Source organism: Leucoraja erinacea, chromosome 14, assembly GCF_028641065.1.
Source record: "Leucoraja erinacea ecotype New England chromosome 14, Leri_hhj_1, whole genome shotgun sequence".
NCBI lineage: Eukaryota > Metazoa > Chordata > Chondrichthyes > Rajiformes > Rajidae > Leucoraja > Leucoraja erinaceus.
Window position 1 is genome coordinate 35,125,900 of NC_073390.1, and position 72,089 is coordinate 35,197,988.

Consider the following 72,089-nt stretch of genomic DNA (forward strand, 5'->3'; position numbering starts at 1 on the left):
CACGCATCCGTGAATTTTATCCACATCCAAATGAGCCATCGACATGCCATTCCATGATTATACACACCCAGTGCTGTCTGTGTGGAGTTTGCACGTTACCCATGTGACCACATGGGTTTCCTCTGTGTGTTCCGGTTTCCTCCCACATCCAAAAAGACATACGGATATGTAGGTTAATTGGCCTCTGTTAAATTGCCCTGTGTATGTAGGGAATGGATGAAAAAGTGGGATAACATAGAACTAGTGTGAATGGGTGATTGATGGGGGCATGGACTCGGTGGGCTGAAGGGCCTGCTTCCATGCCGTATCTCCAAACTAAACTAATTTAAACTTATACCAGCGCACAAGAATGATCAGACTTGTATTTATATGGTGTCTTTCATATCTTTCAAGGCTTTCAAAGCACTTGATATAGAGAATATCAAGGCAAGGCCAGAAGTATCCATCTTAAAAGCAATCTTGTCTTGGCACTCTCTGATCAAAATATGTTCAATGCAAAATTGAAACCACCATTGACTCCAACTACACTTCATGCTGCCTCCGCTAAGCAGCTAACATAATCAAGGATCCTTTTCACACCCCACATTCCTTATTTTTACCCTCTCCTGTCAGGCAGAAAATACAAAGCTTGAAAGCACAAACCATTAGTTTCAGAAACAGTTTCTTCCCCACAGTTGTCAGACAACTGAACAGTCTTCCCATAAGCTAAAGTATAAATCTTCCAACCTACCACTTTGTGGGCCTTGGACTCTTTTCTGCAACTGTAACACTATTTTCCCCACTCTGAAATTTTATTGTTTGCAAAATTCCTGTTGTACTTGTGTATGCCTAAACTGTACTCATGTAGAGGATGATTTCACTGGATTGCACAAATAAAGCTTTCATTGTATCTTAGTACATGCAACAATAATACACTCCCAATACCAATAGCTATCAACCATGAGAGCATTTCACCTAAACACCTTTAGGTTATTAAAACAATGCAGGTGGTTCAAAGAGGTATATCGATAGACATTTTGGTAGTTAACTCATTAACTCATTTTAGCACTGGCGCAGCGGTAGAGTTGCTGCCTTACAGCGCCAGAGACCGGGATTCGATCCTGATCAAGGGTGCTGTCTATACGGAGGTTGTACGTTCTCTCTGTGGTTGCATGGGTTTTCTCCGGGTGCTCTGCTTTCCTACCTCACTCCAAAGACGTGCAGGTCTGCAGGTTAATTGCCTTCGGTAAAATTGTAAATTGTTCCTAGAGTGTACAGTACGAGGTGATCGCTGGTCGACACGGACACGGTGGGACAAAGGACCTGTTTCCAAGCTATATCTCTAAAGTCTGAAGATGTTGTTTATTTTCAGAATGTGGGAATTTTGCCACTTCTATATGTGCTTTTGCCCCATCTGATTTGGCAGTAAATTAGCCCCTCACACGAACCTCCCTTACAGACTTACCGGTGTTTATTTCTCAATACATGAGTACCATCAAAGAAGGAGATCCATTATCCCAATTTCCTTCAGACCCCCAGGTTCCTTGCTGTCCCTAGGAGGACTATAAAACCCCGGATGCTTGAACGTGATTCAGTCACTCTGGAAGATCGCGAGGGAGAGGCCACAACTGTGATTCTAAGCTGTGAATCAACTGAACTGTGAGCCTGCAATGTACTTACAATAAATGATTTGTTAGCCCTTAATGACAATGCAATGAGTCCTGCAAGTATTATGCAATACCCCTGCAAGTATTAAAACTCACCCCAATATTTTTCTCCCTCCCTTCATAGGCTCCCTGTGAAATCCAGGACAGGATAGACTTTCCTCCTTCATTGCTGTAATCTGCAGAAAAAAATGAAAAATGTCTGAAATGGATTCTCCACCCTCTCCCCTTCTTCTCACAGTCTCTCGCCTGTTTTGGGCCAGATTTCTGGCAGTTTCTGAGCTGCCAGCCCACCAGGCCTGAGTGACTGAACTGCCAGCCCACCAGGCCTGAGTGACTGAGTTGCCAGCCCACCAGGCCTGAGTGACTGAGCTGCCAGCCCACCAGGCCTGAGTGACTGAGTTGCCAGCCCACCAGGCCTGAGTGACTGAGTTGCCAGCCCAACAGGCCTGAGTGACTGAGATGCAAGCCCACCAGGCCTGAGTGACTGAGCTGCCAGCCCACCAGGCCATATGACTGATCTGCCAGCCCAAGAATCCATTCGGCCCGCAATGTCCATACTAGCCCACTGGAAACCAGTCCCTTTGGCCCACAATACCCATACTATCACTCCAGAACGCCCCCCCCCCCCACTGGCCACCAATATTGGAATTGGTGGCGAGATGGAATATTGTGTTGGGGGACCAGCCCTCCCGTGTGAACATGGGTCTCTGGTCGTTCAGCCTTTAAACGTTTATATTTCTCACGTTTTTAAATTATGTCTAATAGTGATTGATGGTGCCCCTTATATAAAAAATTACTTTTTAAAAGGTACTGTAAGAAATGTTAAATTTTTCATGGATTGTCAGTTACATGTATAGGGCTTTTAATTTATGAAAGAGAAGAATGTATTTTTAGCGTCAGCCTGCTCCTGCCTCACATTCTATGCAACAGCCATGTACTCACTTGTCACCCAGTGGTCTAATACCTTCTGGTTGATGTCTGCCTGAATAGGAAGAAGAAACATCCTCAATATTAATTAGTTTTCTTTAGCCACTAAGGGAATGGCTGACCTCCCCCCTCCCCTTCCTGATACCGGCCGTTAAAATGATGTGTGTGATTAAAGTTTGAAACCGGTACATTCCTGTGCCTACAGCCCTCAATTCACTTCCCGTAACCACCCTTTCTCTCCCCGGGGCACCGTCCACTGGCTGAAAAGGTACATATTGTTCAACATCTCTTTATCTTTGCTGAAATGTCTGTTGTGCATCATGGACCTGTCATGTGCTTCCATTTAATTGAGTACCTGAAAATGTTGGACTGCCCCTTCAGGCTAAAGCCTTCAGAAAACAAGTTTAAATGCTGTGTGACTGAAGCAGCCATAATGCAGATCAAGCAGCATATCTGCTTTTTCTTTCTCTATCCGCAATTAATGGTCCCCGAACAAAATCGTTTTCTCAAGTATCACACATTTCCAAGCTGCGCGCTTCAGTGATTCTGTTTGCAAGTCATTAATTACAGAAAAGAACAGGCATTCTTCCGCTTTTCATTAACAGAAATAATTCAGCCCTGGGGCTTGGATCCTGAATCCAAAATGTGAGGGCAGGTATTGCACACTGAAGGTCAATGTTTTTTTTTTTAACTCTACGACGAACACATCTAATTACGGCCACAAATCTGCAGTCAATGCCCTACCTTATTCTTTTTAAGGCTAAAACGATTGCATTTTATGCTATTACGCTCAGTTCTATTTTCAATTAACATCATGTCCAAAGGAGCTGGGGTAGTTATTTTTACCATTAGAGGAGCTTCAGTTATTTACATTTAGTCAAATACACAAGGAAGTATTTCTTACTGAGGATGTGTGAAGTTTGGTGGTTTGGTAGTTTTTAAAAAGAGCAAGTAAAATTAGATAAATAATTTACATAGCCTTTGCATCAGAGTCACAAGGGATGTGTCCCAAAAACAGCCCATTTGGACCATCCACACCAGCAGCTAGTTACACTAATCCCTCCCGAAATCATTTTATGCTGCCCACTTACCCATCAACTCCTCCTCTCTCAAATCCCTACCACTCATCTCCACACGAGAGGTAAATTATAGTGGCCAATAAGCCTATCACCTTGCATGTTTTTGAGATGTGGCAATAAACCAGAAGAAACCACATGGTCACAGGAGAGCATGCACACTCCACATGGACAGCAACAGAGATCAGGATTGAATCTGGAATACTGCTGTGGGACAATAGTACTACCAGCTGTACTGTCCCTTCCGACTTCACCAGTTTAGTTTTAAATGTGGTAATTTTACAGATTTTTCTATAATTTGTGAAGAACTGCTACTAGGCAAGGTTAATGTGCACTATGCAAGTGCTCTTGTTAAGCATTGAAGAATTGTTTGATTAACATTGGCAGATGTTGCCTACTTAATGTGTAGGAAGGGACTGCTGATGCATGTTTACATCGAAGATAGACCCAAAATGCTCCAAACTCAGTAGGACAGGCAGCAACGAGTTAAATCAGGTGGATGCAGAGTCTCTTGCCCAGAGTAGGTGAATCAAGGGCAAGAGGACATAGATTTAAGGTGAAGAGGAAAAGATTTAAAAGGAATCTGAGGGGTAACTTTTTCACACAAAGGGTGCTTGGTGTATGGAACAAGCTGCCAGAGGAGATAGTTGAGGCTGGGACCATCCCAACATTTAAGAAACAGTTAGACAGGTACATGGATAGGACGGTTTGGAGGGATATGGACCATAATGCAGGCAGGTGGGACTAGTGTAGATGGGGCATGTTGGCCGGTTTGGGCAAGTTGGGCCGAAGGGCCTGTTTCCACTCAGCATCACTCTATAACTCTATAACTATGAATGGGTGATGTTTCAGGTCAAGACCCTTCTTCGGACTTCTACTTATGATTGTAAAACAACACATTTAATCCAAGGGGCAGGAAATGGTTCACCTTGCTGAATACAATGTTTTTTTTAATGAATTACCACTTTCTCCATTCCCATTCTGGAAGCATGAAGATCAAACCCAGAAGCTTAATCAAGAATTAAAAAAACTTCAGGTATTGGAAGCCTGAAGTAGAAAGAGGTGTGTAATATTTAGAATTGGGATTTTGGGGGTGAAGAGAGTCCGAAGATTCCTGCAAAATATTCTCTCACTGATAAATGTGGGAAGTAGAGTAAATGCATACTAATGCATATACCAGATGTTGCTTGGCTTATCTGCAACAATAATGGTTGATGAGATGGAGAACGCTAGCCTGTGGTGAGACCAGAGACCGGGGATCTTCTGAATGAAAAGTACTGCTCAACAGTACTGCTGAAGAATTTTATTGCATCTCTGCATGGTTTAACTATTGATTGTCTCAGTATTAACTTTAGCTTTCGTTTTCACATGGCGTGCAATTAGTCTCAAACTTTGCCTTCTTAATATTTATCTTCACGTATGTAAATTTTACCTCACTCGTTTCCAACTCCCCAAGCATCTTACTCGGTTTGCAATTGCTTGTAAATGTCAGAGTACATATTGGGAGTATACTTTAGTATCAGTGGCATTCCCAACACAGTGTCCCATTAACAAATTCCTGCATTTTAATCATTCAACCATAGTAGATTCTCAAGTTTTGGCTGCTGCCTTTTAATGAATGGATTTGTTATCAATACCTTAAAATGACAGCCACTTTCTGCCTTTGTAGAAGCTTGTCAAAGCTCCTTTGGAAATATGGGTCACCTTAATTATCTGGTTTTCCACAATCCATTTGGGATATCACTTCCCAAAAATGGTTGATCTCTTTGAATAACAAACCAAGGTCTTTTCTCTTATCTGTTTTATGAAATTATTAAGCAAATTCTTGTTTTTTTTTCTAAACATTTAATTGTTTTCTTTTTAACTAGTCAGCCGGTCTATGTTCACTGTCTTTTGAGCTTTCTATTGTGTTTTACTCAGCATTCAGTGATTTGCAGTGGTGAAGATTGTGGCATTAATCTCATCCTTCAGCTCTTTATCGTTTGTAGAGAACAGTTGAATGTGGACATTAAAGAGGCAGTTGATCATGATTCAGGCACTTTTGGTGAAAGTCTGTTCAATAAGTTTACATTTTTTTAATACATTGTTGAATGGTGGATAGGTTCTCGGAGCCAGACCTCATCCAGACCTCGACTTTGGGCTTTTCCGGACTTGCCGGTTTTTGGCCGTTTTTGGCCAAAACACTTAAAATAAGCCAAAATAATAGATAGTGTAGAAAGAAACTGCAGATGTTGGTTTATACCGAAGGTTAGACACAAAATGCTGGAGTAACTCAGCAGGTCAGGCAGTATCTCTGGAGAAAAAGGATGGGTGACGTTTCAGGTCAGGACTTCTTCAGACACCTTCCCTTAGAGTCTGAAGATGGTTCCTGACCCAGACATCACCCATCCCTTTTCTCCAGAGATGCTGCCTACAATGAGGGCTTGGACCTCAGTCCTCAATCATGCATCATCCAATAAAGTCTTGAGGCTGAGAATCATATATTAATCCTAAACCACGTATCTTCTCCATCACAAGGATAATCTGTTATCATCTCCATAATATAATTCTCCTCACTTTAGTATCCACTTCAGTCTACCCACATTCTTCAACTATTTCATATGCCCAGATCATCGTATTCTCCCACCCCCATCTCCTGCACCACAAATCTGCATCGATGTCATCCATGTCCAATCCTGTGCGCCCATAATAAGACGTTTATCCAAGTTAAATAAGGTAAATAAATGCAAGGTATTATCATTCAACATGATTCTTATTTCCTTTATAGCAATCTGTCTGTTTCCTTTGTTATCGATATCTGAACTAGAGGTATATAATTACAAAACAATAATTTTTGGTCATTTCATTTTGAATGACAAAATATACATAAACTAGCATTGGTATGTTTATATATATATTCATTGCTGTTGCTCTCTGTTTAAACCAAACCTTAGATTGGCTTGGAGAGTTTGCTGTGAATAAACACAAGCAGTTAACATATTCTTGCTATTTTACCAGAGCCATTTATCCTTTAACACGCTTCTGTTAAAAGAGTGTCTTTCTACTGTTAATCCTGGCCAAATTGGTGAGGCTGGGACACTAAAATTGAGTGAAGGCTTCTGAGCTGCTAGACCATTTGGTCAATTTAAAAGTGCTTTCTGTAGAAATGGGACAAGCTGCAGAATGGTGCCAGTTTGTCTAGATCAGAGCTGCAGGAAGAGAATGGGAACATCTGCTGACCCTGACAATGAGGTGCAAAATGCATTGAATCGATTGGATGAATGCAAACCAGACATACATATTGTAAATAATGTTGCAAAGCTTTACTTTGCTGGATGTTGATTGGATTAAATATTGAGCCTTGTCTGCTTTTTTTAATATATGAGGGCACATGTTGCGATGTTCATATCCTTTGAGAAACACTGTTTGCATACAATGTATTACCAATGTATTATTGGGTTAGGGAAATGTCTGTCATGTATGGGGTTAATTGATATCTGTAATTGGATTGTAAAGAGACCACCCCCATGTGGTTCGGCCCCTCGAGGACTGGGGACCTATAAAAGTCCGCTACCATGAGGTCCTGTGTTGATCTTCTGGGAGAGTGCTTAGGACTGCATGACCTTCTGGAATGCCTCTGTTTCAGCGAGGCCAAGAGGGCTTGGTCAGGCAGATACAAGGATTGAACCCACGGTGGTTAGGTGCAGTAGTAGGAACTGTAATTGTGTTTTGTCAAAATAAAGTTTAGATGTGCAAGTGCTTGATTCAGTGATTTTTGACTGAAACTAGACTGGGGGGAAGCTTAGAATGAGCAATTTGCAATTTACACTACAACGCAACCCATAACCACAACACAGCACTATGAATATTGATTTCTCGAATTTCAAGTACCCCTTGATCAAGTATTTCACCATCCCTCCCCCACCCATCATTGTACTAGCTTCAAAGTCGTTGAGTCTCATTGTCAGTAACTCATTTTCACCAAGCCCACAGCTACAAAGGCCTATTTCCTATATCATCTTTACTTTTTTGTGTACAATTCATTCATTTGTTCTATTTCTCTCTATATCACCATCTTTATCTCTTGTTTCCCTTTCCCCGACTCTGTCTGAGGAAGGGTCTCGAAATGAAACATCACCTATTTCTTTTCTCCTTTATGCTGTCTGACCCGCTGGGTTACTCCAGTGTTTTGTGTCTATCTTCCTTCCAAAGGTTACGTTTAGTTTAGTTTAGGGATACAGCACGTAAACAGGCCCTTCGGCCCACCGAGTCCACACCGACCAGTGAACCCCGCACATTAACATTATGTTGCACTCGCTAGGGACAATTTACATTTATACCAAAGCCAATTAACCTATAAACCTATACGTCTTTGACATGTGGGAGGAAACGGAAGATCTCAGAGAAAACCCAGGCTGTTACAGGATCGAACCCGGCTCTCTGCATTGTATGCGTTGTAAGGCAGCAACTCTACCGCTGCGCCACCGTGCCCGGCCCGAGTTTGTGCTGATAACATTCTGCACAAAGCCAGACTGACACTCATGGAAATAGCTGGTTATCCAACTATAGTGAGGTTCATAACTGCAACCGATTCTTTCCTGAACTATTGCCTGCACATGCATTAGACATCCAGGAAGAAACCAGGGATATATACCCTACCCATATAGTCACCACCTTTTCTTTGAACATGAAACCAGAAGACTCAGCCAGCAAGTCTATGCCAGCTTTTAGTTTGGTTCACAGATACAACATGGAAACAGACCCTTCTGCCCACCGAGTCTGCGCCCACCAGTGATCCCGAACATGAGCTCTATTCTGCACACTGGGGACAATTTACATTTTTAACCAAAAAGCCCTGTCCCACTGTACGAGTTAATTCAAGAGTTCTCCCGAGTTTGCGCAGTTTCGAACTTGGAGATTTACGGTAATGGCTGCTCGTAAGTACTCTGGCCTCTCATGGACATTTTTCAACATGTTGAAAAATCTTCAAGAGTCTTCCCGAGCTTACCGCGTTTCCCGAGTACCTGCCGTTAGCATTATGAGCCGCTAAGAGACGTCCCGAGCTCCAACGTACCCGCTACGTTCAATCTACGTGCTTACCACGAGTTTGATTTGTTAAAAACTCGGGAGAGCACTTGAACAGCGGGACAGGGCTTAAAGCCGATTAACCTGCAAACCTGTATGACTTGAGGGAGGGAGGAAACCAGAGCATCTGGAGAAAACCCACAGGACACAGGGAGAATGTACAAACTCCGTACAGACAAGCACCCGTAGTCAGGATCAAACCCGGGTCATTGGAGCTGTAAGGCAGCAACTCTACTGCTGTGCCACCGTGCCGCCCCCACCCCTCTCAGAGCATTTGCCTCAATCTCATTCCCCACTTAATTTCTTCTAACCCACTGACTCTCTCATGCCCAGCAACTCCACAATTCTCTCGCTCGCTTGCTTGTTCGCTCGCCTGCTTGCCTCCCATCAATATTTGGGGAAACTTCAGCAGCCAATTAACCTATCAACTATTATTAACTATGCCTTTGGAGTGTGAGAGGAAATCAGATCACCTGGAGGACATTATACAGGGTCACAGGGAGAACTTAATTACTCGCAGACAGCAACTGAAGTCAGGATCAAACCAGGGTCACTGGATTTAATCAGCTCCTCCCTCTATCTGAGCAAGCTAAGCTCAATGACAGCCTCTTATTTTTTAAGCCTACAGTTATATCTTTAATGACTGGTACAAAGCCAGGTGAATTTCAATAAGTTCTCAACGCCATAATAAGAAACATTTCTTCGCTCTCTTTCCCCGCCCTCTGTCACTGACTCAACCAATCCTTTAAAAAAAGAGGTTTACTTCATAATTTTGCAGGGTTTTCAGTGGAATCACTGGCATTGATGGTGATGTCAGCAGTATGCTGTTGTGTTGAAATAGTGTTGGAGGGCTGAGGAAAATTATAGTCTGTGTTTAAAAATTCTCAGGCATGTCGAAGCCATGCTGCTGGCTGATTATAGCCATTGTTACACACTGAAGCTGCAGAACATTCATTGCTGTGCAGTTCGTCAATAAAGATTCACATCAGTTGTCCTCCCAACAAGGTGAAGACAAGAAGGATTGGGTGAAGCACAGAAATGAATTACTCATCAGTCAAATGCTGAAAATGTTTAAACAATCCAACAGATGGCTGGAATATATTAAATTTACATTAACAAAAACGTGTGTAGCTTCTTTGAGCCATTATCTTGCCTGAGCAAAGAGCTTTTACGCTAAAAGCTTGTTCGGGGAAGGAAGCTTGGCATGTCAGTTGAAGAAGATACTGTATTCTTAACTTATCCTCCAAATAGGAAAAGTGGGGTAATGTGTGCAATTATATCTTGTGCTAATCAGATCTTTTTAGTCTTGAAACTGAGTGATTAGTGTTTTTAAACATCTGCTCCATAAATGTTTACATGTGTGTTTACACCACAAAATTCTGTCGGGCTGTCTTCATGGTTGCTTGATTCTTAATTACTATCAATGATTTTTTTTTTCTCCATTGGCAGCAAAAAAAAACATTTTTTGTCTAACAGTAGTGATTTGCAACCACAGGCTATATGATTAAAGTGTTTTCTTTATGGTGGAGAAAGCCCATTCCAATTAAGGCCATTAAATGATTCTTATTCAAAATTTGTTAGCAGTGAACTCCTCATTTTCATTCAGTTCAATGTATCTTTTGAGCCAATTTTTTAATTTGGGAACAGTTGATAGTCAGGGCTGAGTTTAGAGATATCTGATCAATTGTGATTTGCATTTGAAATCATTATAAACCTTGACTGCCACTTCCATGAACAGATTCAAAGGTCCAGGACAAATGTATGACCTTGGATGTCCAAGTGTCATGAATAAAGTAATGTTTCTTTTTTCCCCCCAATTAGTTTATTGCCAAGAGTAATGGCTGATGCTGCACTTGAAGCCTTTAAAGGAAAAAGGCATGATGTTTTTATGTGATGGATTAGGAGTGTGTGAATTGTAGGAATAGCAATATGTATCAAGACTGGGAGTGCAGAACAAAGGATAGAATGTCCATGTTCTAGACACATGAAAATTACTGGGTTACAATTTCAACAAATTATAATTGCTTTATATATGAAGTTATTATTTTAATTCTACCTGTACTAAGAGCTCAAATACATGTTTTGAATAATTAAATCTTTGGATTACTCTATCAATGGATATGAAGATGTATATTATTTATTCCTTTATTCTCGTTGGAGCTTACATTCCCCCCACCCCCCCTGCGTACATGAGGCGCAAATGGAACTCGCTGACCAGGTAATTAGAGTAGAGAGTGACTTCCCGGACTCCATGGCCATTGTTTTGGGGGACTTTAACAAAGCTAATCTCAGCCTTGACCTTCCAAAATGCAGACTTCATGTTACCTGCTCCACCAGAGGGGAGAGAACACTCGATCACTGTTATATGGCAATCAAGAACGCATATCGCTCTATTCCCCGGGCGGGTCTGGGTCTCTCTGATCATTGTCTAGTTCACCTTATTCCGACCTACAGGCAGAAACTAAAAGCTGCTAAGCCTGTGGTCAGAACAACGAAAAGGTGGACAAGCGAGGGCATTGAGAACCTACAATCCTGCTTTGACTGCATGGATTGGAATGTGTTCAGGGAAGCAACCACAAGCCTCGATGAGTATACAGACACTGTATCATCATATGTCAGCTTTTGCAAGGACAGTTGCATTCCAACTAGGACCCAGATCTGAGGTTCAATAACAACAAGCCCTGGTTTACTGCAGAACTCAGACAGCTCCGGCGGTCTGAAGAGGAGGCCTACAGGAGTGGGGATGCAGACCTCTACAGGCAGGCCAAGTACAAGCTGAGAAGAGGAATCAGAGCTGCCAAGGAAAGGTACTCTGAGAAGTTGAGGAGCAAGTTCTCAGCTAGTGATTCATCTTCAGTTTGGAAGGGCTTGCAAGAAATTACCAGCTACAAGAGGAAAGCCCCCTACTCTTTGGACAATCATCAGCTGACCAATGACCTGAATGAGTTTTACTACAGGTTTGAACATCAGAAACGTAACCCTGGTACCCCTTCCCCCCCTCCCCAGTCTATAAAGAATGGACTCTGCACCCTCTCCTTCCCATTCACCACTTCACACCTACTTAAGGCAAGACTCTATATTTTAGATTCAACATTATATTTAAGAGGGAGTTAGATGTGGCCCTTGTGGCTAAAGGGATCAGGGGCCTACAAGGGGTATGGAGAGAAGGCAGGTACAGGCTACTGAGTTGGATGATCAGCCATGATCATATTGAATGGCGGTGCAGGCTCAAAGGGCCGAATGGCCTACTCCTGCACCTATTTTCTATGTTTCTATGTTTCTAAGACTCCAGTATGAAAAGACTGTCACTTGACACCCACTCACAGCCTGACAGTCTGCAAAGACTGGGCCCTTCTACACCCACCCCTCTCCAATTGCCACTTCACACCCAATCACACACACCCTCTGTGCTGCAAAACATCACTTATCAAATATCAACAATAAAAATAGAGGAGGTGGAGAGGCTTTTCAGAGGACAAAAAAGCCGGAAATCTCCAGGACCTGACAATGTTTACCCCTCTACTCTTAAGCTCTGTGCCAAACAGCTGGCACCGGTATATAAATACATTTTTAACCAGTCCCTGCAAACATGTACTCAGCCAGACATAAAACCTGCCTGCTTCAAAGTCTCCACTATTGTCCCTGTATCCAAAAAGGCAAGACCACTTGTCTTAATGATTACAGGCCTGTCACACTGACCTCTGTAGTCATGAAGACACTCGAAAGGCTTGTGCTGGCCAAGCTGAAAAATATCACAACCTCCCTGCTGGACCCTCTGCAGTTTGCATATCAGGTCAATTGATCTGTTGATGATGCAATCAACCTGGTCCAGCACTTCATCCTACAGCACCTAGACCGCCAGGGGACCTATGCGACAATCCTGGTTGTTGATTTTAGCTCTGCATTCAACACCATTGTGCCAGAGCTACTACACTCCAAACTTTCCGAGTTGACTGTGCCTGAACCCCTCTATCGGTGGATCACCAGCTTCCTGACAGACAGGAAGCAGCATGTGAGGCTGGGAAAACACATCTCGAACCCGCAAACGCTCAGCATAGGAGCACCGCAAGGCTGCGTACTCTCTCCTCTCCTCTACTCTCTCTACACCATCGACTACACCTCCACAGACACATCTGTCAAGCTTCTCAAGTTTGCGGATGATACAACCCAGATTGGACTGATCCAGGATGGGATGAATCTGCCTACAGACAGGAAGTGTCACAGCTGGCATTCCTGGTGCTGTAGCAACAACCTAGAGCTCAATGCTCTTAAGACAGTAGAATTGATTGTATACTTTAGGAGAGCTTCCCCTCCCCTCACCACACTCACCATCAACAACACCACAGTCACATCTGTGGAGTCTTTTAAGTTCCTGGGGACCATCATCTTCAAGGACCATCGACTCCACAGTCAAAAAAGCACAACAGAGGATGTACTTCCTACAGCAGCTGAGGAAGCACAATCTGTCACAGGCAATGATGGTCCAATTCTACATGGCCATTGTAGAGTCTGTTCTCACCTTCTCCATCGTGGTCTAGTTTGGCTCAGCCACCAAGCACGACACCTAGAGGCTGCAGCGAATCGTCCGATCAGCTGAGGTGGTATTTGGCTGCAACCTTCCCTACATTGATGAACTGTACACTACAAGGTGGGGGACAGTTAGAGATCCATAGATGCTGCTGCACCCGCTGAGTTTCTCCAGCTTTTTTGTGTAACCTTGTACACTACAAGGGCCAGGAAGCGAGCAGGCAAGATCATCTCTGACCCTTCTCATCTGGCCACAAACTCTTTGAATCACTTCCCTCTTGAAGGCGACTCCAGACTGTCAAAGCTGCCACAGCCAGACATAAAAACAGTTTTTATCCACGAGGAGTTGTTCTACTCAACAGCCAAAAATCTGTAGCCTCCCTTCGATCTGGTATTTTGTTGGTTCACATGTTTAATCAATGGTGTTTTATCATTATTGATTTATTATTATTAATTTTTAGTGTTTTCTGAATCATTCGTAACTGTCACTGTATGTCATGTTGTTACTTGTGGGCGGAGCACCAATACAAATTACTTGTATGTGAATACTTGGCCAATAAACTTACTTACTTACTTACTTACTTACTTACTTACTTACTTACTTACTTACTTACTTACTTACTTACTTAATTACTTACTTACTTACTTACTTACTTACTTACTAATTAAACAGTGGGATAATTATTTGAATATTTTTGCGGTCGCAAGAACGACAACTTAATTTTTAAACTAATTTTTATTCGGAGATTCACTCTTCAGTTTACAGGCTCTCTTGACACGTATGGCCACAACGGTCGTCAGTGCTGAACTGCCGTGCAAAAACGAAACCGCACATAAACAAGCAGCCCCGCCTGAGTCACGTGACCGCGGCTTACGAACGCCAGGTTCGATACCTGCGTGTGCCAGCAGGCGCCGCTACAATATAAAACTTTAGATAAATCCATCAGTAAACAATACATTACTGAATTTATATCTGTGATGTAGATTTTCAGATTAATGACTTTGAGCTCATTATGAAGGTAGGACTACATGGAAGAATATTTATGCACATACTCAGCTTGGTAAGATTAGCTCATGTTGAAATATGATGGGATGGATTGCCCAACCATTTTCCCACCACTTCTGCTGTTCAGTTTCTGGTTCTTTGGAGTCAAGCGATGACATGGTCCTTATCCTCTCTATTTCTGCGTAATATGATTTGCCCAGGGATCATTTTACCAGAGTAGACAATATCCTCGTTGAGCTGGATCATCATAATCATAATCGTACTTTATTAGCCACGTATGTTTTGCAACATACGAGGAATTTGTTTTGCCATATAGTCGTACTAATAAAAAGCAACAGAACACACAAAATAAATTTTAACATAAACAGCCACCACAGTGACTCCTCCACATTCCTCACTGTGATGGAAGGCGATAAAAAGTTAAATCTCTTCCCTTCATTGTGCTCCCGTGGTCGGGGGCCTCGAGGCTTCCGTTGACGGGACGATCTTGACTCCCCTAGCTGGCGGCAGGCCCTCCTCGTTGGGGTGATCCAGCTCCTGCATCGGGAGGATGTCAGCTCCCCCATACCGGCGATTGGACCCCGGGGCGGGGCTAGTCGAACATCGTGCAGTTTTGCAGCTCTCGACTCAGCCTCTCCTGAGACTGCGAGCTCCTTGGTGTTAAAGTCCGCAGGCCGTGGTTGGAGCATCGATCCCAGGCAAGGAATCAGCTCCGATGTAAGTCCACGCTCCACAATGGAGCTCAAAGTCAGTCCCGAGCAAGGCCTCCAGCTCCATGATGTTAGGCCACAGAGTGACTGGGGATACGACTCAGAAAACAATCGCATCTCCGGCAAGGTAAGGAGGAATCTGAGTAAGAAGGCCAAAAATCACAGTCATAAGTGGTAGCATTTTTTCAAAAATCAATATACAGTGCAAACAGGAAATGATCAAGTTTAGACTTTTAATTGTATAGATATTGTAAACACTAGGGTCCCAGCACCGAGCCTTGTGGCACCCCACATCACTGCCTGCTATTCTGAAAAGGACCTGTTAATTCAGATTCAGATTCAATTTTAATTGTCATTGTCAGTGTACAGTACAGAGACAACAAAATGCATTAATTCCTACACTTTGCTTCCTGTTTTCCAACCAGTTCTCTATCCATATCAATACCCTACCCCCCCAATACCATGTGCTCTAATTTTGCACACTAATCTCTTGTGTGGGACCTTGTCAAAGGCTTTTGGATGTCCAGATACACCACATCCACTGGCCCTCCCTTATCCATTCAACTTGTTACATCCTCAAAAAATTCCAAAGGATTAGTCAAGCATGATTTCCCCCTCATAAATCCATGCTTCCTTTGACTGATCCCGTCTCCGTTTTCCAAATGCGCTGATATTATATTCAATTGTGGTCATCGTGCCACAGGGAATATGCTACTAAGCTGGAAAGAAGATTTATGAAGACATGAGGACTTTTGAAGACTCGAGGGTCTGAGCTGTAGAGAGATGTTGGACAGGCTAGGATTTTATTCCTTGACGTGTGGGAGGCGGAAAAGGGATTTTATAGAGGTGTATAGTATCATGAGTGGTTTAGATTGGGTGAATGCACGGACTCTTTGTCTCAGGGTAGGGAAATCAAGAATTGGTGGGCATAGGTTTAAGGTGAAAGGGAAAAGATTTAATAGAATCCGAAGTGGCAACTTTTTCACACAGAGGTGGTGGGTATATTGAACCAGCTGCCAGAGAGGATAGTTCAGACAGGTGCAATATTTTTTTTTTTTTAATATTTGGACCGGGGAGATGAGAATTCACAGATCTATACAGTGGAGTAAAATATAAATTAAGCAGTATCAAGGCAGTCTGCAGAACGGTTCCAACCTATTACATGTTGTGTCTATCTTCAGTTTAAACCAGCATTTGCAGTTGCTTCCTACACACATTGTTGGTCTATTTTCCTCCAGAGGTGCTGCCTGACTCAAGATTCCTGCATCTGCAGTCACTTGTGTCTTCATAATAATAATAATAATAATAACATATTTTATTGTCATTGCACATAAGCGCAACGAGATTTGGTATGCAGCTTCCAACCGAAGTCATAACTTAAATAACTAATAAAATTTAGATTTAGATACCCCGAGAACATGGTTTGTAACATGCACTCAGTTTCTACTCAACCAAAGTGTACAACCTATGAATGAAGATTTAAAAAAAAAGAAATGTGAATGAAAATCAGAAAATGCTGGATACACGTAGCAGATCTGGCTGCCTTTGTGGGAAATAAAACAGAGCTAACCTCTTGGGTCTGGGATCACTTTAGGTGAAGGGTCTCAAACTTGAAACCCTCTGTTTCTTTCCCCAGAGATGCCTCCTGGTCTCTGGATATTTATAGCATTTTTATTTTTTTCTTCCAAACCAAACTTTAGGTATCTGAGACTGTAGCAAAGAACTTCATTTATATATTTTTTGCAAATTTGCAGCCCCTTGTGATATGCTTCAAGCTGACCGGTGGTCAAGATGATGACAAAGGTTACATTCCCGGTGGGAACATTTGATCAAAATCGTTCTACCTTTGTATTCCTCTGGGTCCTACCTGCCTGTCAAAGTGGGGACCTGCAAATTCATCAATCCCGATCGCTCATGTGTTATTCACCAGAAAAATATCTCCACTGCTTTCCCAGAGAAAGCAATCACTTGGAGTGAGAGTTCTGAGATGAATAGTGAATCCTAAATGAGATCCCTTGATTCTGCTGCAGACGGGATAGGGTGGGTGGACAAGTGTTTGAATTGCTACATATTCCATCTACAGTTTGCTCTTGGCCTCTGTATGCTGCTTCAAGAGAGTGGCTTCCTGTGCCTTCCTCCAACAGTTCAATGGTTAAGGGGTAGGGATTGTTCTGAGTAAGTGACAATGTTACTTATTTGCAAGGAGGCTTTGAAAACATATTTTAGGTGATTTCTCTGTCCTTGTGGAAATTGCTTGCCATGTTAAGCTAAAAGTAGAGTGTTTGTTTTTGGTCGTCTGGTGATAAGTATGTGGACATTTTGACCCATCTACTGTAGTTGGTGGAGCATGATTAGAGCCTTGATTCGGAGGATGATGACATGGAAGATGAAGGGGCATTAGTTTAGTTTAGTTTAGTTTATTTTTGTTCAGTTTAGTTTAGTTAATTTTAGAGATATAGCACAGAAACAAGCCCTTTGACCCATCAAGTCCATGCCGACCATCGAACCACCTACATTAAAACACTATCCTATGCTAGAGACAATTTACATTTATACCAAGCCAATTAACCTACATACCTGTACGTCTTTGGAGTGTGGGAGAAACCAAAGATTTCGAAGAAAACCCACGCAGGTCACGGGGAGAACATACAAATTCCATACAGACATCACCTGTAGTCAGGATCGAATCCAGGTCTCTGACGCTGTAAGGCAGCAACTCTACCACTGCGCCACCATGCCATCAGTTGGGAGCATGGTGTTGGGAGCTAGGTGTGTGCAAATAGGTGATTAGTATGGGTGTCAGGGATTATGGGGCCAGCAGGGGCCTGGAGCGGATAGAACAGCTGTCGTGGAGCAGACTTGATGGGGCCGAATGGCGGCTTCTGGCAGAAACTGCCTTTCAGGGTCCCTACTGATCTGGAGCAGCTTTTCTCCGGGCTGCTGGATGATGTCCTCGCGGCCTGCCAGCGGGCCTCACGGCGTTTCCTGTCGGGGACCACCCAGAACCACAGCTTCGGCAGTGGCACAGCGCTGGAGCGCTATCGCGGTGCGGATGATGTCTTGCCTGGGTCGCCATGCTGGAACTCCAGTGAGCTGAGACCGCCGGGTAAAACATCGTGGAGCTGTGGGACTGTGGAGAGGCCAGCTGCGGGCGGCGGCGCCGAACTTAACATCGGGAGCCTGGAATTTCGCGACGAGATCGCCAGTTGTGGAGCTCCAACCGGAGCGACCTTGTTGGCTTCGGAAGTCGCGGCATCCAGTGCGGAAGCGGCCGTTCCAGGGTTCCCAAGCCGCTGGGAGGACTCTCCCGACGCCGGAGCAACATCACCCGGCGAGAACGGCCAGGAACATCGGGCCTCCGTAGAGGCAACTGTGGAGGCCTCAATAGGCCCGACTATACGTGAACTGGGGTTGGGGACTGGACTTTGTAGCAATTCATATGTAGCAATTCAAACACTTGTCCACCCACCCTTCCCTCATGGTGGGAGCCATTGTGGGGGGGGTGTTCTATGTGTTTAAGACTCTCATTGGTGTTATGTCTGTATTCTTTTTTTGTGTGCTGCAAAATGGCAAAAAGCATTTCACTTCACTACACCTGGGCGTATGTGAATGTGACTAATAAAATACCTTTGACCTTTGGATCTTATGAACCTGAACTTATTCTACTGATTCATATGAAAAGTGGAGCATGATCAGAGCCTTGATGCTGGGGATGTTGACCTGAGAGAATAGGAGGGCATTAGTTGGATTAATCAGCTGATGCATTAGATTAGATCCTTTATTTGTCATTCAGACCTTACAGTCTGAACGAAATGTCGTTACCTGCAGCCATACATACAATAATACAATAATAAACAACAGAACAGACAGTAAACACAAATTAACATCCACCACAGTGAGTCCACCAAGCACCTCCTCACTGTGATGGAGGCAAAAATCTTAGGGCTGCAGTCTCTTCCCTCCTCTTCTCCCTCTGCGCTGAGGCAATACCCCACCGGGCGATGGTAAAATCAGTCCCGCGGCTCACCGAGCTCCGCGAACGGGCTGGTTCAAACACCGCGGCCCGGGGTGGTCGAAGCTGCCGCCCCCCAATCCAGTGGATACAGCTGTTGACGACGTCGTCCACTGGCCCGCGGCCGAACCCCGGACTCAGGCCACCGCTGCCAGAACGCCGCCTCAGCCACCGGAGCACCGTTCCAGCCCCGAGCCGGGTCACCCTCATGTGAGCATCTCAGCCCCGCACCAGGCCGCCCCCACGGGAGCGCCGTTACCCTCGAGCTGGGCCGCCCCGACGGGAGCATCTCAGCCCCGTGCCAGACCGCCTTCACGGGAGCGTCACAGCCCCTCACGGGAGCGCCGTTCCAGCCCCGAGCTGGGCCACCCTCATGGGAGCGAGCCCAGGGCGAGTCCTGACAGGCTGCCTCCGGAGCCTCGAGGTCGCCAGCTCCGCCATTAGGCCTCAGCGCAGATGGATGCAGAGAAGGGGGATACGACAAAAAAGTCGCATTCCCCCAAAGGGAGAAACAGCAAGCCCCGTTTCAACCCCCCCCCCCCCCCCCCCCACACACATAAACACAACCTAAAACCAAAAACTTAGCTAAACAAAATGAAAAAAAAACACAAAAAAGTAAAAACAAACGGACTGCAGGTGAGCCGCAGCCGTTCACCAGCGCCGCCACTTCCGGAATATGAATATATGAATAAATTTGTAGAAATACTACTGATAGTGCTTCTCCAGTCTTGTAGGGTATTTGCTGTAAATTGGTATACTGAATGTGCTGGAGGAAGATTGCAAAAAGTGGTGGACACTTCCCAGTCTATCATGGGTAACCCCCTCCCCACCATTTATAGGAGTCGCTGCATCAAAAAGTCAGCCAACATTATCACACGTTCACAAGTTGCAGGAGTAGAATTAGGCCATTCGACCCATCGGGTCTACGCCATTCAATCATGGCTGATCTCTTCCTCCGAATCCCATTTCCTGCCTTCTTCCCATAACCCTTGACACCCTTTTCTAATCAAGAATTTGTCTATCCCTCCCTAAAAAATATCCATTGACTTGGCCTCTACAGTCCTCTGTGGCAATGAGTTCCACCTTCTGACTAAAGAAGTTCCTCCTCACCTCCTTTCCAAACCAGCGCCCTTTAATTCTGAGGCTATGACCTCCTGTCCGAGACTCTCCCATCACCCTGGCCACGCTTTCATTTCACTCCTGCGAACAGGAAAAATGTATAGGGATCTGAAAACTTTAACATCTAGGTTCAGAAGCAGTTTCTTCCCTTGTTTATGCCTTTGTACTATCATTGTTAGTTGGTTTTATCTATCTATCTATCTATCTATCTATCTATCTATCTATCTATCTATCTATCTATCTATCTATCTATCTATCTATCTATCTATCTATCTATCTATCTATCTATCTATCTATCTATCTATCTATCTATCTATCTATCTATCTATCTATCTATCTATCTATCTATCTATCTATCTATCTATCTATCTATCTATCCAAGATGATGTCCCAAACTGAACTTCCACATCCACTCCCATCATTTCAGTTCAACTGTTCTCAACAGGTGACCCAATCTTTTTTTCTCTGCACAGAATTTCATTAACCCTCCCACGTGTAAAGCACCTTGCATGTGTAAGAAAAGTAAATCCTTGGACATCCTGGAGAAACGTACTGAGAAGTAGCATGGTAATAAATTTGCTGATTTCCATCAGCAACAATGACAGACTGGGGAAAGACAGAAGTGCTGGCTGTTGGCATGTGTGGAAGAGCAACATATGTTAAAACACCATCCATGCGACACCACTTCAATCGTGTGATGTGTGCCTTTGTGTACAGCTGTGAATGCTTGATTGATTCAAGAGAAAAATGGGGACATAATGAATATTAACATAGAAACATAGAAATTAGGTGCAGGAGTAGGCCATTCGGCCCTTCGAGCCTGCACCGCCATTCAATATGATCATGGCTGATCATCCAACTCAGTATCCCGTACCTGCCTTCTCTCCATACCCCCTAATCCCCTTAGCCACAAGGGCCACATCTAACTCCCTCTTAAATATAGCCAATGAACTGGCCTCAACGACCCTCACCTTGAGTGGAATCTCACCTTGAGTGGAATCTCCATTACACTCTTCTCTCTTATATGTAAGTTCTCAGTTGCAAGAACTCTGAAGGATCTATCCTCTCTGATTAAAAACAAAAGCTTGAATTTTTTGAAATAATCGCCGGAACATAGAAGAAGCGGAAACCACTTTCGACCATTAGGGAGACTGACAAAAACCTCCGGGAACCTCCGGGAACCGCACGGAAACCTTGGGTGGGGCACAAAGTCTCCAGAGGTTTCCGTTCAGGTTTCCTAAGTGGGACAGGGGCATTACATACTAATATCGATGCACATGTATAAATTATACATGAGAAATCTAATGCATGTAGATTGTGTCAGAGGACAATTGGGAGTCATCTTTTTAAGAAGTCAGTGTTGCAAAATGTTTCACCATCATTCAAATTAAACAGACGTCTTGCAGCCATGCAAGATATGTTCTTAAAGATTGTAAAAGCAAAGCTCTTAAAGATTGTAAAAGGGTCCAGTTTTATCTCTGGGTGTATTGGCAATGTGGATGATAGAGTAAGCAGCACCCCCACATAGAAAGCAGACCACATAAAAACTTTTTTCAAAGGGTACATTCTTTAATTTATTTATTCGCATAAATGATAGTGCTGGTAGAACTGCTACCTCGCAGTACCAGTGACTGGTTTTACAAATGAACTCCAGCGCTGTCGGTATGAAGTTGGCAAGTTCTCCTTGTCACCGAGTGGGTTTCTCCTGAGTGATCTGGTTTCCTCCCACATCGCAAAAATATACCTGTGGCTAGATTCATTTGCCGCTGTAAATTAGCACAAGGGTTGAGGTGAATGGTGGAATCTGCAGGGAGTTTGATGAGCAGAAGGGCATAAAGTGGTCAAAGTGGTAACTCAGCAGGTCAGGCATTATCTCTCGAGAATAGGTGACGTTTCAGGTCTTGACCCTTCTTCAGACTATGTCTGAAATGTGAGGGGAACAGGCTGCAGGAAAAACTGGTGCAGAAATAGAATTGTTTTGTGAGCCGACATAGATTCATTGGACCAAAATAACGATCTTCTATGCCGTAATATAGAAATGGGCCCAAGAACACTCTCTTGCAGTTATTCAAACCTATCTTTGTTTATATTAACTTGACACTTTTACTCAAACTAATTTCACACCTATCAAGTTTCCATAACAGTGTTGCTAGTGCTGTAGTCTCCTATCTTCCTCTAATGAATTATCTGATAACAATATGAAGCTCCTTGGCTCTGAAGTGTGGCCTGTGCATTAGCGAGGTCTTGCATAATATTTTCCTTCACTTCCTGCTGCTCGAAACAAAGTCACACATGCTGTAAAAGGTTAAGTGAGTAGCATTGGGTTCCTGAGCTGTTGTAATTGCATCATTACATCCTGTGTTCCAAATGAATAGCTCAAATTACATGCATTAATAAATTAACATGCAAATGCTTTATCACGTTTTGCAGGATCATTGATTAGTTTTGAAGTGTAGTCATTTTTCTTACTTATACTATAAAAATAGAGGAAATCTGAATTCAAGTGGTTGGACTGAAATTGTACATACATGTTGGATTATCTTTAATGTTCCTGAAGTTGTTCGTAGTTCAATGATGCTCCCTATGAACGACAATGGATAACCAGATATTCTACTTTTAGCTTATTTTATATTTCATTTATTTTAAACCCATATTTGAGATATCGGAAGCATTTTAATAGCTGCACAACATCCATGTCAGAAATACACCCATGACCTCCTTCAGAAGGAATGTCCCAGTGGACATGCATTAAAAATTCATCCGCAGGACCCATCTCACTGAATCTCAATATTGAATTCCTAATATAAAAGGAAAACAATGAATAAACATTAAAATCAAATGTTTTGCTTTGAAGTACATGTACTGTTATAAATGGGGAAACCTGCTAATTTACATCCAGCCAGCCATGAGCAGTAATAACCCGATTAATCAAAATTCAGTAATGTTAGTTAGTAGCTAAATAGTTGGTGGGGAGCTGCAGACTAGACCTTGCTTGATGATCACTCATAAATTCATAAGTTTATGTTATAGGAGCAGAATTTGGCTATTTGGCCCATTAAGTCTACTCTGCAATTTAATCATGGCTGATCTATCTTTCCCTCTCAACCCAATTCTCCTCCCTTCTCCCCATAACCCCTAACACCCTTAAGGGCCTGCCCACTTTCACAACCTAATTCACGACCTTTGCCGAGTTTGCCCTTGACTCATACTCGTAGGTAGGTCGTAGGTAGGTCGTGATGCTAGTCGTAGGTACTCGTGGCATCAAGTAGGTCGGGGCGTTTTTCTAGCCTGATGAAAAATGTCCACGAGTAAAAAAGGTCGTGAATTAGATCGTGAAAGTGGGGCAGGCCCTTTACTAATCAAGACCCTGTCAATCTGCGAATTAAAACTACCCAATGAATTGGCTTCCACAGCCGTCTATAGCATGTCCACAGATTCACTACCCTCTGACGAAAGAAATTCCTCCTCATCTCCTTTCTAAAGGCGCATCCTTTTATTCTGAGGCTTTAGCCTCTGTTCCTACACTCTCCCACCAGTGAAAACATCCTCTTTGCATCCACTGTATCCAGGTTTTTCATTATTCAGTAAATTTCAATGAGGTTCCCCTCATCCTTCCAAACTCTAGCGAGTACAGGCCCAGTGCCGTCAAACAGTCTGATGTCGGAATGAGAGAAAGGGTTCAATTTACCATCAACAGAATTTTTCACCTTGGCATCCATACTTTTGGAAGTGGAGAGTTCAAATGTGTTGCATTCTGGTTTTTAGCAATTAATGTGGGTATTAGAACATGACTTCAGAATTAAGGGACAGACGTTTAGGGGTAACATGAGGGGGAACTTCTTTACTCAGAGAGTGGTAGCGGTGTGGAATGAGCTTCCAGTGGAAGTGGTGGCAGCAGGTTCGTTGGTATCATTTAAAATAAATTGGATAGGCATATGGATGAGAAGGGAATGGAGGGTTATGGTATGAGTGCAGGCAGGTGGGCTAAGAGGAAAAAGTTGTTCGGCACGGACTTGTAGGGCCGCGATGGCCTGTTTCCATGCTGTAATTGTTATATGGTTATATGGTTAATTACCTGACAGGAAGGAATACAGATTCCTTCTTCCAGCATCCCTAAAATAAACATCCTCACCTGAGGCAAATCACTTCCAGTTTTGTCAAAGGCATCTGAATTATCACCTGCTCATGGCATTACAAATTTACATGTTCATGCCAAAGAATGAACATTTGCAAAAGAACAATGCAAATTATACAGAAAAATATAAAAATAATGTTCTCAGTAAAAACAGGTTGCAGGTTGTTTGAAGTAACTGCCTCTTTTAGTCTCAATCTCTTGAGGATTGGAATGTTTTGCTGAAATGCTAACTAATTTATTTTGGTTGAAGGTAAAATTTACCCCAGTTTTTTGAGAAACTCTTCTCATTAAGTTCCAGTGAGCCAGTGAGAAAAATGATGAAAATTAGATAAATTGACCGAAACACAAAGTTGAGCACATTTCAAGGACTGTTACAGCCAAGTCTGGAACCTGACACGAGCTCCAATTAAATTGGAACAATTGAGATGTAATTTGAGCAGAGATTTTGTGTTGTGTTTGCAGTTGCCATTAGAAGAATCTGTAACAGCCCTGGTTGGCTGTACAAATTGAACCTGCATGTTTTACAATATAAAACTATTACATATTGACCATCACTTTTCAACAATCCTCTTTTTGTTTGAAATCCTAGTTTATTTTGAAGAAAATAATACAGCTTATTATTATGCAATATTTAATTACTGGAACATGTATTACGTGCATGCTATAAGTTCATATGTTCATAACTTACAGGAGCAGAATTAGGCCTTTCAGCCCATTGAATCTACTCTGCCATTCAATCATGGCTGATCTATCTTTCCCTCTCAACCCCATTCTCCTGCCTTCTCCACATAATCCCTGACACCCTTCCTATTCATATTTATTTATTTAGGATGCTCAAAGTTCTATTGATATTGTAACTGGCTACAGTCTATATTTTTTACTGATATTGTAATGAAGTGTAGAAAATGGTTTGAGAGAGAAATGAAGAATTCATTTTCAATTCACGGAATAAGACACTGGAATGCACCATGGATAAATCAATCCAATTTAGTATGACCATTTTTGTTTTGGTACTTGCACATTAGTTCCATTGAAACATTATTTGAGATATTTTTTTAATATGGAGCATGTAGACAGATTTATGTTTGGTCTTTTATTCACATTTAGACAGTGGTGCATTTAAACAGACTGAGACAAACATGAACTAATACCCATGCTGTTCCCAAAACATGTGGAGCTCTTCCGCCTAAAAATCATTCCCGATAAAGCTGCATCGTGAAGGTTAACTGATGTGTTCACCATGTTTACATTTCAGCCACAGTTCAAGAAGGACACCTTGTCTGTCTAGTGATACAACACGTGGGGGCAAGAACATGTAAAGTGATGCTAAACAACACATGTAACATTAGTATATTAATGTCTCCTTCAAAATAATGCTTCTTAACAGAGTATTAAGCTCAATAGTCCAGCATCTTCAGCTTGTGTGTGTTCTAGCTTACTGTCAGACAGCTGGTACATTGAAACATTTTTCATGTTAGAGTCATCTACTTTTAGTACACAGTAAGAATCTAGGATGTGTAGGAAGGAACTGCAGATGATGGTTTACACCAAAGATAGACACAAAATGCTGGAGTACCTCAGCAGGTCTGGCAGTATCTCCGGAGAGAATGAATAAGTAATGTTTCAGATTGTGACCCTTCTTCAGGGTGATTGTTTTAATTTCTAGCGGGTGAGGTGTTAGTGGATGTTGTCTACATCTTTATATATTTCAGTCACTTCCCTCATTTCCCCAGAAGAGGGTTCACATCTTTTAATGGATCTTCCTAATAGCGACTGTTTTATTATCTGCATGTTATCAACTCTAAATAAGTGGATCTCTCTTTTTTTAAGCCTTGTCTTAAGGGGGAACCAATCTTGGTAACGTCAGTAAATTGACTGTGGGATTGCTGCCCCAAACAAGGGTTGTTAATCACACTACAAAAAAAACACCTTTATAGTGTCAATAAAATGCAACCAAGGCCCATTAATGAAAGGACAGATGGCTGTTTCACAAATTTCATATAATTGGCCTTAGCATGGAGATCAGTCATCAGAGTAAGTAATCTAATTGTCTTTTAAGTGAATGCCTGAGGAATATTTCTTGATTTCCTTCAGACTTGCACATCTAGTGAGGGAGGATCATTCTCATTTGAACTCAATCATTTAAGAAAATGCAAAAGAAGACAGAAATGTCAATTTGTGTGACAGAAACCTGATTTTTTTTTTACTGTTTTCTTTTTCTCTGAGTTGGTATGGATTTCACTTTTACTCCATAATTGAGAGCTGCTTGTTATTCATGTTGAATTACCATAAGTAGAGTTGATGATTTAAATTAATATTAATAGTTCAAAGTCTAAAGCAGTACATAAGATGACCGAAGCAACAAAACAGGGGTATAAAGCAAATATTAATGTATTCGTGAGAATTTATACCAATTTCAGAGACCATCAATAGTGATGTTGTACTTTACAAGATTTGAAAAATTAATTCCAATCACTAAATCCAAAAATGACTGATAGAAAAAAATAGTTTTAAAATCATCATTGAATTCAGTATACACACTGAACTTTATTTCTCTCATTTATGTACTATGTTACATATTCTGTTGTGCTGCAGCAAGTAAGAATTTAATTTTCTATTTGGGACATATGACAATAAAACACTCTTGACTTGACTCTTGACATATAGAGTTTGCAATTTTTTGATGCATAATTTTATCCTTATCATCTCAGAGTTTCACCTATTCTGCAGGATTGTTGTCACATTGCTGATATGTTTTGTCACATATTGTGGTTTCCTCATATGAGGAGACGGTAATATTTGATGCAATATTATATCTAATTAAATATGTTGCTCCATATCACGCTTATTCAAACTGTAATTAAAACCAAGCATTCCAGGTTCACAGCCAATGAAGGTGGTGAATCTGTGCATTTCATTACCACAGACGGCTGTGGAGGCCATGCCTTTGGGAATTTTTAAAAGGAGATTGATAGGTTCTTGATCAGAAAGGGTGTCAAGGGTTATGGGAAGAAGACAGGAGAAAGAGGGGGAAAGATAAATCAGCAAATTGAATGGTGGAGTAGACTCGATAGGCTGAATGGACTAATTCTGGTCCTATGACATGAACTTATGAACAACTTTATTATAATGGTTTCATTCTCGATCTAAGGCAAAGCATGAACCTCGACTTCCTCTGCCAAAGACCTCCATCCTTTTCCAAAATGATCTGCACTTGGATTTCATGAAAATAGTGGAAGCAGATTTATCTTCCTACTTTCCCTTCTTTACCGGAGGGGCATAGCGATGAATGTTCCTTGACCGTAATAAGTTATGAAATTATTAATAGCAGGAGTTTTGAAGGTTACATGGATCTTAACCATCTTGGTAAGGTATTTTCTGTGGGACTCAAGAACAAGTGTTACCAAAACATATTCGGTCTAATGCATCTCTCATGACAATCCAAAGCATACACCAATCCCACTTATGACCTGACAAGGGTTCTTTATTGTATTTATGATCCCATCTCTTAAACTAAGTTATTTGCTGCCAATCACAGGAAAAAGCACTGTTTTTTGCCCTAATTTTCTTCATTATTTCATTAAATTTTAAAAGTTCATTTGAAAATGTAAATTACTTATCATTTTCCCAATTTCTTTTGTCACCTTTCATTGTGCTGGATAATTATTTACAGTTTTCTGACAATAAGTCAATGAATTTAAGTATAACTCCATGTTTACCTCCGCAGATGCTGCCTAACCTGTGGAGTGCTTCCATCATTTAATTACAGATTTGTGGCATCCATTGTATTTAAATTTGTTTTGAATATAATGCATTTGGACAGACTGATATTGTTCCCTAGTAAGGTAATGCATTCCTCAGATCTATTCAACAATTCGTGCCAACTCCTATTGGGGGGCTCCCTGGCAAAGAAACTGTATATAATCCGTGCACTGGAGATAGATTTCATGATTTTTTTTTAAATAAATAAAATGCTGGAATAATTCCGCATGTCTGGCAGCAGCTCTGGAGAACATGGTAACACAACTGTGTTTCTCCAGCACTTCATGGTCCCCAGAGATGCTGCCTGACCCGTTTGCGTTTGTCAACACTGGGCCTGTACTCGCTGGAGTTTAGAAGAATATGGGGGAGATCTTATTGAAACATACAGAATTGTGAAATGCTTGGATAGAGTTGATGCGGAGAGGATGTTTCCACTAGTGGGAGAGTCTAGGACTAGATGTCATAGCCTCAGAATTAAAGGACGTTCTTTTAGGAAGGAGATGAGGTGAAATGTATTTAGTCAGAGGGTGGTGAATCTGTGGAGACCCTTTGTGGATATGCTTAAGGCAGAGATAGATAGATTCTGGTTTAGTACAGGTGTCAGGGGTTCTGGGGAGAAGGCAGGAGAATGGGGTTAGGAGGGAGAGATAGATCACCCATGATTGAATGGCAGAGTAGACTTGATGCCCCAAATGGCCTAATTCTACCCCTATCACTTATGACCTTATGACCCAGTAAGTTACTCAAGCACTTTGTAACTTTTTTTTGTAAACCAGCATCCGCAGCTCCTTTTTTCTACATAGATCTAATGATGCTCTCTGAGATTCGAAATATGTGTGCATCTAAGGTTAAGACTGTGTCTAATTCTGGTGTGCTGTCAGAGAGTCCCAGGGCAGTTTGCAAAATTCACCTCATAATTCCCAAGATAGTCCGACTTTAGCTTCTTATGAGATGAAAAGACAATAGAAATAATGTACACCCACACAATTCAGCTCATTCAGTTTGGCACCTGGTGATTTTACTTGCCTTATAATTTATTTCAATGTCAACGTAACATGTCACATGGACGAGACGAAGCTATTAACTGCAACCAGATCTGTGTGGGAGTAAAATATATAGAAAGAACGTAAGCAGAATATGAATAGAACAATGAGTCATATAAAATGATGGGAAAACTACAATGTCCAATCTATGCCTTTCCACAATCTTATTATTCTTTCATCAAAGGAGGAAAAAAAAATCTTGCAGTTAACCTAATTTTCTGTATTTCACTTGATGAAAATGAATATTGCCTCCAGAATTAGCATAATATTATTATTTCCGTTTTAAGGACATTAAATATGCATATACTGGCCCAAAGGTTGATATTATTTTAAGCTATTAAACTTGTTTTATATGCTGATATGTTTTGACTGCTCATTATTAACCCATTTTATTCAAACTCATGGCACGCTAAAATATATGCTTTTCATTGCCACACTGCGGTAAAGCATCGTTTACATGAAGATATCAAACAAAGCTTTAGCATATAAAATATTTGCAACCTCAAGGCTGTTCTTTTTAATTTGATAGTTAAACAAGAGTATGATAAAAATAATTGAACTGTGATTATAGTTTTGCAAACAGCTGGCACCTGTTTGTGAGGTTGGTTGGTCTACTGTTATGTAAATAAGGGTATTTTACGCATTTACATTTTTTTAAGGGTGATGTTTTATTTAAATTTGTTTAATCCTTGATTAGTATAATTTAGTTTAGTTTAGAGATAGAGTTTGGAAACAGGCCATTCGGCCTACCGAGTCTCCTGCATCCAACGATCATACATATATCAGTTCTATCCTACACACTAGGGACAATTTACAGGAGCCAATTAACCTACAAACCTGCACGTCTTTGGAATGTCAGAGGAAACTCGAGCACTTGGAGAAAACCCACACGGACACAGGGAGAACGTACAAACTCCGTACAGACAGCACTCGTAGTCAGGATTAAACCCGGATCTCTGGCACTATAAGCTAGCAACTCTACCTCTGCGCCACTGTGCCATACCATTTAATTTTAACAGGCAAATTAATTTTTACCTTTATTTTTTTTCAGAAAGCCTAGAATTTTTGTTCAGTTTATTATGAATCCAATAAATTTCCTCTTTCCACCTCCTGATCATGCTTTTGCTCCAGCCTGACTATTACTGCTTTATAATGGAGTGTAATATCACCACAGTGACCATTCCTTAGCTGGAAGCCCCACTGTTGAGAGTGGGCTGGTTGGTGAACTAGATCATTAAATCTCTTTTGAGAAATGAAATAAATTTACCATGACAATGTCATTGCACATTCAACATGGTCTGGAGAAAACTTTGAGTTTAGTGTCCAAATAGCATTTTCTTGTTCCATGTGTGTTGTGAAGGAAATAGAATCTTGTTTAAATACAATCAGCAGTAAGCTTGACCACAAGACGTTTATTCCTCTGAATGATGAATTTCCAAAATATATTGTTCTAAAATTATTCCGGTTTGGTAGAGTTTCAAAGCATTCATTTTAGGGGATTGATGAGTGCAACATAGCAAATTGATTTCCCTTGTGACTCAGTCACCAGTATTGGTGCTTTTAGTAAAATCCAGCCTCATTAATTCATTTATTAATGGTCTGCTATTTTATTTTATTGAGTACTTCTAATCAGTTTGGAAATGTAGCCTGATGCAGTAGAGTCAATCTTTTAAGCACAAGTTTTTCCGATTGAAAGCATGTGGTTAATTGAAATTGCTGTAATTGGGAGTCTGTCTTTCCAATGTCCAAATCACTCTCTGGTTCAAAATATAATGCATTTGTGCAAGTTATTGCACTTCATTGGTTTTAAGACTGTTCTCCCCTTACTATTTTTAAAGCTATTTAATTGCTACTAAGATATGCCATATAGCAGGATAAATTTATGATCATTCATAATCTGATCTTTAGAGATTTCAGTGGTATAAATGCCAGAATACATGGAGTACATGGAGTTAACATGAAGATATTTGTAAAAAGCATTTAGCTTTTTAGTTTAGTTTACTTTAGAGATCCAGCAAGGAAACAGGCCCTTCAGCCCATGGACTCAACACTGACCAATGTTTCCCGCACATTAACACTATCCTACACACACTTGAGACAATTTATAATTTTACCAAAACCAATTAATCTGCAGACCTGTACGTCTTTGGAGTGTGGGAGGAAACCGAATTACCCGGGAGAAACCCGTGTGGTCATGGGTTGAATGCACAAACTCCATACAGACAGCACCCGTAGTGCCCAGGTTTCTATCACTGTTAAGCAGCAACATTACCGCTAATAAAATTCCAAGTAGTCGTCAAGCAAACAAACCTCTGATCACGTCCTCAGGATTGTGAGTTGGAAATCCACCAAAGACCTAATGCGATAGAGAACAACACCATTCTGAAAACCTGAATTGTATAACTAATTTATCTACTCTCTCAAGGTTGTTTACAAGAACACAATCAGGATCCAACCCATGTAAGGAAATACTGTGACCAGAAAGTAGGGAAAATTGAGAGGTTTTCAGGAGAGTCTTAAAGGATGTGGGAGAAGTAATAAGGAAAAGAGATTTGGGGTGGGATTGTCTAGATACTTAAAACGTTGAAGTCAGTAATTCACAAGAGAACAGAAATGGAAGTATGCAGACTACAGGAGCTCCCAAGGTTACCAATGACTTAATCTATGCAAATTCCACTTTACTTAAATTCTCCCATACATTATTAAGGCAATTATCAAGCTAATAATAACAATAACAATAACAAAATGTCCCATGGTATCCATTAATGACTGGATGTGCTGCTAAGGGTAAAAATTGTGAAACACGTGACTAATTTCTCTCTGCACTAAAATAATTTTTTTAGAAAATTTCAGAGGCTAATTGGTTAAGAGGTCACAGATAAATGAAGTTAGTCACGTGTTTCAGTCCTTAAGTGAGTAAAGTAAGAATTATTGTTTATTATGAAGACTACATATTTTACACTTCGTAAAACCAATCTCCTATTTTACAGTGTGGAGGCATTAGGATTACCTGCATTTATTCGTCACAGATGCCCCAATGCCATAGAAACAGTAAGGGAAAGCTTTTTATTTTAACATGTTTTAAATTCTGCTTAAAATGAATCTTTCTGTATTTTAGGGAGAAAGTCTCTTTTTTTGTCCATCTCTCCTGCAAAGGTGGGAGATTGCTGCATGTATATAGGAATCCATCACTTTTGATCGACACTTGTGTGATGCACTACAGGACATCAAAGCCGTTCTATTTTAATGGACTGAGAATTAGTGTCCCAGCAGTCCGTTCAACTGATTATACAACTGATGACTTGAAGATTAGAACTCTGGGCCTCTCAGTGAGGCAATCATATGAACCCTTCAGAGTAACCTAATAAGAATGCACTAGGTCTCCAAGGCATCCTCAAGTAAGGGCACCAGCTGCATAAAGTGCATTGTATTAATTTCAGCTCAAAGCTTAGCTTGTCTTGATGTTGCTTCATTTGATGACTGGTTTCTCTGTGATCCACTGCAGTGCACGTGGTTAGGTATTTTAAGGGCATTGCAGGAACACCGTGATTAACCCTACAGCATTTCTCTATGCCTTCTTGTTCCCACAGGATTAGTCTGCTACTTAATGGGTTTGGGGATCCATTCTGACCCTCACTGCTTAGGTAATGTTTTCCCAGGCACTGAAACCTTTCCTTTAAATCACCCTCTCTCGAAGGTACTAACGGCTGCAGTGCTTCGAGCTGCCATATCCCCACATTCTTCCTTTGAAATGGCTGCTATCGTCATGCAGCTCAGGGGTTTTCATAACTCAAGTCCATTCCTTCCTTGTTCAAAATAATGAGCAGCACTCCAGCATGGGTCACTGAAACTGCTGGAGAAGGCAGCCTTGCTTCTTCCTCACCTTGGCCTTTGATACAACCTAAGATGTCAAGTTCCATTATTGCAGCTTAGCTCAGCTTGGCCTCCTTGGTCCCAAGCTCAGACGGGAAAGGAATTTACAGTCACATGTCGGTTTGCTTCATAGCCAGTGCTGGATTAGTCTGGGGAGGGATTTGGAAAGGCATTTATCTGAGCATTTAATGAACAAAATAAAAAGATAAAATAGGGCAAGACTTGCCAAGATCCCAAACATCCTCCCATTACCATGACTTTAGACTTTAGAGATGCAGCACGGCAACAGGCCCTTTGGCCCACCAAATCCATGCCAACCAGCGATCATCCCATACACTAGCGCTATCCTACACACTAGGGACATTTACAATTGCAAAGCCAATAAACCTACAAACCTGTACGTCTTTGAAGTACGGGAGCAAACCGGAGCAGCCGAAGAAAACCCACGCGGTCACAATGAGAACGTACAAACTCCGTACAGACAGCACCCATAGTCAGAATCGAACCCAGGTCTCTGGCGCTGCAAGGCAGCAACCCGACAGCTGTGTGACTCTGTCATCCTTGCCAGGGTGGAAGGACTTGACCACTTCCTGTCTGCGCTGTGTATTGATTTTAGAAAAAGCACTACAATTTTTGGCCATCTTTCTCACAGTCCTCCTCTGCTGAGGCAGCCCTGAGGATTTTTCCGATTGATGAAAATTAAAAAGGTAATTAAAATTATGAAGGTTTAAATAATTTTGAGATCAGCTGATTAGTCCTCTCACCTGTCAATCACCATGATGAAGGTAATGCCCCTTCCGGGGGGGCAGGTGTATAAAACCCCGGACGCCTGGACGTGAGTCAGTCACACTAGAAGATCGCGAGGGAGAACCACAACTGTGATTATGCTATGCGTCAACTGAACTGTGAGTATACTCTGTGAGTCTGCAATGTACTTGCAATAAATGATTTGTTAGCCCCTAATGAAAATAAAATGAGTTGTTTGCCCTGCCCTGTGCTTGAAACTAAAATGGCAATGGAAATGAAATGAAATGAAATGAAATGAAATGAAATGAAATGCCTGAAACCATAAGAAGAGTTGTTCGGAAACCCTTTTGCCCTGTGCTTGAAAATTTGAAATGGAAAATCCAGAAAAAATGAGTTCACAATGTTTTTGTTTGGTCTGCCCAGAGGAATAGTCCATGAAAGTATTCCCCCTGCAAGTCTAAACCTCAAGTGATCCCTCCCTCATTGGCTCCCTGTGAGATCCAGGCCCCTTCATTGCTGATCTGCAGAAATAGAGATGTCTCCACCCTTCCCCCCTGTCATAGAGTTGTTTTGGTAGAATTCCTGGCAGTTTCTGAACTACCAGCTGAGCGACTGAGCTGCCAGCCCACCAGGCCTGAGTGACTGAGCTGCCAGCCCACCAGGCCTGAGTGACTGAGCTGCCAGCCCACCAGGCCTGAGTGACTGAGCTGCCAGCCCACCAGGCCTGAGTGACTGAGCTGCCAGCCCACCAGGCCTGAGTGACTGAGCTGCCAGCCCACCAGGCCTGAGTGACTGAGCTGCCAGCCCACCAGGCCTGAGTGAGCTGCCAGACTGAGCTGAGCTGCCAGCCCACCAGACTTGAGTGACTGAGCTGGCAGCCAACCAGGCCTGAATGACTTAGGCAAGTCAGGCCAAAGGGGCTGTTACCACGCTGCAGGAGTCAATGAGTAGCTTGGGCTTTGGAATATTTATTTCAAATGTAATGATTTTTTATAACTTTAAAAACAAAGAATAACATTCAGGATATGTTAATTCATGTTTTGTTTTGAATTTTGCTCTTTCAAGTTGTTAACCGATACCGAATTGTTACATCAGTGTTCATATTCCACCACACAAGTTTATGAATGTGAATCCTGTTTGAAAAAATGGGAACAAAATACAACATCTATATAACCATATAACAATTACAGCACGGAAACAGGCCATCTCGGCCCTTCTAGTCCGTGCCGAACACTTATTCTCCCCTAGTCCCATCTACCTGCACTCAGACCATAACCCTCCATTCCTTTCCTGTCCATATAACTATCCAATTTATTTGTAAATGATAAAATCGAACCTACCTCCACTGGAAGCTCATTCCACACAGCTACCACTCTCTGAGTAAAGAAGTTCCCCCTCATGTTACCCCTAAACTTGTGTCCCCTAATTCTCAAGTCATGTCCTCTTGTTTGAATCTTCCCTACTCTCAGTGGGAAAAGCTTATCCACGTCAACTCTATCTATCCCTCTCATCATTTTAAAGACCTCTATCAAGTTCCCCCTTAACCTTCTGCGCTCCAAAGAATAAAGACCTAACTTGTTCAACCTTTCTCTGTAACTTAGTTGCTGAAACCCAGGCAACTATGGCCAATAACTGAAATGGAAAAATGTAATGGAAACCAAGAAAAGAAACTGAAAGTCTTTTGATGGGCCTGTAACTCTCCTCCAAGGTGATCTGGCAAGCCAATCAGTTGCAGTCATTTAAGAAGAAGGTCTACCACTTCATTTGCAAGGCGATCAAGATTGGGCTGAAGGTAAATTCTTTGTCGTGATAATTGGTTGACTATTTTGCTTTTTAATATGTTTCTCTATATTTTATATGGTGTTTAAAAACATTGGTTTGAATTAGTATCTCAGTGTATATCTTCCATTTTAAATGTGCAATTGTTTTAGAACTTTTAGAACATTTTCAAAGTCACAAAATGGTGGCATGGTGGCACAGCAGTAGAGTTGCTGCCTTACAGCACTTGCAGCACCGGGGTCCCAGGTTCGATCCCGACAATGGGTGCTGGCTGTATGGAGTCTGTATGTTCTACCCGTGACCATGTGGGACCTCCAAGATATTTGGCTTCCTCCCACACTCCAAAGACGTACAGGTTTGTAGATTAATTGGCTTTGCATGTGTAAATTGTCCCTAGTGTGTGTAAGATAACGTGAATGTGCGGAGATCGCTGGTGGGTCTATAGCTCTCTGAGGCAGCAACTCTACCACAGTCATTGTGCCACTATAAGTGCCTCAACTAAGCATATTACCCATGTCATTTTACTATTTCCATCAAACTCTATTCAGTTATATGAATGGTTGTTAATAGAATTTAAAAAAACATACATTAGATATTGGATACAAGAAACTGCACGTCCCAACATGAAACGGCGCCTATCCATGTTCTCCAGAGATGAGTTATTTCAGCACTAGCTTTTTTAAAAATATCGGATTTTCTGCAAGGCGCCTGAATAAGTAGAACACATCTACAGTTGCAAGTGCTTTAGAGTGCTAATACTGTAGGGTTAGTGTGTGAAATCTGGGTGGCCTACAGGCTCAGCTTTACACTTTCACTCAGCCGGGTGAGTGATGCGTTTGCAAAAGAAATCGTTCAAAGCCAAAAGGTTTGAAGTCATGCATTATGCACTAATGAAAATATATTTAGGTCTGAGAAAAACAGACACATTTATTTTGGAAATCTAAATAATCTATCATTTTTATGGCATTATATTATTTCCTGGTGATTTTTTTATACTGCACTTTGCTCTTAACTTTTTGTTAGAGTGTTTCTACAATCCGGTATTTGGAAATTATTAGACTGAGGCCAAGTCCGAAAGTTTACAATACACTTTTGATCCCAGTCTTTCAATGAAATAACTTTTCATTGGTGGCAGAAGGAGACAGCGATGGTGGCGGATGTTGGATAAAGGGCCCGGTGAGAGGAACCGGGGGAGGGGGGTCTTACCGTCCGCTCCTCCGGGGGAATGAAGGCTGAAGATGGCCAGGCATGGAGAGGGACGACAGTTCACCAGACGTCCAAAATGGAGGAGAAGATGCCTGCAATGGGCCATCGTGGCCAGCTGGAGCTGAGACTGTAAAAAGGCGCCAAAATAGCGCCTCTTGCATATGGACTCAGTGGGCTGCTCTGTGCATACTGCACTAACTGAGGCGATAGTGCTTATGTACGAGGATAGGCTTGCGGATCTGTGTGCAAAACATGTTTTCACTGTGCCTGGTGCACATGACAATAAAGAAACATTGAACCATTGAACTTTATCTGTAATATTGTACAGTTTTGCATTCATTTCAGCTCCAACTATTCTCATTACCATATACAATGCTCATTATTGTTTCAAGCTTATTGGCTCAGGATTGGATTACATAACACTACGTTTTTTGGTATATATATATTTTTTAATGCTGTTTGCAGCTGAAATTGGGGCAGGTGTTTCTGTTTCAAAAATCATCGCAGAGAACCATTTCTTCACAGTGTTCCATTCAATACACTGCTCTACACGAAGAGTTACTTAATCATTTGTTACTAACTGATCAAACTACTACACATCTTTTGGGCATTGCCTTGCACTCAGGAGGTGGCCAAATCTTGCCTCAGTGCTTTAGATCAGGCACACTACCGGGAGGTTCTCTCTGGATCTTCCATCAAGGCGCAATTTTGTAGCTGGAGATTCTGTTCAGGACTCCACACCACTGGGTTCTATGTCCTAACAAACAAGGAATAAATGAGAACATGGCAAGATAGCTTCCCGCCACTTCCCTTTGGTATTCAGTAGTTAAGATCTGAGAGCAATAAGTTATTATAGGACTCCGACTCCACACTTCAAGTACTATGGTAATCACCTACTGTCATTCCCACAAGCCATGGCCTGCACTGTGCTGACCATTAGAGGCAGCCATGTTTCACTGAGGAATAGATTGATGCACAGAGTTTCTTGCCCAGAGTAGGGGAATCGTGGACCAGAGGACATAGGTTCAAGGTGAAAGTGAAAAGATTTAATAGGAATCTGAGGGGTAACTTTTTCACACACAGGGTGATGGGTGTATGGAACAAGCTGCCACATGAGGTAGTTGAGGGTGGGACTATTCCAACGTTTAAGAAACAGTTAGACAGGTAAATAGATAGGACAGGTTTGGAGGGATATGGACCGTTGGCAGGTGGGATTGGTGCAGCTGAGGCATGTTGGTCAGTATGGGCAAATTGGGCCAGAAGAGCCTGTTTCCACACTGTATCACTCTATGACTGTATGACAGGCCATTCCTCAGATAGCCCTGGAGCCATCAGATAGCAACAGGGTAACGCATTACTACTTTGTCAAGTATTTTATTGTAAAGGATTTTCTATGTAAAGGATTCTTCACCAAAACGTGCCAAATATTTTTTTTTAGAAGGAAATGACAGATAGCTTTATCGTCAGCTGCAGTGCTCATGAAGGTTCTTCAGTGCACACAGAGGAATTATTCAGTTCATTCAATTTTATTAATTAAGCAACCTCCGAGAAAACTGCTTGATTATGTCTTTGGTGGGGAATGTTGGGAAAAGAGCACTACAGTAATGTTGCACCCTCACAGCGGCAGAGACATGGGTTTGATCCTGACTACAGGTGCTGTCTGCGTGGAGTTTGTACTTCCTCCCTCTGACCACATGGATTTTCTCTGGGTGCTCTAATTTTCTCCCACACTCTACAGGTGTGCAGGTTTGTAGTTTAATTGGCTAGTAAAATTGCCTCCAGTGTGTAGGATGTGAAAGTGGGATAACATGGAACTAGTGTACGTGTGATTGATGTTCAGCGTAGATTTGGTGGGCCGAATGTCCTATCTTCATGCTGTATCTCTAAACTAAACTGAACAGTTATTTTAGATACAACCACCCGCTCCATGTGTTGCAACCCTCTCGGTTTAGTTAACTTTCACCTCAATCTATATGTCCTCTCTTTGTTCTCCATTACACGCATGGGCAGTGATGTTGTCATCATGTTTTGGATTTAATAGTTGCTGCCATGTAGCTCCAGTAACCCAGGTTCAATCCTGATTCCTGGTACTCTTCGTGTGAAGTTTGCACATTCTCCCCATGATGATTGGGTGCTTCGGTTTCCTTTCATATCCCAGAGCCATGGGCTAGTAGGTTAAGTAGCCTTAAAGTTAACTGTCATAGTTTAAGAATACGTGGTAGGCCATTTAGGACTGAGATGAGGAAAAGAGTTGTGAATCTGTGGAATTCTCTGCCACAGAAGGCAGTGGAGGCCAATTCACTAGATGTATTCAAGAGAGATTTAGATATAGCTCTCAGGAATATACAGCTCTCAGGGCTCTCAGGAATCAAGAGATATGGGGAGAAGGCAGGAACGGGGCACTGACTTTGGATGATGATCATATTGAATGGTGGTGCTGGCTCGAGCGGCCGAGGTGCCAAATGGTCTACTCCTGCACCTATTTTCTATGTTTCTAAGTTTCTTTGTTTCTACCCACTGTAAATCTTACCACATGTTTAGGTGAGTGATGATATCTGGGATTGTGACAATTGTATTGTATTGTATTTTATTGTATTCAATTTATTGTCATTGTCTCAATTTGAGACAACGAAATGAATTTTCCTTACAGGCAGTATCGTTAAAAAAAAATCACAAGAAAAATAATAAAAATAAATAATAAATAATAAATAAATAATAAAACATATTAAAAATAAAATTGAAATTGAATTAAAAATTTTAAAAAGCCCACTGTAAATCTAGTACCGTTCATGTTTAGATGAGTGATGTTGATATCGGGGATTGTGACGGTGAATGTGGGCCCGGATAATAATATAAAAATAATTAGTATTTGATGTGTAAATGTTTGTTTGGTGGTTGATACTGTATGGACTAGATGTGGCAAAGGACCTGTTTCCATGTTATATCAGAATCAGAATCAAAATCAGAATCACACTTTATTCGCCAGGTATGTTTGCACTTTCATTGGCCAAAAAAAGTCAGTCATACAATAAAAATAATTAGTATTTGAACATGTTTGTTTGTGGTTGATCACTCAAAAACCTGTTTCCATGTTTTAACATGAATCACACTTTATTCGCCAGGTATGTTTGCACTTTCATTGGCCAAGTCAGTCATACAATTCAAAGTAACAGATCACTCAAAAAAACACATTTTAACATGAACATCCACCCCAGTGACTCCTACACATTCCTCACTATGATGGAAGGCAAAATAATGTTCAAGTCTCTTCCTTTTGTTCTTCCTCGGTCGTGGGCCTCGAGCCCCCATTGATGGGATGATCTTGACTCCCGTAGCCAGCAGCGTTCGGGCCCTCCCCGTTGAGGCAATCAGCTCCCACAGCGGCGGAGTGTCAGCTCCCCCGCGCTGACGATCGAACCTCGCGTCGGGGCTGGTTGAACCTTCGCAACGTTGGAGCTTCCCTACTAGTCTCTACCGAAGACTGCGAGCTCTTGATGGTAAAGTCCGCGGTGGTCGCGATCCCAGGCAAGGGATCAGCTACGGTGTTAAGTCCGTGCCCTGTGGTAGGGCTCACGACAGTCCGAGGAGCCTTCCAGCTCCATCGATGGAAGACCGCAGAGCTCGGAGAATATGATCTGAAAATTGATCACATCTCTGGGAAGGTAAGAACTTGAAAAATAAAAGTTTCCCCCGATCCCCTCCCCCCCTCCCCCCCCCTCCCCCCCCACATAAAACAAACCGAAGAACATTCAAACAAACTTTTAACAAGCTAAAAAATAACAAAAAGAAAGAAAATACGAACAGACTGCCGGCAGAGCAGCCATCTCCCTGGCGCCCCTGGTAGTCTGACTCTTTTTACTATTTACTACAGTAATTACAACTTCTATTTTGTTTCATTTTTAATTTTTCTGACTAACCTTTACATAATTATTTGTGCCTGGCCTTTTGTCCTGAAATTACATGCCTGTCAAGATGATCAGCTTGTTTTCCAGAAACAAATTTCACAGACTGGCTTGTTCTCCTTATAATTTTACAAAGTCATCAAGATGAAATGTTTTAATGGTATTAATTATTTTACTGGAAATCCAAGTCAAGAGTGTTTAATTGCCATATGTACCAGCAATGGAACAATATATTCTTACTTGCTGCAGCTTTACAGGCCCATTAACATCATAGCACACAAATAAAGTACAACAATCAATAATATAATTAATTAATAATCAGTTATACTCAGTAACTGGATCATAATAATGCAAAGCTCCAGTCCGTAGCGTGACCAAAACAAAGCCCATAGACGATTATATTTATTGAGAGAGTGGTTAGTGCAGTGCAGTGCAGTATTCAAAAATCTAATGGTTGCTGAAAAGTTATTCTTGACCCTGCAGGTCACGATTCTCAGGCTCCTGTATCTTCTTCCGATGGTTGTGACAAAATAGAAACAGAGAAACACAGAAAATTGGACAGAGCCAGCACCACAATTCAATATGATCATGGCTGATCGTCCAAAATCAGTACCGCGTTCTGGCTTTTTCCCAATACCCCTTGATTCCCTTATCTAAATCTAACTCTCTCTTGAAAACAAATAAGAGCATGGTCAGGGTGATGTGGGTCTTTGATGAACACTGTAGATCCCTTCTTGTGATGGACTGGGCAATGCCCACTTAATTTTTGCAGACACCTTCGCTCCTGGGCATTCGAATTACCAAACCAGGCCATGATGTAACCAGTCAGTATGCCCTCTACTCTACATCTTTGGCAAATTCAGGAGAGTATTCTGCGACATACTAAATCTTATCAAACTTTTAAGGAGGCCATGGTGGTGCAGCGGTAGAGTTGCTGCCTTAAAACACCAGAGACCTGGGTTTGATACTGAGTATGGGTGCTGTTTGCATGGAGTTCGTACGTTCTCCCCGTGACTGCTTGGGTTTTCCCTGGGTGCTCTGGTTTCCTACCACAGTCCAATGATGTACAGGTTTGTATGTTTATTGGCTTCAGTAAAAATTACAAATTGTCACTAGCTTGTAGGATAGTGGTAATGTACAGGAATCGCTGGTCGGTGCGGACATCGACCAGCGGCATTGTATCTCTGAACTAAACTAAACTAAACTAAGTAGAAATATTGTTGAGCTCACTTTTGTTTGCTTTTGCCTTGTATTTGTTTGATTTCTTTGTGATCCTTGGCTTTTCCTTCCTGAAGTCAACAATCAGCTCCTTGTACTTGATAACGTTGATAAGATTATCTTCTGGCACCATTCAATCAGATTATCAATCTCCCTCCTATACGCTGACTCTTTGTTATCTGTATTTAGTCGAGTTACATGTTTATGGGAGTGTATTTGGTTGCTTGATCACTTGAAGGGAATATTAACATTTTATAGTTGATTTGAAAATGTAATTCCTTCCTATCCTGGGGAACCTGTCCACTGCCAATGCACAGTTTGACAGATGTATGCAGCTGTCAAGGAACCAGTTAAGTTTCAGTTGCTTCAAACCTATTCCAATACTAATAAAAATGTTAGGTAGAATATTCCACTGACCTTGAGAATGCTGATCCACTGTGATCCATCCTTCTGAACCCATCTGAACCAGCCTACCCCATCTACCAAGCAGTCCTGAACGACTATCTACCTCATAAGAGACCCTCGTACTATCTTTGATCGGACTTTACTGGCTTTATCTTGCACAAAACTTTATTCATGCTATTCCCTTTATCGTGTATCTATACATTGTGGTTGGCTCGATTGTAACATGTATAGTCTTCCCGTTGACTGGTCAGCACGCAACAAAAGCTTTTCACCATACCTTGGTACACGTGGCAATAAGCTAAACTAAACTAAACTAATCCTTCCAACATGAAACTGGGTGCCGGCTGCCCGCCCCTTTTATGGGGATACGTCCGTGCCCGGAAGCGGTTAGAAAGAGAACACGCCCTGTCCACGGGCACCCTGAGGGAGTTCCGGGACCACTGGGCTCCGCAGGGTGTTGAATGTATCCTCGATAAGGATTGTATCATAATTGTATAATAGTTTATTATGAATATATGTTTGTATTGTATTATGGTGGTGGGTTCTGGCTTGTTTTATTGTAGTGTAAATATTATTTTTCAATAATTGAATACATTTTTTGATAATAATTTTTTTTTTAAAACATGAACCTGGGCTTATTCATTCACTGGAAGCAGGCTCTCAACTGCCCAGCTGGGGCCACAGCAGTCTAAAGGCTTCAGGAGCTACACGCAGAAAGGCTTTGACAACCAAGGCTTGCCACAAGCTCACTAGTTTCCAAAGCTGAGGCCAAGGCAAACAGCAATGAATTAATAGAAATAAAAACAGTATTAAAAAAAAAATTAAATTACTGTTTTACAAAATCAGAAACACAAAAGAAAACCACATGTGCAACAATTAATTACATTTAAGCTCATTGATTTAAAGTACATTCTGATCTATCTTCCAGCAGTAATTTTTTCCCATTGATTTCAATGGGGCTGTTGTATTAACAGATAGATCTCACAGCCTGTGAGCTGAGAAATGTGAGGAAATCAACACATCTGAAGAAGGGTCTCATATATTTTGCACCATATGAGGAATTTAATTTGCCACACAGTCATACCAATAAAGAGCAACAAGCCACCCAAATAAAATATTACTATGAACATCCACCACGGTGACTCCCCCACATTCCTCACTGTGATGGAAGGTAAAAGAAGTTCAATCTTCTTTCCTTTTTTGTTCTCCCACAGTCGGGGAATCGAACCTTCCGTTGTCGGGGTGATCTTGACTCCCGCTAACCGGCGGTCGATCCCTCCGTGTTGAGGCGATCAAGTTACTGCAATGGGGGGGGGGGGGGGGGGGGGGGATCTCAGCTCAGATGAACAGAAACCCAGGTGACTTATTTTCTCCCTTATCAGAAGGATAGAAAGGCAGTGCTGGAAGATTAAATACAGGTTCAATCCTGAGTACGGGTGCCGTCTGTGTGGAGTTTGTACATTCTGCCTGTGATCATGTGGGATTTCTCCGGGTGCTCCAGTTTCTTCCCACATTCCAAAGATGTGCAGCTATTGTAAATTTCCCCTGGTGTGTAAGATGCAAAAGTGGGATAACATAGAACTAGTTCACAGGTGATCGATGGTCGGCATGGACCCGATGGGCCGAAGAGCTTGAATCCACGCTGTATATCACAACTAAACAAAACTAAACTAAATCTTTATTTCATTTATTCTGACCATCCTCATGAGTAAATGTTCTGGTATAAATTATTTTTGATAGAAGTGTCTGTGTTCACTTTCGTAGAGGAGCAATAACTTTTAGATTTGCTTAAGGCTGATTAATTTTGTTACTGCATTTCATTTAAATGTGTACATTTGTATATAACACTCTCTTTTAAAGATGAGGTCAAAGTAATATCAATTATTCTGCCTTAACTCAAATATTTTATCTCATTACAAATATTGGTCTCTCATCAAATGTTTAGTAATTATTTCCTGCAATTTTCTGTAAACTTACTGAAAGCACAAATGCAATTTTGAACTCCAGATAACATCATGAATGCGATCTCATATCCAAATGCCACATTTGATCAGCACTATTAGAAGCAACCTTGTTAACATTCTAATTGCTATAAATTGTCAATAACTGTATCTGAGTCTTAATTTTCCATTTTCCATCCCATCTGTTTTAAACACAATTCACGTCTCCTCCTCTCTTGCATTAGCCACATGAAACTGTGGCCGCTATTCCGCATCCATTTCATGTTTCCCAATTTATTTTAACCTGACCAATTTTCTCTGCAGCATTTGCCAGTAAGGTGCTTCATACTTAACCATATCGTGTGTGGATTGTGTAACATTCACTAATCCAGGCATTGCCCATTCTAGTAGAGAGTAGACAGTACAACCGTGGTCTAAGCCATTATTTCAGGCCAAAATAGATTACTTGTTGTAGATTTCTGCTATTTTTAACTTCTTCCAAAATTTCAATTACAGATTTGAAATCTGTGTACATTGCATCCAAGGTCAATTTAGATTAATTGGATGGCCAGTTTCTCTTCAGTACTGAGTATATTGCTATGATTGTAGACGCTTGTTTACACATTCGTTTGCCATATGGTTGTACATAACTCCACAATGCCCAGACCATTGAAGTAACTTTTACCAATCGTGTATGACCAAATGCCAGTTTCTCTGGTGAACCCTCAGGGAGTCCAGGCTCTTCTTCAATGGCATGGCAGGTTAATGAGGTAGAGCAAATCCTTTGCGGTCACAGGGAGTTTGCACGTTCTCCCTGTGACCGCATAGGTTTCCTCCGGGTGTTCCAGTTTCCTCCCACTTCCCAAAGATGTGCAGGGTTGGAAGTTAATTGGCCCTCTGCAAAATTGCCCCTAGTATGTAGTGAGTGGAAGAAAAAGTGGGATAACATAGAACTGGTGTGATGGGTGAACGATGTTTGTTGTGGACTTGGTGAGCCGAAGGGCCTGTTTCTGTGCTGTATCTTTAAACTAAAATAAACAGAACTAAAATATATCTACTAATGGGACATTGAACAAAATATGCATTGTCAATGGTGTAAACAAGGGTATAGACTTCAAATAGCCTAATTTAAGACATCTGAAGAAGGGTTTAATCTGAAGGGTTTTGGCTCGAAACGTTGCCTATTTCCTTCGCTCCATAGATGCTGCTGCACCCGCTGACTTTCTCCAGCATTTTGTGTACCTCTAATTTAAGACAATGTAGGTTCATACTTCACTTGGCACTTGGGTGGCATAATATCTTATTTCGTGAAAATATAAGATGCCAACGGAACTATATCCCACCAAAAAGATAACTGTATGAATTGTCAAGTACAACAAGTCATTACACAAAGGATGGTGGGTATATGAAACGAGCTGCCGCAGGAGGTAGTTGAGGCATGTATTATTGCAACGTTTAAGAAACAGGTACCTGTACAAGCTTAAGGGCGACCGCGCCTTTGTGGTTGCAGCTCCTAGACTGTGGAACAGCATCCCCCTTCCCATCAGAACTGCCCCCTCCATCGACTCCTTTAAGTCAAGACTAAAATCTTATCTATACTCCCAAGCCTTTCCTGGCGTCCACTGAGCGAGGGCTATATGTATATATGTATTTAGTTAGTTTGTTTATACTATTCTTATAACAAATGTAAAGCACTTTGGCCAACGAGAGTTGTTTTTTAAATGTGCTATATAAATGAATGTGACTTGACTTGACTTGACATGGATAGGACAGATTTAGAGGAATATGGGTTAAACAAAGGCAGGTGGGAATATTGTAGATAGGACATGTAGGTCGGTGTGGTCAAGTTGGGCTGAAGGATCTGTTTTCACGCTGTATGACCTGATAACACCAAAATTGCAAATCCAACAGCCAATAGCAACTGGTAAACCATCACAAAATAAGATGCACGAGAACCTTAATCAAAAGAGGAAGGAGACATTTGCGGCTTTTAAGGGAAATTCATTTATGCATTGGTATTACATTTTTTTTTGACATTTTCCACAAATATTTCCATCAAGGCAGGGGAAGTTAATGGAGGGGTGTGAATTAATCTCAAGGCCCACTGTTAATATCAAGCTATTCTAATAAAGAACACCATTGCAGGTTGAGAATATATGATTTATATGATTTCCTGTTTTCTCCCACCCACACTCAATGTCCCTATTTGATAATTATTCCAGAATGACTCTTCCTTTATACCAATAGCAATTTATCCACACAAAAGATGGTGGGTATAAAATGAATCCAAGACGAGCTGCCGACTTTGGAGGTAGCCTTTGAGGCCATGTTTTGACTCGTTCAATTGCATGCCCCGTTTATATTTCACCAGTCAGCAATCCTATTTCCTCTGAATGGGACAGCTCAATTAATTCAAAAACAAAGTTTATGCCCTGGTGGCTACGTATATGAGATATGGTGGCATTGTGGGTCAGTTACTGGAATAACATCTGGAGGTTTGACTGTTGATCTGGGGACATGAATTTAAATACTACCGCAGTAGCTCAGAGTAATTAAGTAAATCCAGATTAAATCTGGCAGCACAATGCTGCAGCTGGTTGAGCTGCTGCCTCACATCACCAGAGACCGAGGTTTGATCCTGGCCATGGGTGCTGTCTGCGTGGAGTTTGTATGCTATCCTGCGCGTGCTCTGGTTTCGTCCCATATCCCAAAGATGTGCGGGCATGTAGATTAATTGGCCTCTGTAAATCTGTAAATAAATGAGGAAGTGGGATAACATAGATCTAGTGTGAATGGGTGAGCAATGGTCAGCCTGGACTCAATGGGCTGAAAGAGATGTTTCTATGCCATATCTCTGACTAGGATAGTTCAATTAATTCAAAAACAAAGTTTGTGCTGTGATGGCCCTGATGGCTATGGCTATTGAGTAGAGCCAGGATGTTTAGGCACTAAAACACTCTGAAATAGGCAGGCAAAAAGGGATAATAAAATTACAAAAAAGGTACGAAAAAGGCATTTATTGACAAAAAAAGGCATAACAAGGCATGTATTTCCACCACCAAAATAGGGTTAAAATGATAATATAAAGGTATACTACATTAAATGACCAACGTTGCCTGGTAAAAGTTGCAAGTAATTACAAGCATTTTTTTCAAATTATTTTGTGTTAAACTATGCTATCTGTCAGACAGAATATGCTTCAGTTGTAAAAACTCTTTCTACCTCAGCTGAGGTCACTGGTGCATACCCAAAACAAGCTACAGACTCTATATTCATGTTGATATCTTGTGCATTACAACTACCTTTGAGAACTTTAGCTATGTTTTGTATTTCTTCAAGATCTTTGTTAGCTAAAATCACTCTCTCACATTTTCCTTGTATGTCTTTACCTACATTGCCAGGAACCTTACGAATATCGTCAGTTACTTTGTTGAAAACCTGCAAGTTATTCACTAATGTTTCGCCACGTTTCTCAATGGAAGTGGTAGCTTTTGGGAAGTTTGCAAAATTGGAAGTAATAAATAGATTTTGGAGAAGACTGAATCAGTGGGCAGCGGCACGAATGAATGAACAACCGATGGTGGCGCCCCCAATTTCGCCCCGGTGGTGGAAATTTTCTGGTAATTTATACTATGTTAACACGTTAATAATAACATTAATATTAATGTTAACATAGAAAACATCATTGTAATCATGGTACAACTAGAGAAAATAGCACGACCTATTAGCAAAACAGCAAAAAAAGGTTGATTTAGACACTCGATCGCGAAAAAGGCGTTATCCCGGTGAAATCATCAAAAAAGGCATGAAAAGGCACATGGCATTATGGCAAAATCCTGGCTCTAGTAATGAGATATGGTAGCATTAAATAAATCAGAGATTTAGTTACAAAACTAAAATGCAAGCATGCCTGTTGGTGACCATGAAACCAATGGTTCACCAACGTTCGTCAGATCTGGCGTGAATGTATCCCAAGATTCACAGCAATGTGTAGGAAGGAACTGTAGATGCTGGTTTATACTGAAGATAGACACAAAATGCTGGAGTAACATAGCGGGTCAAGCAGCATTTCTGGAGAGAAGGAATAGGTGACGTTTCAGGTCAGAATCCTTCTTTCCCTGTTCCCCTTGCGACCCGAAACATCAGCTATTCCTTTTCTCCAGAGATGCTACCTGACCTGCTGAGCTACTCCCTCATTTTATGTCTATCTCATACATCACAATGGAGATGTTTCCCCGCTGTTTTCTGAATTGATCTAACATGACCTCTGTCATTGAACAATTAGGGATGAGCAAAAAAAAAGGTCTGGGCTTGCTGACCATGCATGGATCCTGTAAATGAATTTAAAAAAATATAGATATTTAAACTACCTCAGCTCACTATGTGTAGGACCTTTATTGCAAATAGCAGAACATTTTGTCATTCTGGCCTAGACAAGGAAATAGGTTGGAAGTGTACAGGCTGTGATCCAACACATGACTCCACCAACAGCCCACATGCCCTGGGTTAGCTTAGCATGGTTAAACAGATTTGAACTCTCATTAGTTCCTGAATTTAGATCCTCAACCATCCTTAGCTGTAATCTCTTGACTGGTATCTGCAGGGATGAAATTTACCATGGAGACTACATGACAGTGATTTGACATTCAGATTCACAAAGTGATGAAAATAATTGTATAGGGGATTAAAATGAAGATGTCAAACAATAATGCCACATTCCATTGCATTTTGCGTACTGTGAAGTCATATCATTTTCTATCATCCACTTTGCAGGTTTGTAGCACGTAAGGCACATTCAGAAATCCATCTCTGTCACGCATTGCAGCTGTATACATTCACCAGGGGATGATTAGCAAGTGTTCCTAGTGACAGGGAAATTCAATGCACCGGTAAGCATGTGCAGGCTGTTTGCAAAAGGATGTTCTTAATTTCAATTATCAGAAATATGAGCTAAGCTAATACTGTAAAATTAAATTACAGTGGTTATTATTGTAGGGCCCATGTGATTCTGTTTCTCACATGCTCACTGCTTCCATGTTGTTTCCACCATCTGGTACTTAACTGGGTAACTTGATTCTTTCAAGAAGCCTTCTGAGGTGATTCTCATCAACTGTCTTTTATTTTTACTTATCTGTATTGATTTGTGTAATGAATGAAAAATGCAGCCTAGCATCTGACAGCAAAATGTATTTTGATTTCCCTTGTTCAGTTGGAAAAGGCATCTAATGCCAAGTCTCTGCTGGTATGAGCGCACCAACCACTGAACAGTTGAATAGTTTTCTCAACAGAATTCATTGAGTCTCCTTGGGGTGCTCTTACACAAGTTTAATAAAAAATATTCATCAAATGCTAACCACACTGAGTTTAGTTTAGAGATAGAGCATGGAAACAGGCCCTTCGGCCCACCAAATTCATCGATCCCCATACACTTACACTATCCTACACACATTAGGGACAATGTACAATTCTACCAAAGCCAATCAACGTAAAAATATGTATGAATGGGAACTGTTACATGAACGGTGAATTGTGATATCTTTATTGTAGTTATAATCTAGTACATTTATTACTGGCAGCCCAATCCAAAAGATCTCCTGAATTTTCCCTTCCTCTGCCTCTTCATTCCATCCTCATCCTCTGGCTTCATGTCCACTTTCTCCCACTCCTTCACTTTGTGCTCATCAGCTGTTGACATGGCCCAACCCCAACTTGTGGAGGCTACCAACAAGTTGGAAACATAGTTTGCAATGTACAGTGAGGAATGTATCTACAAAACATTTTGTTCTGAAATGGTTTATATCAAGTTTCTTGTTTGCAATTAAAGTGAAAAAAATAATAGATTTAAAATATGAAACTAGGTACATGAGTTACAATTCAATTTCACAGGACATAATAGAATATCTGATTATCTATGACTTGAGATTCTTCTATTAAAAAGTATTTTTAAGATAATGGTAGTTAGATAAATTAATTTGTTTCAACAGAAAAGTTATTTATGTTGTGATTTCACCATGTATTTCAGATACCATTTGGGTAAAAAAGTGCTGACAATATCATTAAACATTGATATACGTTAAGGGGGTTTACTGAGTGAGAGAATGGAACCCTAATAGTGGAAGCAGTGATTCGCAAGTACTCACAGATAAAGCATCTTCTAAACTGCAGTGCATTTTTAAAGTGGAGTTGGATTCAAGCTGGTCAATAAATATTTGAAACTCCAACTCAAAGAGTCAGGTTGTGTTACTACCACACACAATCCTCTTCAAGTTGCTTCAAGAAATTCTAGTTCACCACAAATAACAAATTGCATTGTGTAAAAGTTTTGATAAACAAGATGTTCCAAGCCATGAAACAAAATATTTGTAAGATGAAAGTTATAGTGAGATAAAGGCCAAAGCCTCAGAAGATTTCAAAGCTCAGGGTCGTGTTTTGTTATAAGGATTTTGGGAGGCGGCTGGATGTTCTGCCTTTCATCATAAGGATGGAAGGATGATCCATCAAAGGACAATGCTGAAAAGTCAATGGGTACAGGAAGTAATATAAATATGGAGGTTATAGAAGGAGATGGAAATTCATAAAGAATCTCATGCTGTTCTTTCAAAGTTGGTTTTGCTACAGTGGCTGGTGTTCACAGAAAAGAACAAAATCTGTAAATCGTAGAACGATTGAGTTTTTTTTGGTGATTCAAATCAAGGCTGACTCACTTTGCATCCTTCTGGTTCAAGGTTGCAAAGAGGCGGAATGTGCAAGTAGGAGCAAAAAAAATGAAACCTCTGTTCTTCTGTTATAGGAGCTTCAGGGATACCGCTGGGTCATTGATTTAGTGAATCAGTATCAATAAAGAAAGCCAGGAAGAGGGTTGTTGATCTCCTTTCCTGAAATTGGCTAGAGACCTATGAAGACCATCACAATGAATTAATAATAATAATAATAATAAATTTTATTTATGGGCGCCTTTCAAGAGTCTCAAGGACACCTTACAAGAATTTAGCAGGTAGAGGAAAAACATGTAAGGGGAAAGAAATAAATAGTAGAGACATGACTAGTACACAAAGTAAATACAGAATTCAATACAAAACACAGTATGAGGCAATTAGTGCACAGATGAAAAGGGACGGCACGTGGGGCTAAGGATAGGCAGAGGTGAAGAGATGGGTCTTGAGGCGGGACTGGAAGATGGTGAGGGACACGGAATTGCGGATCAGTTGGGGGAGGGAGTTCCAGAGCCTGGGAGCTGCCCTGGAGAAGGCTCTGTCCCCAAAACTGTGGAGGTTGGACTTGTGGATGGAGAGGAGACCAGCTGATGTGGATCTGAGGGACCGTGAGGGTTGGTAGGGGGAGAGGAGGTCAGTGAGATATGGGGGGGCCAGATGGTGGAGGGCTTTGTAGGTGAGGATCAGGATTTTGTAGGTGATCCGGTGGGAGATGGGAAGCCAGTGAAGTTGTTTGAGGACTGCAGTGATGTGATGCCAGGATTTGGTATGGGTGATGAGTCGGGCGGCTGCGTTCTGGACCAGTTGGAGTCGGTTGATGTAGGTGGAGCTGATGCCAAGGAGAAGTGAGTTGCAATAGTCCAGTCGGGAGGAGATGAAGGCATGGATGAGTCTTTCAGCAGCGGGCGGTGTGAGAGAGGGTCTGAGTTTGGCGATGTTGCGGAGATGAAAGAAGAAGGTTTTAATGACATGGCGGATGTGAGGCTCAAGGGAGAGGGTGGAATCAAAGATCACGCCAAGGTTGCGGGCCTGGTGAGAAGGGGAGACAGTGGTGCCGTCGATGGTGAGAGTGGGGTTATTGATTTTGCTGAGTGTGGCTTTGGAGCCTATGAGGAGGAATTCTGTCTTATCGCTGTTGAGTTTGAGGAAATTATGTTGCATCCAGGTTTTTATAGCTGACAAACAGGAGTTGATATGGGAGAGGGGGGGGGGGTGGTTGTGGGGGGATTTGGTGCCAAGGCAGATCTGGGTGTCATCAGCGTAGCAGTGGAAGTCCAGATTGAAGTGGCGGAGTATCTGACCAAGGGGGAGGATGTAGATGATGAAGAGGAGGGGCTGAGAACGGAGCCTTGGGGAACGCCTTGAGTAACTGTGGCTGTAGCAGAGGTGTGGTTGTGGAGAGAGATGAAGTGGGATCTGTTGGAAAGGTAGTAACGGAGCCAGCTGAGTGCAGAGCCTTCAATGCCGAGGTCTTTGAGTCTGGTGAGCAGGATGTTATGGTTCACTGTATCGAAGGCTGCCCTCAGGTTGAGGAGGATGAGCATGTTGAGGGAACCAGTGTCAGCAGAGGTGAGGAGGTCGTTGAGGACTTTGAGGAGAGCAGTTTCTGTGCTATGGAGGGGGCGAAAGCCAGATTGGAGGGGTTCAAGTAGGTTATACGCAAGGAGGTGGGAATGAAGTTGCGACGCAACGATATGCTCCAGGGTTTTTGAAAGAAAGGGGAGGTTTGAGATTGGGCGGTAGTTAATGAGAGAGGAGGGATCAAGACCAGGTTTCTTTAAGATTGGTGTAACAGCAGCAGTTTTGAAAGCAGAGGGGACAAATCCTTGGGACAATGAGGAGTTGAAGACATTAGTGAGGTGGGGCAGAGAACGGGGAGGCAGGACTTCAACAGGGGAGTGGGGAGAGGGTCGAGGGAGCAGGTAGTGGGTTTGGAAGAGCTGATGAGTTTGGAGATTTCAATAGGCGTGACCAGGTCAAACTGGGAGAGGAAGCAGTGTGGAGGAGGGGTAAGGAGGTCAGTGGAGATGTTGAAAGGAGGAGCCTTGGTAGGTGGTGGAGTAGATGCTGGGGAGTCGGGTACAGGGGATAAAAATTGATAGATGGTGCTGATTTTATCAGCGAAAAAGTGGAGGAATGAGTTGCAGAGATCCGGAGTAGAGGTAGGGAGAGTGTTGGCTCGAGGCTTGAGGAGGTTGCCCATTGTGGAGAAGAGGGTTCTGTGGTTTAGGCAGGGATCGGTGAATATGGAGGAGAGGTAGGCAGATTTTGCAGCAATGAGAGCATCTTTGTAGTCAGTGAGGTGGAGTTTGTAAGCTTCAAGGTGGACTGTGAGAGATGATTTATTTGTAAGTCGTCGAGTTGGCGACCAGTCTGTTTCAGTTTACGAAGTGCAGGTGTGTACCAGGGTGAAGATGTGTTGAAAGTTACGGTTCTTGTTTTGAGGGGGGGGCAGAGTGTTGAGGGAGGTAGACAAGGTGGAGTTTAGATGGTTTGTGAGATCATCAGGTGAGATGGGGGTTGAGTCCAGGGGGAGAGTGGTGGAGAGCAGGTCAGAGAGATGGTGGGGATCAATGGATTTTAGATTACGGAAGATGATTTCTCGGAGGAAGCGGGGGCGAGGCGTCAGAGAAGGGATGATGAACCGTATAAGCTTATGATCAGAGAGGGGGAAGAGTCAAGGATGGAGGTTGAGTACCGGTTGATTTGTGGAGCAGACCAGGTCAAGGATGTGACCTTTGTCATGGGTGGGAAAGGTGACGTGCTGAGTGAGAGGGAAGTTGTCCATTAAAAAGGCAAATTCAGATGCGAGCTTGCAGGTGGGGGAATCCATGTGAATATTTAAGTCACCAAGTAGCAGCAGACGTGGGGAGAGGGATGAGGCAAGTGTGAGGAGTTCAGTGCAGTCAGATAGGAAGGAGGGGTTTGGTTTGGTTTAGGTTTAGAACACAAGATAAAGATAAAAGCACAATGCTTCATCTTCAGGCTCAAGACAACACATTGGCAAGCTCGGCGCTAAGCTCAGCAATTTCAGGCGGCAATTTTGTTTTCCCAGTAACACCTCTTCAAGACCTACCTTTTTTTCTTTATTTGTCAAGCTAAAGCTCTCATTTCCCCTCCATCGTCAACTTTCAGTCTCTATCACTCTTTCATGGGCTTTCCCTTTTGTACTAACCTTCTGTATCCTAGTTTATATTCAGATTTTCTTACAACGTTTATGGGGGCCACTTGACCCATTGACTCTATGTCAGCTCTTAGAATATTCCCATGATCATATTCCCTTACTAATATTCCTGAAATCCATTATATTTCCCATGCCCATCAATTACCTACTGTTTTCCTTCCACATTCTCAAGATATTAAAACATGGGAGCAGAATTAGGCCATTTGGCTCTGCCATTCAATCATCTGATCTATTTTTCTCTCAATCTCATTCTCCTGCCTTCTCCTTGTAACCTTTGTCCCCCCCCTCACTAATCAAGAACCTATCAGTCTCAGCTTTAAAAATACCCAATGACATGGCCTCCATAGCCATCTATGGCAATGAATAGTAAGATTAAACGAGAACTTACCAGTTTGAAGTTTGATCTTTATTTTATGAGGAGGAACGTTGAGGGACTACGTGAAGAACCCCGCTAGGACGCATGCGTGGCATTCTTCAAAGCAGCGGTGTGGAATCACAGATAACTATAATGACTAAACATAGTAAGATTAGAGAAGAGACACCAGTTCAGGATATGATCAAGGATGGGAGCGGAGGGCACGTATTCCCTCAACGTTCCTCCTCATAAAATAAAGATCAAACTTCAAACTGGTAAGTTTTCGTTTAATCTTACTATTTTACTTCGGAGACACGTGAGTGACTACGTGAAGATTTTAAAGCTCTGTGATTCTATGCCGTGGAACGAGTCCATGCCTCACTTCTGCCTTGATTGTGGGGAGAATATTGTTAACATCATTAGATATCAATACGATCTTGAAACAACAATTTTTTTAAAATTAAATCCAAATCATAGCCCCTATTTATGGGTAAATCATAATACAGAACTTAAAAGTGTTTCTGCAAATGTTCCAGATTCTATGACCGGTTTATGATAAAATCGTTGGAACGTTCTTTCTGTTGACCATCTTGCAGTCTTGAGGATTTGGTCCATAGGAACATCCAACTGTTTTGCTGCTGATGTAGCTGCAGCCCTGGTGGAGTGAGATTTAAAAACGTTAGTATCTACTCCTGCCTTCATTAGGACCTGTTTTAGCCATCGTGAGATGGTCTGGGCTGTTACTTTTTATGTGGCTCTTTGTGGCTAATTAACAGTGCAATTTCTTTCCCTCTGATGATTCTTGTCTGTTCAATGTATAATAGTAAATGAGTTACTACACAGAGGCGGTCATCCATTGGGTAGGCCCTGAATTCTATTTTTTGGCCTGCTGTTCCCGGTCTGTTCTGTTTTATTAAGTCATGGATAAGAAAAATCAAATTCCCAGATGAAGTGGTCAAGTCCAGCCTTAGTTTTTGTAGTGACTGGACCCTTTGTGCCATGTCCAAAGCCATCAGCATGACCATTTTCATAGTTAGTTTCTGTAGGGACAGAGCTGTTGGTGGAGACCAGTTTCTCAACATGGTCAATACAATGCTCACGTCCCAAATTTGGGCGTACCTGGTTCTTGGGGGATTCGTGTTGAAAATGCCCCTCATTACTTTGGTTACCAGGGGGTGAGTCCGTACAGAATGCCGCTCTGTTCCTTGCCATAGGTAGTTAAACAGAGCACTTCTGGCACAGTTGATGGAACTGTAGCTGAGCCCCTCATCGTAGTGTAGACTGGCCAGAAATTCCAGAACAGACGGAATATTGTTGGACCTGTGGTTGGGGTTATTGTCGTCACAGTACTTCCCCCATTTCTTGATGTGCACCAAGTACTGTTTTTTGGTGGACTGTCTGTGGGCCGATGCAATCATGTCCATTGTTCGGTCCGTCAGTCCCATGTGTTGTAGAGGCATTTTCAGACTCTACAAATTAATAAGTTGGTATGTTTATGACAGGGGTGACTTTCCTGTGTTACTGGATGGACCAGTAAATTTGGTCTATGTTGAATGGTGATGCACGGTTCTAATGCCATGTCTAGTATCACCGGGAACCATGGTTGAGTAGGCCAATCGGGTACTATAAGAATCCCAGATGCAGAGTCTTGTATTTTCCTTAGTACCCGACTGATGAGGCAGAAAGGAGGGAATGCATAAATAAACAATTTCCCCCAATGCAGCGAAAATGCATCTGTAGCTGCTGCCCCAGGGTCTGGTTCCCATGAAACATAACTTGGTAACTGGTGATTTAGCCTGGATGCGAAAAGATCGATATCTGGTGTTCCATACCGTGCTGTAATTTCAGCAAATACATGTTTATCCAACATCCATTCAGTGTTTTCATTGAATTTGCGTGACCTGGTGTCTGCCACTAAATTTAGTTTACCTGGTAAGTAGGTAGCTGATATCCAAATATTCCTCTGGATGCACCATTGCCAAATTGTGTTGGCCAGATTGTCACATGATGTCGATTTATTTCCACCCATATGGTTGATATATGCTACCACGGTGGTGTTGTCAATTTGTAGTCTAACATGCTGGTGATTTAACCCCGAACAATATGACTTAAGGCCATGGAATGCACTTAACATTTCCAGGTAGTTTATACCCCGTGCTTTTAATAATGATGCTTCCTGTGCATTCCATCTCCCTCCACAGCTCGAGATGGAATTGGTGGCTCCCCAACCAAGTGCACTGGCATCAGTTTGTAGTACCATAGACGGGTTGCTGATAATTAGTGGGTTGGAACAATACTTGCTGTTGTGTTCCCACCATTTTAGTTCTATAATGGCTTCTGTAGGTAGCTCCATTGGCCTGTCAAAATGGCCCCCATTAATTTTGAGTGCTCTTATTTTAGCTCTCTGTAAATTTCGATAATGTAAAGGTCCGAATTGTGTGGCTGGAAATGCGGCCACTATTTTCCCAATTATCCTGGCTACCAGTCTAATGGAGGGTTTGGTGATGTCAATGATTTTGCTGCAAGCCTCTTTTAAGGCTGTAGCCTTTTCTATCGGCAAAGTCACTGACATGTGAACCTGGGGGCTGAAGTTAGCCCATTTGGTAGTGCCCTGTATTGCCAAAGCTGTCCCATCCAGTTGAATTTCAAATAACATCTGTGGTCATCTCTGATGGGTACTGTATGGTAAGCATATTTTAAATCGATGCTTGCCATTTAGTAGTCTACGGAAACTAATTGCCTAGCAGTAACAAAGGTTTCCATTTTGAAATTAATATATTGTACAAAGGTATTTAAAGTTGTTAAATCGATGATGATGTGGCAACCACAATCTTTCTTGTTTTTTATAAAGATATTGGACACAAATTCCTGTGATTCGTGTTGGGTGTGTTCAATTACTCCTTTTTTATGTAGTCGTTGTAGTTCAGCATGTGCTTTAGATTTTTCTATGCTTGTGAGCACGAATGTTCGGCATGCTGTACTGGTGGGTTATGTTTTAGTATAAATTCTATGGTATAACCCTGGATACTGCTTAGAATGTAAGTGTCTAGAGTTATCTTATTCCATGCATCCAAATAATATCGTAACCTCCCTCCAACTTTCGTGCTCCCTTTCATTTTTAAGGAACCAGACCCACCTACCTCCATGGTTACCAGTGGTAGGTGTGTTATTTCCTCGTCATCTTTCATGGACGTTGAGGCGCCGTTGTTTGGGTCTGTTGTTGGGTTGGAGGCTGGCGCATTTTCCAGGGCGGTCGTTCTGGGCCATGCCCTAAAAAAGACCGCTGTTGGGTGCTCCTGGTTTTTGTGCTCCCTGCGATTTGTGTTGGCCGTCTGGGAGGTCCGTAGGGCTGATATTTTTTGCCGAAGTATGTCTTGGTGGCTGCCTTTATGAGCCCCAGCGTTTTCGCCTCTTCATCCAGTTCCTTAACTTGTTGGGTAAATCCCCTCCAAACAATAGAATTGACGGTTTGGAGGTTCCTGGTTTACAAAGACCGGCAAATTTGGGGTCCAATGCTGGTTGGATTGCGACAAATAAATTTGACTTGACTTGACTTGACTTGACTTTTTCTAATGTTATTCAACTCATACTGTGAGTTGCACAATAGAGCCAGTGCATCCTGGTGGTCTTGGGTCATATCTTGCTCCTTCAAAGTACGGGCAAAAGCTGTTATTCCTGCCGTTAATGCTTTTAGGCCCTTTTGAATTTTTAAATCACTGGTTCGAATTGCTGTCCCCACATGCTTCCAGATGCACTGGTTTACACTCGGAACATGTAATGACTTGCAGTTACCTGGAGGTAAATGCCGTGCCATGGTGTCTGATAGAGCCTGTGTCTGTAATTGATTAAAGGACATGTAATCAATGCTAGCCGTTATCTTAGGCTCCAGGTCTTCCCCGGTTTGGTCTGGTTGGAAGAACTGGGTTACCATGTCCAGCATATTTTCTTTCACCCCAGGCTTACTGGGGGTATGTTGTTCCCTGCCCTGTTCAGGGTCAGCCCAGAACTGATCCTCCGTGTTTTCCTCTGATGAGAAAGAGACACTATGCAGCCCCACAAGGGGTACCGCTGTGGGGCTTATTGAATGCCCACTGTGGCTAGCCTCCATCTCCCGGAGTCTGCCACTTTGGAGGATCTCCTCCAGCAGCCGCTCCAACTGGCTCTTATGCTCTCAGACATACGCCACTCGCGGCTGCTCCAATTCCTGCAGCCGGTCCAACCGGCTCCCATGCTCTCGGGCACTGGCCGCTCCCGGCTGCTCGTCATCCTGCAGCCGCTCTAACCGGCCCCGGTGCTCACGGGCACTGGCCGCTCGCGGCTGCTCAAAGTCAGACTCGTCTGAGTCTGGTATTCGATTCGTCTTTAGCTTCGCTTTCCCGCCCGGCCGAGGAGTGGATTTTGCCGGTGCGGGAGCGAAATCGGGCACAGCTGATCCCACTTTGGGAGATTGGCATGCCGTCGGCTGCTGCTGTTGCTGCTGGCTGCCCGCAACTCCGCGGTTCTCTTCTTGCAGCTTTTTCGCAGCCTTCCTTCTAGTTGCTCTGTCCATTTTTCCACCTGCAAGGTAAGTTGGAAAAACGCAGAGTCCCTTACCTGCTGTTGTCGGCTTTTTGATTCTACCGCTAAAGGGGACATCCTCCCCCTGCTGTGACTCGTTGCAATGCGTGTAGCGATATGACACGCATGCGTCCTAGCGGGGTTCTTCACGTAGTCACTCACGTGACTCCAAAGTAAAATTCCTCAGATTCACTACTGTCTCTCTGGAGTAATTTACATTAATCAATTAACCTACCAACCAGCATATAATTGAGATGTGGGAGAAAACCAGGGCACCTGGAGCATTCCATGCAGTCACAGGTCGAGCATGCAAACTCCACATAGGCAACACCAGATATTAGGAGTGAGGCTGGGCTGCTGGAGTCATGAAAACAACTTCAAGTTCTTCAAGCTTCAAGTTCTTAGGAATAAATATAATCAACAATTTGTTCTGGACGGGTCACATCAAAGCAATGGCCAAGAAAGCACGCAAATGCCTCCACTTCCTTAGAAGGTTAAAGGACCTGTTCCACTTAGGCAATTTTTCAGCAGGCTGCCGGTGAGTGTCAAGTTCACGGCACTGGCCTGAAAAACCGCGAACTAGAACACGACTGTCAGAGTGGAACACACACACACAAACACATCGCAAAGGCGGGGGCCAGGGAAATCTGGGTGAGCGTTGTCTGAAATTCACACGGTGCAAAGCCAAGGTGATACAGACACACACCACAATGAACAGGAAGGTTAAGACGGCAAGCACAGTGTAAGTCCTTTAAAAGAGGGGGGAGGGAAGAAGGGGGCAGATGGGGGGGGAGAAGGGTGGAGGAGTGGAGACACTTTTCTGAAAAGTCAGACAACTTTTAATAAGCCAGAGATACACAGCTGTGAAGTTCGGCGGGTATTTAACATTACCGGTCGGTTCTCCTTGGTTCTGAAAACTCGTGCTTATGTTTTTTTCCACCCAATGTGCCAATGAAAATGCCCGGTCAGCAAAGGCGATCAACTAAAACTACCTACGACTAGCTCGACTAACTATAACTACATGGCATCCTCACTACAACTGCACCTACGACTACAAAAGTATCAATTTTCTCCATGGCGACCAATTTTTGGTCTTAGAAAAATTTTCAACATGTTGAAAAATTTGTGGCGACCATACTGAGGCCGCGACCAGTTCCCAGAATACGGGAACTCCTCGCGACCATGAAGGTGACTCATCAGAGACCACCAGCGAACATGTGGCGACCATGTGGCTATCATGTGGCGAGCACAGGGTCTCCTGCACTAGCCTAAAATGTCGCCTAAGTGGGACAGACCCTTTAGGAAATTTGGGCAGATATACCATAGAAAGCATTTTATCGGGATGCATCCCAGCATAGTTTGGGACCCCAGCTCGATTCAAGACCACAAGAAATTGCAGAGAGTTGTGGACGTAGCCCTGACCATCATGCTAACCAACCTTCTTTCCAGTGACTCCATCTATATTTCATACTGCCTTGGCAAGGTCACCAGCATAATCAAGGATGAGTCTCACCCCAGCCACCCCTCTTTTCCCCTTTCCTATTTGGCAAGAGGTACATAAGTTTAAAAAATGCATACCTCCAGATTCAGGGACAGTTTCTTCCTAGCTGTTATCAGGCAACTGAACAGTCCTTTCACCAACTAGAGAGCAGTCCTGACCATTCATCTACTGCATCAGAGACCTTCAAACTATTTTAAATCAGATTTTATTGGACTTTACTTTGCATTAAATGTTATAGCCTGTCCCACTTATGTGACATTTTAAGCGAGTGCAGGAGACGCCACACTCGCCATAGGATAGCCAAATGTTATCTGAGGAAAGACATTCTTGCCATAGAGGGAGTACACAGAAGGTTCACTAGACTGATTCCTGGGATGTCAGGACTTTCATATGAAGAAAGACTGGATAGACTCGGCTTGTACTCGCTAGAATTTAGAAAATTGAGGGCGGATCTTATAGAAACTTACAAAATTCTTAAGGGGTTGGACAGGCTAGATGCAGGAAGATTGTTCCTGATGTTGGGAAGTCCAGAACAAGGGGTCACAGTTTAAGGATAAGGGGGAAATCTTTTAGGACGGAGATGAGAAAAACATTTTTCACGCAGAGAGTGGTGAATCTGTGGAATTCTCTGCCACAGAAGGTAGTTGATGCCAGTTCATTGGCTATATTTAAGAGGGAGTTAGATGTGGCCAAGGGATCAGGGGGTATGGAGAGAAGAGAGGTACAGGATACTGAGTTGGATGATCAGCCATGATCATATTGAATGGCGGTGTAGGCTCGAAGGGCCGAATGGCCTACTCCTGCACCTATTTGCTATGTTTCTATGTCTATGTTTCTATACACTTTATCAGTCTGAAGAAGGGTCTTGAACCGAAACGTCGCCTATTCCTTCCCTCCATAGATGCTGCCTCACCCACTGAGTTCCTCCAACATTTTTGTCTACCTACGATTTTTCCAGCATCTGCAGTTCTTTCTTAAATTTACCCTTTATCCGGTATCTGTACACTGTGGACGGCTTGATTGGAATCATGTACAGTCTTTTTATTGTCTAGATAGAAAGCAACAAAAACCTTTTCACTGTACATCAGCACGTGACAATAATAAACTCAATTAAACTACAATATCAGCATGCTTTTCACTTAGTATGGCTGTTACTCAAATTTCACTGTACCTTAATTGGTACCATGTGACAATAAACTGACCTTGAAACCTTCTATGCATTCCAAAATTCCTTTGTCACTTTTATCAGCTCTAACCAAAGGTCATTAACCAAAAGTGATAACATTCTGTTGCCTGAGCAGCTGAGAATTTCCTGTATTTTCAATTTTTATTTAAGATACCAAAAATTTGCAGTATTTATCTTTTTTAATTACTGAGGCAGTTAGAACTTGGAGAGATAATTGATAAGGGAGCTGAAATTTATGATTTGTTTGGAAAATGGGTAAAGGCATCAGATCCAAGTTCTGTGGGGAAATGCGAGTGGAAGAAGATGCGATCAAGGACACTAGCTTCTTGATTTCACACCTCGGCACACATTTATAGAGAATTTGTCATCCTTATTCCTTTAGTCTGGTAACCCAATTCATGCTAAAGTTTACAGCCATTTGTATTTATGATTCTTTCAATATGTTCAATTATTCAGCCTCTTGATTTTCCGATTTTTGTTTGTCTCTTGCAAGATCCTCCAGCAGTTGAAGACATTAAAATCTTATACTGTTTAAAATAATACAGTAAGCAAGTCCTTCATGCTATTCATGACAACCATTTCTACAGAAAACTTTAATCACACAGGTCTGTTGCAATAGCAAATTTTCTCAAAAGAGCACTTATCAAATCAATACTCTTGTCTGAAAGCAATTTAGAACCAATAAATTCAAGATTTTGAAGCTATTATTGAAGTTACTCCAGTCATTTACTTTATTTACGTGCCAAAATGTCAGCACTATATTCACAACTCGTTTTATCAACTGGGGTAGCTGTAATGCCAGTATGTAATATCCCTATGAAGGTTGCAATCAGTTCTTAATAGCAACAACATTGTTAATTACTGAGCCTATAAAATCTCAAGTATAGATATTAATACTCAATTAAAATAATTAAAATACATTTTCATTAACTTCATTACTCCATAGATACTTTTGGGTGATCTTATCAAGACAATCTTATTTTGGCATCAATAACATCGGAAAACAGTGGAAAAAAGCACAAATATCGTTCTGAATAATTCCATTGGAATGGAAGTCAAGGATATAATTTGTTCCTAACTTGAGGTCATATGCATTTCACAGCTATGTATCAGCCAACAGTTATTATGTAACTTCAGAGCAGTTTTGATCTCTGTATCTTTATATTGTCTGATCTAGATTTTAATTCAATTTCAATTTTATTTTTAATATGTTTTATTATTTATTTATTATTTATTTTTATAATTTCTTTGTGATTTTTTTAATGATACTGCCTGTAAGGAAAATTCATTTTGTTGTCTCAAATTGAGACAATGACAATAAATTTGAATACAATACAATACAATCTTCCTTTGTTTTTCACACCTTGATTTAATGAATGGAGTATTTATCTTATATTAATACAATTAGCTTGTTTTGTGGGTGGCGCAGTGGGGCATCGGTGTTGCTGTCTTATAGCTCCACAGATCCGTGTTTGATCCTCACTACAACTGCTGTCTGTATGGAGTTTGCACTTTCTCCCTGTGACCCACATGGGTTTTATCCGGGTACTCTGGCATCCTCCTACACTCTAAAGACATACAAATTTATAGCTAAATTGGCTTAGGTAAAAGTGTTAATCGTCCCTAGTGTGTAAGATAGTGCTAATATTCAGGGTGATCGCTGGTTGGCGTGAACTCAGTGGGCCAAAGGGTTTCCATGCTGTATCTCTAAAGTCTGTATCTCTAAAATCTGAAATTTTCTACCGCTGGTACACATATGTGCATTTCCTATTCCAAAATGAATATTGAGAACATTCTATCATTTTAGGGTTAAGATTACATTATCTGCCATCTTCTGATCATTCTGAAACCCAATGCTTGAATGGTGTACAGAGAGAGTTGGAATATTATATATTAAACTCAATTAATATTGTCACATTAAGTAACATTGGTGTGCTGTTTCTTCTTTTACAAGTTCTGCTCTTTTACAAGAATTAAAAAAACCCACATTTCAATTATATTCTCATTGTCGATGAAATCTGTTTTGATATTTAAATATGAAGGTGTGATCACCATGTATATTATTTGTTTATTCTATTGTTTATACTAATTAGATGTTTATACATATTTGTCAAGTTCTTGTTTTATTGCACACAATTAATTAGTCTCTCTTCTCTGTCTCCAACTTCCTTATTTTGCTATTTTATGCTTCACAATAATTATCTATTCAACCTCCCTTTCCCTCAAATCTGATTTAAGGCATGAGATGCCGTTGAAAGCTTAAATCCAACCATTTGCTCAATTTTTGGATAATTGGAGAAGCGTAATAAACACAGTCTGGGTCTGCCACGTAGGACCTTCAGAATCACCAAATCAAGATATGCTGCGCAGCAAATCAGAAATGGAGCACCACAGACACTTTGGAACTGAATCCTTCATTGGTGCAAGGACCAAGAAGGGAAACACAGTTCTGCATCATTAGAACAACAGCATAACATCTTAAGTACCAACGCACACCCTTGAGACATCACATCATTGTTGTTCTATAAAATTATCAGCAATTATGTTTTATGTCTATTTTGAAGGAGGAAACTAAAATCCAATAGACATGGAAGTAAATTTTAGGAATAGTCTGGTAAACCACTGCAGCCTTGTTATACTGTTATACGAGAAATAGAGGGTAGTGAATCTGTGGAGTTTTTTGCTGTGAAGGCCATCAATGGATATTTTTAAGGCAGAGCTAGATAGATTCTTGATTATTATGGGTGTTAGGGATGAGGGAGAGGAAGCAGGAGAATGGGATTAGGAGAGTTAGATCAGCCATGATTGAATGGCGTAGTAAACAATGGGCTAAATGGCCTAGTTCTACTCCTCTTACTTATGATCTTATAACATTTGTTTGCACTGCTTTCTCCTCTTTGAACTCTGCCAGTAGCTGCCAGTTTCACATTAATGCCACATCGCAAAACACCACATTTCTCAAAATTTGCCTCAGGCATGTCAGTGCAAGCCAGACACCATAAACATTGCTTAAACATTCTAACTACTCATTTGATAATAATTCGACCTCCTCAAATCTGCTTCCTTTATGAGGAAAAATCATCATCATTTAGCATTCATGAATATTTTTATAATATTGGTTATATTGTGCTGTCATTATTGTTTCATAGTGTTGAAGGGTAATGTCTATTTATCAGCTGATGCACTATCACACTGAAAAAAATAAGCTTCACAAGATTTCGTAGCATAACTCTAAAAGTATCCCTGAAATTAAATAATTTATCAGTACTAACCCCACTATTGAACAACCCCGCATTCAAACCTTCTCTCATCGACAACACATATCAACAATAGGATAGACTGGGGATTAGGAAAGTAGGGGATATGTATGAAGTGGGCAAACTGTTATCATTTCAACAATTAAAATTAAAATTTAAATTGAAGGATAATCAATATTTTAAATATATACAGGTATGTGACTTTATGAAGAAATATACACATAGATTTCAAACTATATTTTTAGATCCTTTAGAAGAAGCAATGAATATTAAGGCTGATTCACAAAAATTAATATCATACTTTTATAATAATATATTAAATAGAGAATCACCCTCAACAGAAGCATTAAGGGAAGATTGGGAACAAGAGCTAATGATAAAGATCTCGAAGGATAGATGGGAAAAGTATTTGATGAATACACATAACTGTTCTATTAATGCAAGACATAATTTAATTCAATTCAAATTATTACATAGACTATATTATTCAAAAACGAGGTTGAATAAATTTTATCCAAACGTCTCTCCCAGATGCGATAAATGTTTGTTTCAAAACGCTAATATAACACACTCATTTGTAGGATGTACAAAGTTGAATAAATTTTGGAGTGATATATTTGATATATTCACAAAGATTTTCAAGTCCAGAATAGAACCCAAAACGGAATGGATTATATTTGGAATAATAGGAGAAGATACCAATTTAAATAAAGATCAAAATGTTTTTTTAAATTATGGGTTAATAATTGGAAAGAAATTGATACTTAAATTTTGGAAAAATACAACCACACCAACTGTTAAAATGTGGATTAGGAATATGATGGACATAGCACGCCTTGAAGAAATGAGACTCCGACTAATAGATAAATATGACCAATTCTTAAGGAGTTGGTCTCCTTTCATCGACTTTTTGGAATCATGTGATGCAGCGGTACCGTAAGGATTGCTGATTTCAGTTCATGACGCGGATAGATCTACATCTCCGAATACAGATTTGAAAAATTCTCTTTTAAGGGGCCTTCTCTTCTATTTCTACTTTCCACTTTCTCTCTTCCTTTTTTTTATTTTTTATATACACACTTCACGTTTTTCTACTCTCTACCATCTATTTTTCCACTTTTTCCCCTTTCTATTGTTTTCTTTTTCTTGTCCTGCTTACTTCCTTCTTATAACATAAAACTAGAGGTTGTACATAGAATGGATTACGGTATTACATAGTTGGCACCTAAAATTAGGTGCCACTGTACTGTTTTGTGCTGTATTAACTTCTAATAAAAAAACAAAACAAAAAAAAAAAAAAAAAAAAAACAAAAAAAAAAAAAAAAAAAAAAAAAAAAAAAAAAACTCTGTACATCCCCAGGGGTCATAGAAACATAGAAAGCAGGAAAGATGCACACAAAGTGCTGGAGCAACTCAACAGGTCAGACAGCATCTCTAGAGAACCTGGACAGGTGGTGTTTCGGGTTAAGACCCCTCTTCATATTAATCAGTCTGAAGAAGGCTCTCAACCCGAAACATCACCTATCCATATACTCCAAAAATGTTGCCTGTCCTGTTGATTACTCCAGCAATCAGTGCTCTTGAGTGTATTAACCAGCATCTGCTGTCCCGTGCTTCTACTTAGAAAGTAGGAGGTCAGTAGACCATTCAGTCATTCAATAACATCATGTCTAATCATCCAAATTCAGCATTCTCTTCCTCCTCACATCTCAAATCTCTTACACTCTTCAGCCATTAATTCCATATCTTCTTGAATAAATGTATTGATTTGGCCTATACTGGCATTGGTGGTCGAGGATTCAACTAGTTCGCCACTCTTTGTGTGAAGAAATGGCTTCTCATATTCATACTGGATGCTTATTCCATATGTTTTGGCTATAATCCCAGTTCTGAACTTCTCCACCATATCCCAGGAATCAGTTAATGGTTCAATGGCTCAATGGTCCTTTATTGTCACGTATGCACAGCACAATGACTTGACCAGTCAGATGATGCCATGCTGTACTGCTTTCATAGCAAAAAAGATCCGTCCACAAAAAAGGAGACAAAGGTTGTACACTACACTCAAGGTGTGGTCTCACCAAGGCCCTTTACAATCACAGTGAGGCATTCCTGCCTTCATACTCAGTTCCTGGTAGTGTGACAGCCAATATATAATTGCCTTCTCGAACATCAGCTGAACCTGAATTCACTTAAATTGAGGACTTAAAAATGGCTAAATAAATGCAAGGTGCAGTCTTATTCCACAAAAAGATAAACTTACTAGTTCTGGAATTCTAGTCTCCACTGGAATTCCAGAACTAATTCTCTATGATTTGATTAATAACTTGGCAGATCTTTGCTCAGTATTCAATGACTGGCTACAAGAAGCTTTTAATAATAAATGACTTTCTGACTTTGATTTCAAGAGACTTTAGCACATGCTCATAATTCTGAAATGTTGACCTTAGATGGGTCATGGTAGCTTTAGTGCAACAGTAAACATGCATGTGCCCTTGCTCCAAATGCCAATGTTCCTACGTCTTCGGCAGTACTCATACATCAAAAAATAATACTTAATAATGAAGAAACAAGGAACTACAGTTGCTAGTTTACAAAAGTAGGCACAGAGTACTGGAGTAGCTCAGCAGGCCAGGCAGTATCTCAGGAGATTATAGATAGGCAACGTTTGGGTCGGAAGTCTGAAGAAGGGTCCCGACCCAAAATGTTGCCTGTCCATGTTCTCCTGAGATTCTGCCTGGCCCACTGCGCAACTCCAGCACTCTGTGGCATACTAGATACTGAACCTATCTGCTGTATAGGTTCACTTGTTAACTGCCCCTTGACTTTGTCTTACACTTTAGAGTATATCTAATATCCACCTACTGTTTCTGACTTGAATCCATCTTTTACACCAGGTATCGTTAAAGTCTGGTACGAGGCAATCCTGAACAAATGTGCCTTTAATTGGTCCTTAACATGATTAACATTTGGGTAAGTAGATTAAAATGCATTAAATTGGATTATTTCAAGGAGAATTTAAAAACCATGGCAGAAAAGGATAATAAATACTAATGAGAAAAATTATTGCATAATCTTAGCCTGTCTGTATGTGAGTGAGTGCACACGTGCACTTTGATGTATAGTGGGATTTAATGTACAATCGCAGTATTATTGAACTGAATTAGTATTAAATTTAACTCTGGTGCTGCCAACAACTGGCTTGAACTGAAACTAACCTAAAGTTCCATGTGAATTGTTCATTAAAAGTAGATACTTGTTCACAACATTGTCCATGATGTGTCAATAGATTTGCTGGTGTTGTTATTAAGAATGCTATGCATTTTTGATGAAAACATCTCACTCATAGGAAGTGCACACTCTTTACATGTCCTAACATATTGATATATACTGATAATATTCACATTCTTTTTAAGATTCACAGTACAAAAAAATTATTTGAAAGTAACTTGAATTGCAGATATTATTATTAACATACAAAGCAGAATATATGAAGACACAAGGAACTGCAGATTGGCATGTGGATTGTATACTGGAATCAAGAAACATGTAGCAAGTGGATATTTCATGTAGCCGTACTTTTGTTTGTAGTGATCACTCAAGTATACAACAGGCCACATCAGATCATTGTCATTAAGAGTGGCGTAGGACATTTTTATTGATGTATTGTACAGATCAAACTCCAACCAGATGTTGATACAGTGGAATTATTGGCAGCTATCTTATGCCACAATTTATACTCAGAGGTCACAAAGCAATATGTATACAGTCGGTGGCACCTTCTTCCATGGGGCAATCACAATCCACACAGGGCTTGTTACACTCTAATATAAACTAAAAGCAGAACATGCTGGAACTATTCAGCAGATCAGGCAATGTCTGTGAAAGGTGAAACAATTAAAGTTTCAGATCCTGGTCCCAGTTTATAATCTTCTGTGGGTTTTTTTTCTGGCAAGGAAGGTAGTAGGTAAGCTTCCACCTCTCTTGAGCTGATCTTCCTGTATGGAATAGTGAATGACAGACTTTGATTTGTTGTGGATGAGTCCAGCTCAAGTCTAGGAATGTGAAGCAATCGTGACTGCAAGGATCTGAGCAGTGGCAACTGAGCTGGCTGCTCCTAGGTAATCCATGCTTGGCCAGACACGGAAGTTCAAAACGTGGTGGATAGTAATACACCTGCCTGGTCCATCACAGATACTGACCTCCCACCATTGTAGGGATCTAAATGAGGAGCTGCCTCATAACGGCAGTCAGCATCATCAAGGACCCACATCACCCTGAGCACGCTCATGGAGGTCACTCTTTTCACCCTTCTACATCTTTCTAATGGCAGGAGTGAAAATGGCCAGGGTGGTGTGGATCCTTGATAGTGCTAGCTGCCTTTTGGGACAGAGCCTCCTATAGATCCCTTTGATGGTGAGGAGGTCTGTACCTGGGCACTCACTGGATTGTTATTTATGCTGGATTGTTATAAAAATCTATCTGGTTTAGTTTAGTTTAGTTTTGCAATGCAGAGCGGAAACAAGCCCTTCGGCCCACCGAGTCCACACTGACCAGCAATCCCCGCGTATTAACAATGCACACACATGAGGGACCATTTCTACATTTACACCAAGCCAATTAACCAACAAACCTGTACTTCTTCGGAGCGTGGGAGGAAAATAGAGATCTCGGAGAAAACCTACGCAGGTCACGGGGAGAACATACAAAATCCATACAGCCAGCAATCCGTGGATCGAACATGGGCTTTTGCCGCTGTACGGCAGTAGTTCTACTGCAGCACCATCGTGCCACCCTGGTTTACTGATATCCAAACCTGTCTGGCCTATATGAGACTCCAGACCTCGCAATGTGTTTTCTGCCTGCTCAGTACAGGGATAATTTGGGATGGAAATTAAATGCTGACATTGCTCATGAACTCCTCTTCCCAATGGAGAAAGGTTCAGGAGTGGTGGAATTTCTCTGATAGAGAGCTGGCGCAGACATAATGGACTTTAGGTCTCCTTTGGGCACTATATATGTGGAAGCATGTGCTGGCTCTGGAGAGGGTCCAAAAGAGATTTGCAAGAATGATCCCAGGAATGAGTATTGGGACACTATATGTTCTTCCAATATTTATCTGTCTGCTGACATTATTGGAAGAAAAAAGAATCGGCTAGCTATCCTTTATCATATTGCTGTGATCTGGGAATTTTTCTTTTTTTCATCTCATCCTCTTTGAATTCCTCATTGTAAGTGCTCAAAGAGGAGGTGAATACATTTTTGAAGTATTGCATGATCAATGATGACGGAGAACTGCTATGGAAGAGGGATGATGTTGGGGCTGATCAGCCAGGATCATATTCAATAATGGGGTAGATTTCAGAGGCCTGTCGGCCTACTCCTGTACCTATTTTCCTGTGTCCTTGCTGCGTGTACATTTCCCACAGCAACAATCACATTTCACTGGCTGCAAAATGCTGTGCAATGTCCTGAAGACGAGAAAGGCAAGAAAGCACATCAACGCCTCTACTTCCTTACTTTGGGAAGTTTGGCATGTCCCCAGCAACTCTCGCCAACTTCTACAGATGTACTGAAGAAAGCATTTTATGGTGATGATTCTGCTTTGCTGTTGCAAGTAAGAATTTCATTGTTCCATCTAGGACATATGACAATGAAACACTCTTGACTCTCTCTTGACTTTTGACACAGCAATGGTTTGGGAACAGCTCCAGCCAAGACCGCACAAAAAATTGCAGAGTGGACGCAGCCCAGACCATCGCACAAATCAACCTCCCCTTCCATTAACTCCATCTACAACTTCACGCTGCCTCGGCAAGGCCACCAGTATAATCAAAGACGAGTCTCACCTCAGTCACTCCCTCTTCTCCCGCCTGCCTCCCATCAGGCAAGGGATACAGTCGTGTGAAAACAGATTCAGGGACAGTTTCTTCCCAGCTGTCATCAGGCAACTGAACCATCCCATCGACATGTAGAGAGCAGACTTTAGCTACCATCTATCCCATTGGAGACCCTCGGACTATCTTTATTTGGACTTTTCAGGTCTTTTATCTTGCACAAAACATTGTTTCCTTCATCTTGTATCTGTACATTGCAGAATGCTCTATTGTAATCATGTATAGTCTTTCCACTGACTGGATAGCATGCAATAAAAAGCTTTTCATTGTACCTCGGTACACGTGACAATAAACAAAACTAAACTAAATCAAACTAAACACAGATCTTGCCCTTTTCTTCTTTCTTCCCCTTTTTGCTGATGGTTTATTCTGTTCTGCATGGCCTGTCTATTCTTGACTCTAAAGCACATGCTATTAATTCATCAAATTCCAAAAGTGTCAAGTCACTAGAGACAACTTGAAATCATACAAAATCTTTAACCACAAGCACCTTTTTGAACTCTTACATCAGTCTTTGGAAATAAATCAGTAACTAACTTTAAATAAGGTTTATGGGGCAGGAAGCGGGTGGCCATTTCTACTATTAAATGCTCAAGTCAGATCGAGGGAAAAGCTTAAAACTAGCAACACTGCATCAAATCAATATTGGCCAAGGGCAGAAACCAGATTCTGCCTATGCTACATAATTCTCACAGGTGTTGCCATGTGCAATAATGCCCTTCCCAATACAACAGCTGTGTGACACTCACTTCATACGCATATATGTGCATTGGGCATAAAGCTTATTACTAAACCCATAACGTTGAACAAATACTGGACAAAATGTAGGTACAGGGAAATGCAGATGCAGGAATCTTGAACAAAACATAATGTGCTGGAGTTATTCTGTGGGTCAGGCAGCATGTGTGGAGAACATAGATAGGTGACAGTTTGGGTCGGGACACCTCTTCAAACCGAAGAAGGGTCCTGACTGAAACGTTGCCTATGCATGTCCTCCACAGATGCTACCTGACCTGCTGAATTACTCCAGCATTTGCGTTTTGCTACGAGATGGAATATTGTGGTTATGGACTCAATGATTGAACAGGAATGCACTGTTGCCCTTTGGAAACCTCTTAATGTAAATTGGGCTTGTATAAACAAAACATTCTTTACATCTAATCATTATTCGAACAGAGAAGAATAATTGGAAACTTCAATTAGTAATTTATTCATGTTAGCTCTTCATGAATATTCGCATATCCATGAATTATGATGTGCTACTTTTTGATTACCAGGGTTATGGCTTCATAGACAAATGACGAATAGATTGCTTTTAAAGAATCATCAAGGTAAATATATT